This window comes from Ipomoea nil, unplaced genomic scaffold (assembly GCF_001879475.1).
Source record: "Ipomoea nil cultivar Tokyo-kokei standard unplaced genomic scaffold, Asagao_1.1 scaffold1129, whole genome shotgun sequence".
Classification (NCBI taxonomy): Eukaryota; Viridiplantae; Streptophyta; class Magnoliopsida; order Solanales; family Convolvulaceae; genus Ipomoea; species Ipomoea nil.
In genome coordinates, this window is record NW_017617557.1 from 224,909 (window position 1) to 296,997 (window position 72,089).

General features: G+C 36.6%; 2 protein-coding genes across 2 annotated transcripts; one reads left to right on the forward strand and one right to left on the reverse strand.

Moving 5' to 3' along the window:
• The first annotated feature begins 26,216 nt into the window (after positions 1–26,216).
• Positions 26,217–28,491, forward strand: LOC109183525 (BAG family molecular chaperone regulator 3-like). Its single transcript, XM_019333622.1, has 4 exons — positions 26,217–26,827; positions 26,986–27,101; positions 27,579–27,725; positions 28,041–28,491. The coding sequence occupies exons 1-4, from the start codon at positions 26,611–26,613 to the stop codon at positions 28,215–28,217; spliced, it is 657 nt and encodes a 218-aa protein (XP_019189167.1). The 5' UTR covers positions 26,217–26,610; the 3' UTR covers positions 28,218–28,491.
• Positions 28,492–37,992: 9,501 nt separating this feature from the next.
• LOC109183479 (zinc finger BED domain-containing protein RICESLEEPER 2-like) lies at positions 37,993–39,054 on the reverse strand. The gene has a single exon (XM_019333584.1). The coding sequence runs from the start codon at positions 39,052–39,054 to the stop codon at positions 37,993–37,995; it is 1,062 nt and encodes a 353-aa protein (XP_019189129.1).
• Positions 39,055–72,089: the final 33,035 nt, after the last annotated feature.

Genomic DNA, 72,089 nt, shown 5'->3' on the forward strand with positions numbered 1-72,089 from the left:
AATCACCAAAGGGCATATACTGCCTTACTGCATTACCAAAAGAGTTAAAAATGTATACATGAACAATTTTGATCACAATTAACTACATTATTATGACTACCAACAGTAGCAAACATAGTTAGACATATGGGGTTGAGTAATTGTGATTTCTTCTTGCTGAACACCCACTCAAACCTCAGGAACATTGTCAAACATATCAGCTACCTCTACTGCTTCAGTCCAAAAATCAATAGTGATATCCCCCTCTAAACCAACTTTACTTCCAGTTGCAGTTGCAGGCTCAATACCAACTCCAACTTCAGTTCCAATTGCAGTTGCAAGCTCAAAAATTGCAGATTGAGTTGTAGATTGCTGCTTCATTTTCCTTCTTTTGGGAGTTAGCTAGATGAAAAGAATATGGCAATGGATTAGTGTAATTTTTATAGTTTAATAAACAAAGAACAATTAATTTGCTACCTAAGTTATATACCTTTCTCTGTCTAGCAGTAGGATCAATATGGCATGTTCTTCATTATGCCCTGCCTTGTTGCATTTCTTGCAATGTTTGACACTCAAACTGCGGTTTATATGTGTTCCATATTTGGTCATCTCATGGTTAGACATCTTTCTCAATTTCTTTGATCTTCCAAACCTACTGGTGTATAATGGGGCAGTGGTGTTGGCTTGTTTGACTTAGGCCATTCAGCAAGACCAGCAATGTGCTTTATCCTCCCTCCATAAGTATTCATGTAACAATTTGTAACACCCCCGGTTTTAGGCATAGTTTAAAACATTTTAAGCTTAAGAAATACGATAAAATATAACATTAATATCAAAATAATGCGGAAGCTAAACATAATAGTTGTGGATGTTATGTCACATCTAAGCTAAGAACTTAGATGCACAAGCTACTATTCAACTAATCATAATCCATAAATAACATCTGTATAACATAGTGGCTCACAGGTCGTCAAAACTAAATGCTAACACGAACTAAGACTAGAAATCACAGCTCCATCTAGCGCTCTCTCGTATCAATTAGAATGTACCTGAAAAACATATAGTATAGGAACCGTTAGCGAAAATTTCTAAGTAACCCACTCAAATGCGTTGAGTACAATATATATATACATATATATATATATATATATATATATATATATATATATATATATATATATATATATATATATAAGAAAATCATTTGAGACTTGGGAATACATAGATATAGTCTTAACAACTCTAGCTTTAAAATCAGGACATTTACTCACTGGAGGATACACTCATCAACCCAATCAAACTCATGGCATACCAATAGAATTGACACGATAAGACAACGATAGGATACAAGAATAACAAACCATAACCAAGTTACACGTTCCAAGTTCCAACCTTATTCTACATTCCAACCTTACACCACTCCATCCTTATAACAGTTCCAACCTTTACCTCCGAGACCACCATGTACACCAGTCCAACGTTATCCCCTCGGAGCCATGCTCCCCGCCTGCTTTTCCACCAACTTTTCATAAACATAATCATAATCATAATTTACTGCCAATTATTTTGAGCATGCAGCTCATTACCTCCAATCTCATTTCATTCATCATACATAGGCATCAACATAACATTCAAGGCTCAACAATAGCCTATTCAAAGGATCATCAAGGAAAAGTACACATACGTACAAGCCCACGACGATAAGTGACATCAAGATAATCATAAGACTCATAAGCAACATCATAAACTTTACTTTAATCCAACGAATTACAAGGTTGGACCACATACATGATTCAAGACTCGCAAATCTTATTATGGTACTTAGGACATCGTTCTAGACTTACGGGACATCAAAGAAGACATTTACGTACACGTGGATCGACCAAACGGAGACCAAAAAATCACCGTACGCCACGTACCAGTGGGTGGACGACCACCCGCCGGGTGCACACCAACATTCCAGCGGGCGGAACCTCGGGTGGACGACCACCCGTCGGTTCCGTCCCCTGTTCCAGCGGGTACATAGGCGGGTGTTCGACCACCCGCCGGGTACCCGTTGGTACCTTTATTGTGGCGAATTCTCCCACTTCGGGAATTTAACAAGAATACACAACTTCAAGTCCAAACACATCAAAACTCACCACAACAATAATAGGGACTTGAATACATGGAATAGCTCAAGGAATAACATTATTGAACTCTAGATACAAGCTCTAACAAGGCATAATCACAAGATAATGCATTCAATCACTCATGGACATCAATAAAGCATAATATAGCAAAGTAAATAGGTTTTGTAAGACATGTGTTACCTTCTTAGCCTATTCAAACCTCTCACACCTCCTAAGATCCTTCTTGAAGGTACCCTTCCAAGTGATCTTCATTAACCAACCAAAAACCCACCAAACGAAAGGGAAAACTTAGATAGAATCTATAACACCATAACATAGAACCATAAACTTCTATTACTTACCTTTTCTAAGCTTGGTGATGGGGAAAGGTCCAAACTTGGTAGCCTTCAATGGTGGAAAAAGATGAAGAACTCTTTGGCTATGTTTTGGGGGTGGGAATTTTGAGTAAGAGAGAGAGATGAGTGATAGGGTTCCAATGCTTTCCAATTTCTTTTAACTAGGTTAGGATTCCTCAGGAAAATCTGAAAAGTAAGTGGGTCCTCCTTATTTTATCTAAAAAGGCTCAAAGGCTTTATTTTAGATAAAAGGTCTAAGGTCCAAAATCATTAAGTCAAGGTCCAACCCATTGACTATATCAATAAATTAAGAGATTTGGGTCAAACTTGGTTCCCTTAACCATATTTAATGGAGATAATTAGAATAGCGATGAGGAACTTATGAATTAATTAAATAATTAATTTGAGTTTAAAGGATAAATTTACGGGGTGTCACACAATTAATTGAGTAAGAGTTGTCTACATAATGATTCACAACACCACTTTTACCACTCTTAATCCATAGGGAACACAGTCCATGTTTACATGGTATTCCTGTTAAGTCCCATTTCCTACAACTACAAGTCCTCCTAAACAAATCAATTTCCCTGCCATACACTTTATCTCAAACAAATGTTCATCACTCTGACACCCTAAATATCTACCAGTAACATGCTCAACTAAGGTAATTTTTTTCATAATTGTAGGGCAGAAAGGTCCCTTCCATGTCAATGCCTTTTGTCTACTCTCAAATATTTTTACCATCATTAATTTCTTAATAGTTTCTAAACATGAAATCAGTGGTTGTTCTCTAGCATTTAATAGCATAGCATTAAAACTTTCTGAAATATTATTGACTAGAGCATCACATTTAGAGTAAGGTGTGAAATGGGACCTTGACCATTCTAATGGGTGTTTCTCTGCTAGCCAACAGTATGCTTCCACATCCAAGTTCTTGATTTCAGCCATGGCATCATAGAAACTATTCACTGTAGTGGCCTTAGCTGTTGCCCACAATGCATCCTTGATTGCCTTGCCACCAAATCCAGCAACCTTCATGTTTCCATGAAGATGCTTCACACAGAACCTATGTGAGGCATTAGGTAGAACACTTCAAAAGCCGGAAGAAGACCTTTTTGTTTATTTGCAATTCAAGTTAACTTTTAAGAAATCAGTATACAATTTATAAGCAAAATCAGTCTACAAAACTCAAAGTTACCTTTTGTCAGTTGTTGTTCCTCTTCATTTGTGATTTCAATGTCCCTCCTTAATAACCCCCAAAACCAAGTCCATGAATCCTTTGTTTCTCTTTCTACAATTGCATATGCCAGTGGGAAGATGCTGTCATTCCCATCAATCCCCACAACAGTTACAAGAGTTCCTCCAAACTTGCTTTTTAAATGACACCCATAAACTCCAATTAATTTTCTACAAAACTTATACTTATCTTTGCTAGCATCCCACGAGGTCGGCGTTCCTTGGAGGGCCTCGAGGCCGAATGTGGGTCTCGAACAATTCCTTTGAGCCCCCCTTCCCCCCACGAGGTAGGTCGATGCGGTGGCGGCTTGTTGGATGGCGACCACCCCCTCATGGAGGCAAGGGGTCGGAGGAGGGGTGGTATGAACCAACCCCCCGTCGCAGTTGTGGTTGAGACGATCCCTAGGGTCACCCACCGAACTCATGTAAAGGGTTTGTTGCTGACTAGCGGTCCCGTTGAGGCCGTCCCGGGTCGGGGAGACACGGGTGTTACGGGAGCCGTGAGAGTTGGACCTCGACCTTGCCATAACTAGCGGAATATGGAGCACGCTCGAGCTTGTATGTCAACTCTCAATGAGAGCACCAATGATGGATTTAATTAACCCGGGGTAGTCCGAATTACTAAACCCGATAATAAAGAATAAATAGTAAATGGAAAAAGACAAGGAATATATGTCGCGAAGACAATTCTTGTATTGATATCGTGTTTGTAAGAAGATTACAGGTAGTAGTTGTAATATTCAGACAAGATGTAGGTGTCTCCTAAAGACAACAAGGGATGCTTTTATAACAAAGCCTCCTCCAACCGCCCCATGAGAATAGGGTGGGCGGTTGGATCTCCTTTGACTGGGTCCGCGTGCACGCCCGAGGCCTAAAACACCTCCACCGAAGCCTCCCTTTGCTACAAGCCCCGTGTCGTGGCCGACCCCAACCGGGGTCGACCTTAATCGAGGTCGACCTTGGTCGAGGTTGACCCATGCCGGGGTCGACCTTAGCCGGGGTCAACCCATGTCTGGGTCGCCTTCGGCCCCTCAAGCCGCCCCATCTCTTCTCCGGGTCAGTTTGTCCCAAGCCCGTTTCTAATATCTCCATCAATAATAATAATAATAATAATAATAATAATAATAATAATAATAATAATAATAATAATAATAATAATAATAATCCTATATATAATAAAGCTATATGGTCTTGTGAAAATTAAATGGTGATAATCAACATTTAATTTTCACAAGACCATAATAATATTGTTAATTATAATAACAATAACAATAATAATAATAATTGCAATAATAATAATGATAATAATTTCCACTAAAAATTTTGATCCGTGGTGACTCTAAAATTGTAATTCAATTACTATTGTAGTTTACTAAGTTCTTAAAAATTTGTAATATTAAATACTATGTACTAAATTTTTAATATAATTTAAGATTTGTAGTAATCACCCACCTTAAATATTATTTTAATTATAAATATATTTATGTTCATAATTTTATCATAGGAATTTACTCATAATAATTATTAAATAACAAAAATTTTATATATGAATAAACCTCATATAGGGTATATTTTTATAACATATTTTTTGTGCATCGCACGGGACAAATACTAGTAATAATAATAATAATAATAATAATAATAATAATAATAATAATAATAATAATAATAATATTATTATTATTATTATTATTATTATTATTATTATTATTATTATTATTATTATTATTATTATTATTATTATTATTATTATTATTATTATTATTGTAAGAATGTACTGTTAATTGAATCTAGCTTATAGAACATCATCCTTAATCTAATCTTTTTAAGCCCTGCAATTCTTCCTTCATAATGTCATTATCCCTTTATTAGAACTAAACGACCCCTTTATGTGTGATGAATAGTTGGATAAATTTTGGCACCTAGCTAGCCTTGATTAGAGCATTGTAGGACCATCATCTCCACTGTGTTGTTTGTGATTGTCTCTAATCATGCCTCGAGGCAGCTGGATTCTTGACTTGCTGCCCAATTCTGCTGTGCCATGAGACATGTTCTTGTGGACCACTCTACTCTAAAACACTCTTGTGTATATTAGAATGATAGAGATTATAATATTTGCAATACTACTTTTTAATTTTTTTTTTTTAATGCATGGTACTCGATCTACCAGCAAAAGACTATATGTTAACAACGATATTTCGAATCAAAGTTTTTATGAATAGAATGCTCAGTGTGATCCTTACCATGTGTTCCATTCCTGGTTGGCTTCTTTTTTGCATTTTGTATGAAAAATGAACTGGATTTAGCCCCACTTCTTGATAATCCTTTAGGAACAACTTGGACTGTTTCTTGAGAGTGATAAGCTGAAAAGCTCTAAACATATATATGAGCTCTAAAATGGCATTCTTGAAATCATCATATCATTTTCCTTCCATTTCACATGCCAAGTTTTGCCTCCAATATAATTTTGTTGTCCCCACATCATTATTATAAGTGCCCATGGAAATCAATTTCTCAAAATAATGTAGATGGTGATTACATTTTGTCCCTCTTGGCTTATTTGTGATGCAAAATGCAATGGACTTGCAAATTGCAAACATGTAAGATGCATTTTGGCAATTCTATCTAGTCTCATCATTTTATGTGTTTGCAATGGAATATTTTAAATTTTTTAATTTCTTTCTTTTTAAAATTCATGAATTTGTACTTGGCCTCACAAATGTGGGACTTCACATCACATTTTAAGTTTTTGAGGGGGTGTTGAAATCCACACATTCAAAACAAGTTATGTCTTTGTTAGTACTAATGATCTTTGCATGTGAAATAGATTAAGGTGGAAATCAAACAAATTAATCATAACATGTTACTAATTGTAAGAGTTAGGGCTGTTAGGCATGGAATTGGCAAACTTTATATTGAGTCAAGACTCAAGACATACCAAATATATGGGGCTTCACAGTAGATTTTCATTGCATTTATTGAATTTGAATTTTAATTTATATATATTTTTTTTTGTGTGTGTGTGTATAAGAGTCAAATAAGCCATCATAATTATACATAAAACTGTAATTGAATCATTCAACTCCGATCCAAAAACAGAAAGTGACACAGACACGCACGCGCGCGCGCGCGCACACACACACACACACACACACACACACACACACACACACACACACACACACACACACACACACACATATATATATATATATATATATATATATATTGAATAGTAGATTGATACTCACCAAAAAAAAAATTGAATAGTAGATTGACATAGTGGTAAACTTTTATGAAAATTACTTTTTAGTCTTTTTAAATAATTTTAAATAAATTATGTCGAACCCTTCACCCTCCCACCAAAACCCTTCACCCCAACCCCCTCTTCGTCTTTTGCCAGAAATGAAGAACCTTCTTTGTCTCCAAGTTGGAAACAAAAAGTTTACTGTCACATTATCTTACAATTGGGAGTACAAGTCACTTTTAATTTAATTGTATAATTTTGGATTGTTAAAGGAACCAATTGCAGTCTTTTTTATTGGTATGATACAATTACAATTTTGTGTGTAATTCGATAACCTATTTGACATTTATTCTTTTGTTTTTGTTTTTCCTTCATCCTTATTATATTCATTATTATTATTTTCATGATGCATAATCTTAAACAATATCCATTAAGTTTGATATAGTTGCGACTGTTGCGTAAGTGTTAGTAAAATATCCCAAGGCTTGTGGAGATGGAAAAGGAGCGGTATATATAGAAAATACTTTCTTAAAAGTTCTTGATTTTCCTTACTAAAGCAACAAGGGTATTTAAATATATATAAACAAAAATTGAATGGTACCTGTTACTATTCTAAATAGATGGTCGTAAGATCGAAGGTAGGGCGTTGATGGCAAATAATTGTGTGGACCGTGGTCCATACAACTAACGACGTCGTTGAATTTTATGAGTTAGAATAATGTACATTATGAGTTAAATTAATGTACTTTGTGTTAGAATAATGTACATTATGTGTTAGAATAATAAAGCTTCTGGATAAGATAATATACTTTATGAGTTAGAATAATGAAGTTTCTGTATGTTATGCTGTAGTAGGTCACGTGAAAAAAAAAAAATTACGCGAAACGACGTTGTTTTTGGACTGTGATCCACACAGTTGTGTGGACCACAATCCACGCAATATGCCAATAACTATTGGGCGGTTGATTCTTTGGGTATAAAAGATTGAGAAAGCATAGTAGAATAGATACTATCTTGTAAAGAATCATGAGTGTTTCAAAAAATATATACAAGAAGATACCAAATAATATCAATTGCTGGCCAAGAGCGTAACTTTAGATTTTGTCTAAGAAATATTCTCAAGAATCACTATAAATGATCTCTCAAATTTGGTAAGACAAGATATGAAAAATTTTAGTTTTATCCATCTATTAGACAACTTCACCTATCACTTTAAAAAATTCATCAATATATAAGTTTTACCAAAAACACTGTTAATCATACATGAGATATGAGTCCAATCATAGTGGAAGTTCACAGTTCTTGATAAACAAAATTTGCAACTATTTTGTAAAATTAGGAATGTTAAGTTTATGATGAACTTGTGGTCTAGTGGCATAAAGTGGTTCTCCCATATAGGAGGTTATGAGTTCAAATTTTAGTGGGAACAATATTGACTCTTTGTGCTTCATCAATAGGTTGAAAAAATACATATATAACAGATATTGTATTGGGTGATCTCCCACTTTGTCTAAAATATTAGAGTTAATTCTATTTTTAGTCCGAGATTTATAGGTCACAATCCACTTTTAGTCCTTTTTTATCAGAACATCATCATTTGGTCCTAGTATTATTGTGGCATAACCATTTTTGGTCTTCCGTCAAGAAAAACATTAAAATGCCGTTAAATACAAGCAATGACATTTTGATCTTTATTTATACAAAGTAGATTGACCGCTATATTTTTTATGTTGATTTTTTTTTGAAAAAAATCAAAATTGAAGACTGAAATTCTCTTGTATTTGACGAAATTTAAACTATTTTGTTGATGGAGGACCAAAAATGGTCATGCCATAATAATACTAGGATCAAAAGTTGATGTTTTAAAAAAATAGGACTAAAAATGGACTGTCACCTATAAATCTATGACCAAAAATTAAATTAACTCAAAATATTATAAAGAATGGGTACAATTTCATCAACCACAAAATATTTCAATGTAGTGTGCCATGAGGCACAATAGAATAGAATTTCCTGAATTATTATATTGGATAATAATTTCAAATACTGTAATGATTTGGTTGTATAGTCAGAGGATAAGAAAGTATGCCTTGTGATCAAGAAACAGGCATTAATGTGGGTGGAGAAATTGGTATTTTTCTGAGCAAATCACTTGACATGTTTCCTTGAACAAAGTGGTACCAGTGTCCTTCTGACCCTGACTGATAACAAACTAGAAGGGGCTAATACCTTAGATGAGGGGGGTGACCCCATAATAAAGAGCTGCCCTTTTTTCTTGTTTTCCTTTTCATTTGTGTCTTTCCCCTGGGGTATAGAAGCAGCCAATTAGCTTCAAAGGACCCATCTTGTACTGCGATATATCATATATGCTGCTTAGTGCCAAGGATCCATATGTTACTGTCAAAACCCTCAGCCCAGGCTCAGAGGCAGGGGTGGGGAGTGGGATATGTGGTGACTTGTAAGGTGGCTCTACCGCATGGTCGTAAATGTGTTAAATTATATTACTTGTGAATTATTCAGACTCGTTCTATTATTAAAACTCAACAAGAGAACGAATACAAGAAGGGTTGGAGTAAATTTCAAAATTGAGGACCAGATACCGTAACAAGAGTATGAGCAATATAGTTCACTGATCGATTAGTGTAATACTGTAATGTAAAGAACAAGAAGATAAAGAACATAAAATCCTATGACAACCTTCTAAAATAGCACTAATATAAGACAGGTCAGCGATGTTCGAGAGGATCTCCCTAGCACCACCATCAAGCAATCAGACTCGATCCTAATGTTGGGGGTACGCTTATTCTTGAGCTAAGACAAAGCCTCTTTGCAAGCTAAATCTTCCGGCATATAGGGGTCTCGAAGGCCCTCCACGTGACCACTAGCAGCATAAAAAAAAACTACCTTCAGCATTGATGAATATTGCAATTTGATTCACTTATTATCTAGTTTAAGTTGAGCTCAAGTAAATTGAGTAACAAGTCAAGTTAAATTCGAGTATGCTAGTTGTTGAACATATATAATATATAAACATAAATGTAATCTAGCTTAATTAGATTTTTAGTAGAGATGAAGCATATGTTTTAATTTGGTATTAGAGCCAACTCCATGCCAAACCTTCTTCACGTCACTTAATAAAAAGAAATTATGGTCCACATGTTGAGCCCATCAAAAATAACTAGCCGGCACACGTGAGGGGGTGAATTGGTGGCTCTACCACAAGGTCGCGAATATTTCAATTTGGTTATGTTATTATCAAGTTTAAGTTGAGCTCAAGAAAATTGAATAAGTTTGAGTCAAATTCAAGTATGCTAGCTAATATTTAACTTGAGTGATTTATGTCAATCGCCGTTGTGCCTCTTTGTACTCGGTACAAAGCTTTAAATTGCATTTGTAGAATTTGTGGCAAATTATGCTATGGACCCATGTTCACCATGTGCATAGTGGACACGCTGTATATTCATAATTTCTATACTGTAGATTCATAATTTCGCTGTAGATCCATAATTTCTATACTGTAGATTTATAAAATCTATACTGTAGATTCATAATTTCTATACTGCACATTCATAATTTCTGTACAATATGAATTTACATTATATATTTTATGAATCTAGAGTATAGAAATTATGAATCTACAGTACAGAAATTATGAATTTACAGTATAGAAATTATGCGTATATACCATGGACCATATATGATTGACAAATGACATTCAAATTTTGCGTTTAAGAACAATGGCTAAATGTTAGTCTCTAATGACTTTTTTGTGTACTTGTGTGATCTATTAACGGCAGATATACTGTAGATTCATAATTTCTGCAAATGCATAATTTCTATACTGTAAATTCATAATTTCTTTATTGTAGATTCATAATTTATGTACAATAGATTCATAAAATTTATAATTTACAGTATAGAAATTATGCGTTTATACCATGGACCATATATATATATATATATATATATATATATATATATATATATATATATATATGGAAGAAGTTTGCTCAAATGCGGTTGCGCACTCCCGTTGGCTGTTTGAAGAATACACCAATCCTGTAACAAAAGGCACCAATAATGTAGGAAAATACACAATAATAAAATATACCAAAAAATACACAACACACCCAAAAAAAAGTACACCATATAACTCTTCACCCCTAATGGTGCATTTCCGAACACTGTGTGATGCTTTTATTCATATCGAATGGTGTGTTTTTGGTTATGCGTACATAATTTGTGCATTTTTTGTTGTGCATTTCTAACGTTGATGTTGTATATTTGCATAACTATTGGTGCGGTCGCACTTATCGTACGAAATGGCGCGGCTGCACCTGAACTCAACTCTCTCTCTCTCTAAATAAATAAATAAATAAATAAATAAATAAATATATATATATATATATATATATATATATATATATATATATATATATATATATATATATATATATATATATATATATATATATAAGCATGTGCGTAAAGGGCATTTTTAGTATTGTAATACAAAAACTATTTCCGAGAGCATGTGACTAACTAATATTAGGGATCCGCTTAGGAATGGTGATTCCGACCCCTTTGCAAAAGGAATAGCTGATAGCTCATTCTTAATTAGGAACACTATTCCCATGACAAAAATGATTAAAACAAATAATGAAATATATCTATTCTCAGAAATGTTATTCCATTCCTAACCTATTCTATTCAAATATTACTTTTTTATTTTTTATTTTTTAATTTTCTTTGTTTTGCTTAATTGGCTCGATCAACTTAGCTAGCAACAAGAACTCTCTCCATCTCATTTTATTTGTATCTTTTACTAATTTTATTACTCCGTATTAATTTGGCTATAACTTGACTTTTATGTAAATGCTTTAAGTTTAAATTTTAGAATAAAAATTAGATATTATAAAATGTGCAAATTCCACATATTCTCATCAACTATTGTGGTATTGTTATATTGAATCATATTCTTTTAACTTTGTCTCATTACACATCATTGACTTTTTTTTTTTGTTCCAATTAGTCATCCGTTATATATTATATTATATTATATTATATTATATTTTATCTATATATATATATATATATATATATATATATATATATATATATATATATATATATATATAAATTATTGTTTAATAAATATGGCTAACATCCAATTTTATCATTCAATTAAAAAATTTACAAGAGAGTGAGAGAAATTATTTGTTGGGGCAAGAGGCTTGATTGATAAAATTACATGTTAATCATCTTTATTAAACAGTAAAATGACACAAATTTTAAACTGATGACTAATTGTACAGACTAATAATTGTCAAGGAGGATGTAAGCATGCAAAGTAAAATAAATAAGAGTAAATGTAACGATATCACAATAGTCGGGAATTAAAAGTAGAATTTATTTTTATAAAACTAAACGTTATATATTTCTTCTCTTGTTCTATTTTATCTATCGTACTCACTATTTATCGGTCAACCCAATTCTTATTTATTTGTTTACCTTATTTTAAAATATTTATTAAATAATTTTTAAATTTGACTTTTTGTATTTAATAGTACTTTTGATGTAAGTTTCTAATTGTATCGATTTTATATACTAACTTAAATATTACAAAAATAAATTGTAAGCAAATTGAGTGAAGTCTCTTTAACCAAAGTCAACACATAAAATGTGACGGATGGAGTAATTATTCCAAGACTCATAACTCAACTCAAAATTTTATAAAAGATTAAAACTAAATTTTATTAATCTTCGAGGAATAAAATTAAACAAAGTTTTTGTTACAAAAAAAAAAAAAAGAGCATATAGTTATATAAATGCTTATATTTATGTAAATCAACCAAATCAACTACCCTAGCAAATTAGGACAAGTAGTTCGATCTCCATTTCATTGTCAAATGAAAGCATGGAAAGAAACAAGTCATGCAATGGAAAGGTGGAAGGGAAGTTGTATGCAAGCTACAAAACAGTTGCATGTGAGTTGAGGAAATGAAACAAAAAAGATGCCATCTTTGTAGTGATTAGGCTTTGGATGTATGTGTTCATCATACTCTTTACACTTCATTTTTTTTTTTTTCTTATTATTGTATTCTCTTTCTAATCATTTTTTTTTTTAAAGAACCCCAGTTAGTTGTGCCAAAAATGTAATAATTCATTCTCTCATTGAAGTAAAATTCTCTTTATTTCCATCATCACCGCAACTAATAATCGCAATAGTTGGCTTATATGCTTAGGTAGAGCTAACTCTTTTTAGAGGTAAAACCGTTGCTTCAAGGGATTGCCTTCTTAGCTATTATAACAATTATAATATTATTATTACTATGCATTAAGCAATTTATAATAATAATAATAATAATAATAATAATAATAGTAATAATAATAATAATAATAATAATAATAATAATAATAATAATAATAATAATAATAATAATAATAATAATAATAATAATAATAATAATAATAATAATTGAAATTGCACCGTGAATCTTGAAATAAAAAAGTAATGTATTTTTACTTGTTATTTAAGTTATGCACCAGTTACGTTCATTAATTAAACTTGTTTAAGCAAGCGTAAATAATAAAAGCAGAAAGCATAAAGGAACGTAAAAACACAAAGAAATTGTTACGCAGTTCGGAGCTCCTTCTCCTACGTCTGCGGGGCACAACCCACGTCTGCCCAATCCACTATAGATGTTCACCAAAAGGAGTATTACAAGAGGTAAATACAGATGACCTCCAGCCTTTACCACTACCACTCTTTCTAACACCTATCCAGGATTGACACACGAATACCCGAACAACCTTCACCAGATGCTTCAGCAGTACCACGTACTGATCATGTAGTGAAGATTAAATATTCTTAAGCATTAAATAATAAAACACATTAAATTGGAAAGCTTTGTAAATCAGATGTGCGCTCTTGAATATTAATCTCAAAGTTGGCAATCTTCTTCTTTCGAACAGTTTCCTTAAATACTAGATGATAAGTCTCATGAGTGATCCTTAATCATATCCTTCATTTGTTCGAATGATTCACAGCCACATCTTTTGTTTTCTTTGAAAACTTCATGCGTTGCTGACTTCTTCATTTATCAATGCATCCCATCCACATACTTAGATATCACATGGTCCAAAATAGAATAAATTCTAACATCTCTAATTAATTGCTTAATTAAAAACTAATAAAACTATTACTAAATAAAATAGCCAATAAGTTTAATGTGTAAATAATTTTACACTTACAATCTCCCCCTTTGACATTTTATTTGGTAAAATTAAACTTAAGTATCAAATACTTTGGGCAAAACTTGAGAATCAATTTAATTTTATTAATAGCCCTTAGTATAGGTTCTTGACCAGACAAAGATAATAATAAAAATTAGACTTAATTTCTTTTTGGACCATTTGTGAATAGTGTACCTGATTAAAAAGAACTCTAAGCCATGGATTGCACATAGTAGGATCGAATTCACCTTGTTCATGTGAGTAGTAGTAGCATTCCATACACAATGTCATTAACTGCACACAAAAAAAGGATTACTACTCCCCCTAACATAATGCTCCAATTTTTTCATAAAAGATAGCACTCCATAATGATCCCTTCATAATGATCAAAAAATATACCACTCCATAATGATCCCAATTATTTCCATAATAATCCCAAAGTTAACAGAAACTTAAAAATCCATTACCAAATATCCAAATACCCCCCCCTACTCCAAAAAACTCTCCCTTTTTGCCAAATAAATGACAAAGGGAGGTGAACATCATAATAGTGGATTAGATTTACCGTGCAGACGGGGTGCCCGAAACTGAGTCGTCGTCAGTATTATCAGTTTCATTGGTAGTAGCGCCAGTATCAGCCTTCAAATTTACTTGCTGGTTTACACCCAGGCCATGTATAATAATTTTTTTTTTTTCATATCCAATCTTGCATCATATTGATCAGAATCAAATATCAAACACCAAGAAGATAAAGCCTTATAAGCAAACCCATCCAAAATAATCTCATAAAGTAGATAATCCAAGAATAATCCAAATAAGGTGATGATTTTAAAATGAGACCCCAGAGTTTATGATGAGCCAAATAAAACTATAACCAAACGAGATAATCCAAAATCTGAGAAATTCCAATAAGAGAATCCAATGCATCGCATAGCCAAATAAAGGATTTATATTTGGCGAGAGATTAATAACCATAAACTTCATAATCGGAGACTGATATAATAACAAGAGATTTACCAAAAGAAGATTACCATAAGAGTAGTAGTACCAAAAAGAATACCATATGCAGCAGTCATAGTCAAGCCAATACCTAAACCATATTAACTACTACTCCTCCTTTCTTACTTACCCCTTTATTCCAACAAAATCAACCAGAACATACCAAACAAAAATTTGAACAATTATATCAAAGCAATTTTAACAAATAACATATACGCACAAGTCAAGTTGGAGCAGATTAAGTAGATAAAACATACCAAGTAACAAACATATTCAAGCACAAATTCGTAGCAAATAACACAAAAAGCACACAATTGGGTCACTCAAAAAGACAGATTGGTAAATAAGACAGTAAGCACATTCAGGTAAAGCACATTTACGCATAGATTCATATAAAGCAAAGTCAAGCACAGATTCATACCAGATAGCACGGTAAAACACACAAACAAAACAAACACGGTTATGAAAAGCATATTCAGCCAGAGATTCAAATAGATCAAAATCAGGCACAGATTCATATAAATCAACTTCAGGCAAGAATTCATAACAGTTTAGCACAATTAAGTACACAAGAAAACACAGATACGATCATGACCGGACCAACAAAACACATTCACATATTGTGCAAATATTAAACAAAATGCATCAAATTTTCATTCAAATAACCATAGAGAATTCAAAAGATGCAACACGAGAAACACCAATAAAGTAACCTCAGTAAAAATAGGTTTAAAAGCACTCACAACAACACAAGTAGAACATTTAGTAACACATAGAAAATAGTCAAGAACAAAATGCAAAGAATCAATCTGCAATTTTGAGTAGTAGGTAATGAAAAGAACTAATTGCGAGAAATTAAAAAAAATGGAATAGAGGACAAATCAATCATAAAGAAACACACCCACAAAAAAAAACGACACAAATGCAATGTAAGAGCATGTAGGAACAGACCCATTACTTCAAAAGATAAATTCCCTTATCCTGAAACAGATTCTATCACAGATGCAGAATATTACACTGGCAAAGATGAAGAATTTCAAGATTTTGATGAATGCAAGGATATTGAAGTAGAGGGCATCAAATTAGATAAAAGAACACATAAAAACTTAGCTTTAGATATAGGAAAATTTGCAGGTAATTCACAAGACACATTAGACAAAGACACCCTAAACACATTCAAGGAATTAACAAAAGGAATTAGAGAGTGATGAACCTGTAAACTTTATCACCAACGATGATGGCAAAATTAATTTTGAAGATGGGTGATCTATTGTGGATGCGTGTTGGAATGTCAATGTCATCTCGATCGTTGTCTGATTCTGACTCTGGTTTAGGTTCTGGTTGATTAGGTATGGGCGATGAGGTAGATGACTCAGGGTCTGGTTCCGGAGTACCAGCGTTAGGGGATTTAGGGCGGTTAGCTTCAGGATCTGTCACTGAGTCAGGTTGAGTAACTTCGATAATCTCATGTGGTTGATCATCGATTACGACATTTGTGGACACCATGATGATTTTGATCACCTTATTGTATACTCTGTAGGCTCTGCTATTTGTTGAATAGCCGAGAAAGATTCCTTCGTCGCTTTTTGGTTCAAATTTTGAGACTGGATTCCTATCTTTCAATATAAAACATCGTGAGCCGAAAAAGTGAAAATATGTAATGTTCGGCTTCTTACCTTTCCATAATTCGTATGGTGTTTGTGTTGTGCCTGGACGAAGGTAGACTCGGTTGATGATGTGACATGCTGTGTTTACAGCCTCTGCCCAAAACTTCTGTGGTAATCCTTTGGCGTTTAATAAAACCCTTCCCATTTGCTGAGGAGTCTTTGGAGCTGAATACTCATGAGTGATTCCTGATTGGTTATAGAAGTCATCGAACAGCTTGTTTTCGAAATCTCTGCCGTGATCACTTCGGATTCGAACAATGGATTCATTTCTTTCTTTTTTGGAGTTTTAATCCCAGTGTTTTGAATGCTTCAGGTGTTTCGGATTTTTCCCTGAGAAAGATTACCCACGAAAAACGTGAAAAGTCATCGACACATACCAGTATGTATTTCTTACCTCCGAAGCTTTCTGTTTGAGTTAGACCAACGAGAGATCTATGTGGATCAATTCTAGGCACCGACTTGTGTTTATGGTATGTTGAGCTGGATGAGATTATTTGGTTTGCTTCCTAGCTTGACAGGCACCGCAGATAATTGACTCGACTTTCATCTTGGGTAAACCACAAACACCTTCTACTTTTAGAAGTTTATCAAGGAGTCTATAACTTAGATAACCCTTTTTTTTTATGCCACAACTCGGTTTCATTCATGCTGGTCCTGCAACAGAAGATATGTTAGTTAGAATATAGCAATTGTCAGTTGACCTTTTACCTTCCATAACGCATTGATTTGTTTTGTCCAGGACACTGCAGTTATTTTTGGTGAAGCACACATTCTAGTTTTGGTCACATAGTTGACTTATACTAATGAGATTAGCGTGAAGTCCACTGACTAGCAATACTTTTTCTAGCTTTGGCAGGCCAGCTACATTTAGCGTGCCTATGCCAGTGACATGACCTTTAATACCGTCACCAAAGGTAACTTCACCTTTGCTTGCATTTACGTTACTTAGAAATTTTGCATTTCCTGTCATGTGACGGGAACCCCCGCTGTCAAGGTACCATTTCTCTTCTCTTCCTGCACTTTTAGAGTGAAACGAAACAAACGAGATATAGTCAGTCTTTTTAACCTAAATTTGTTTCGTAAAGGGCTGGATTTTCTTGTGCCTGAACTTCTCAATTCTTTGGTCCTTGTAAAAGTAGTAGCATTCAGGTCTGGTATGCCCTCGTAACCTGCAATAATGACATACGGGGTTATAAAGTTTATAATGTAGTTTATTTGGTCTTACTATACCATGGGTGCGTTTCATTGTGCTGGATTCAGGAACACCCTCTGGATCAGGACCAGACGCCTTGACAAAGACTGTTTTCTCTTTTGAGTTGCTTCCGGTGAAGCCCAAACCATATTTTGCAGAAGATTTTCTTCCAGAATCAAGGATTTTATCAAATGTTGAGGTAGTATCCATCATTTGGATTTGTCGTTTGTAGGTGCTGAGCTCCTGTTTCAAAGTCTGTACTTCTTGTTGGAGTTTTTCTTCTCGGTCAGCTGCTTCCTTAAGTCGTACATTGCTAGTTTGTACTTCGTTTTGTAGTTTTTCTTCTCGGTCAGCTGCTTCTTTAAGTAGTACATTCCTATCTGCTATTTGAGTTTGATATACTTTACTAGCATTGGTTACAATCTCTATCTCACTAGCTAGTTTGCAGTTTACTTTTCGTAGGGCTTCCCATTTGGGATACAACTTGTTAAATTCAGCTTCAAAAGATAAAGTATTTAGTTCCAAGTCTTCTGCGGAGACATATTCACCACCCTCTGAGTCAGCTCCTTCAACGGATTCTGAACAGCTAGTAACACGTGCCGTAAACGCAACAAAGTTACCCGAGATTTCTTCGACATCCGATCCAGTTGTTTCAACGTCAGGCTCGTCATCACTCCAGGTAATGGCTGACATAGAATTTTTGCGCCGAAGGTAGGTAGCACACTCAGCTTGTACATGTCCAAAGCCTTCACACTCATAACACTTGATTCCTTTATTGTTGGGTTTTTCTTTGAACTGTCCTGGACGTGAGACAGACTGTTTGAAGTTTGATGCACCTGTCCTAGGACCAGTACTGGACGATGTTGCTCCCCTTTGTAAATTTCTGTTGCGTGAATTTTTGGATACCTGTTTCAAAATTTTAGAAAATTGTTTAGTCAAAAAGACAACTGTATCATCACCTGTTTCGTCTGAATCAGATACAACATTATTTTCTTCAGCGACAAAAGCTACATTTTTTTGTTTTTTCGTTTTCGTGTGATCAGTTAAAATTTCCATTTCATAGGTTCTAAGATTTCCCATTAATTGAGTAACAGTTTTGTTCTCCCAGCCGTCGTGTTCCTGAATAGCCATGACTTTCATTCTGAACCTCGGAGGTAAGGATCTCAGTATTTTCTTAACAAGCTTTGTTTGCGAGAATGGTTCACCAAGGACCATTGCACGATTCGCCAGTTCCTGTACGCGTGTGTGAAAGTCGATGATTGTCTCATCCTCATTCATGCGAAGCTCTTCGAATTCTGACTGGACCAATTGCAGCTTTGATTGATGTAAGTAGACTCAAGAGCTTCCCAAGCACCTTTAGCTGAAGGAATACCTGTAACAATTGAAAACTGACTTTCATGCATAAGAGAATAAATTGTGTCTAAAGCCTTATCATTGTTTCCAGCGTTGGTTATCTCTGTTTGAGTCCACTCAGTCTCAGGCTTAGCTACTTCTGTTCCGTCAGTGCTGGAACTGAGTTTGGTGGGATGTGTCCAACCTGCCACCACAGACCGCCACACGGCTTCACCTTGAGCTTTTAGGTGCGTACGAGTGCGAGCCTTCCAATATGCATAATTGTCGCCGGTCAACTGGGGAATGACTTTAGTTCGATCCATTCTGTAACACTTAACACCCCGTGAGATCAAACAAATAAACAATAAACAGATAAATTTATAAAAGCCGTTGAAGATATGAATTCAAGAGGCACGGAATCGACAGATCGATAGACTAATAGATTAAGTCTACAGGCTCTGATACCAATTGAAATTGCACCATGAATCTTGAAATAAAAAAGTAATGTATTTTTACTTGTTATTTAAGTTATGCACCAGTTACGTTCATTAATTAAACTTGTTTAAGCAAGCGTAAATAATAAAAGCAGAAAGCATAAAGGAACGTAAAAACACAAAGAAATTGTTACGCAGTTCGGAGCTCCTTCTCCTACGTCTGCGGGGCAACCCACGTCTGCCCAATCCACTATAGATGTTCATCAAAAGGAGTATTACAAGAGGTAAATACAGATGGCCTCCAACCTTTACCACTACCACTCTTTCTAACACCTATCCAGGATTGACACACGAATACCCGAACAATCTTCACCAGATGCTTCAACAGTACCACGTACTGATCATGTAGTACAGATTAAATATTCTTAAGCATTAAATAATAAAACACATTAAATTGGAAAGCTTTGTAAATCAGATGTGCGCTCTTGAATATTAATCTCAAAGTTGGCAATCTTCTTCTTTCGAACAACTTCTTTAAATACTAGATGATAAGCCTCATTAGTGATTCTTAATCATAGCCTTCATTTGTTCGAATGATTCACAGCCACATCTTTTGTTTTCTTTGAAAACTTCATGCGTTGCTGACTTCTTCATTTATCAATGCATCCCATCCACATACGTAGATATCACATGGTCCAAAATAGAATAAATTCTAACATCTCTAATTAATTGCTTAATTAAAAACTAATAAAACTATTACTAAATAAAATAGCCAATAAGTTTAATGTGTAAATAATTTTACACTTACAATAATATACTTGGGTATTTTGGTCTTTATATTACTTATTCACTTTCAATTTTCAACTAAACACTAGAATATAAATTCTTAATAATTGTGTGCCGGCCTACACGGGTAGCTCAATTGATTTCTGAGTATTATCATCATCATCATCATTATACATTGGCATTTTGGTCTTTATATTACTTATTCCTTTTCAATTTTCAACCAAACACTAGAATATATAAATTCTTAATAATTGAATTGTCTGCATGGGTAACTCAATTGATTTCTGAGTAATAGATTGTAGGTAATGACACAAGATTGAACTGTGGTAGCCGCAATGAAGGAATTACACCTAATGTGGTGGGTTCCTTGTAGGCACCTGACATTAATTCTGCCACATGATGAACCACTGAATCATCGCCCTCAATTTCTACTTTTGTGGGCAAGAAATTCTCAATATATAATTCTATTCCCAACGAAGACAAAGGTGATTTAAATTCATACTTTAATAATTCCCTCATTTTTTCTTTTCTCATAGAATTGTAATTATTTTCCCCTTAATTCCGTTATTACAACCAAACACCTCGTTTTATAACCTACTACATGTAACTTTTCTCTTGGGAAATATTTCTTTAGAAAATTTAAAAATATCAAAGGTATTGTAAAATTTTTACACACATATATGTACCTATGTATATTGTTTTTTTTTGTTTTGTTTTTTTTTTGTTTTTTTGGGTACTACATATTGTTTGTTTGTTTAGCACCAACTATACGACTATACGTTCCATCTCTTGTAGTTTTTTTTTTTTTTTTTTTTTTTTTTTTTTTTTTTTTTTTAAAGAAGAAAGTCTATCGTCACTATCTAAATGTACGTGTTTGGTGAAGCATGTCTTGTGGCCCTAACCTGTAAATTAAAGGACCATAAGGGGCAAATTTTATTGTGGATTATGGTCCAAAATGGAGCTGTTTCTTTTAATATAAAAAAATGACACCCGTTTTGTCTAATTAATTATATTTGTATGACGTATTCAATTTCATTTTATATACATTGTAGTTTCATTTCAGCACAACTAAAGTATTATTTTTTTCCAACTACAATTTCATTTGACATTATACACTCAAGACATGCATGTTATTGAATTTCATTTTATACACACTGCAGCCTTATTACAACACCATCCACTAAAGTGTAATTCTAATTCAACTACGATTTAATTGGACAATATACACTCAAATATGTGAAACTTTTATTTAGTTTCATTTTATATACACTGTAGTTTCATTACAACACAACTAAAGTATCATGTTGATATAACTAGAGTTTCATTTAGCAATATACATGAAATATGTGAGACCCGTTATTCAGTTGCACTTTATACATACTGTAGTTTCATTTCAGCACAACTAAAGTAACATTTCAATTCAACTACAGTTTTATTTTACAGTATATATATACACTCAATATGTGAGACATGTTATTTAGTTTCATTTTATACATATTGTAGTTTCATTTCAGCACAACTAAAGCATCATTTCAATTTAACTACAATTTCATTTGATAATATACATTCAGTACGTGAGACATATTATTCAGTTTCATTTTATATACACTGTAACTTCATTTTATTCTGAGTACGTACATCACAAATACGGGATTTGTTAAAAATAACGGTCGTCGTTTCTTTACTTAAAGAAATGACGTCGTTTTTTGCCCATGATAGTCCACCATATAACAATTGACCATAAGGAGGTAAACCAGTCTAGATTGCCAAAACCGACCGACTCTAACCAAGAACACCAATAAACAACTCCACATTAAATTAAATCAGACTTATAACAGTTAGCATACTGACTATAACTTCATGATTTCATATATGTTGTTGACTTATTTGCAATTTTATTTAATATTTTGTGTGTAGATTTAATTTTTTTTTTATTTAATCATAGTACTATTTTAAAATTCAATTCTCAATTAATAACTTTATCATATTTTGGCTTTTACTTTGATGATACTTTCCGATTTATTCTTTTATTACCAATTTTATCTTATCTTTGTAAAATCTAAAAATTAAAATGTATCTCTTGTTAACAATATAGAATCATCGAAGTTTTTTTTTTTGAAAGTTACTGGCTCTATTACATTGTAATATCTGTTCATATACTTTACTTTCTCAACCTACTAAAACACAAAGAACCAATAACGCCTTTACTGAGGCTCGAACTCATAATCTTCCAAATGAAAGTCTAACCCGGATACCATTAGACCACATAGTCCTGGTGAATCATTGAAGTTAATGTATGTCAATAACTAGTTTTGCTCTAGCTGCCAGATTCATGTACAAAGATCAATACTCGAATCATCACTAAACTTGACTCAGAAGCGATGAGCAATGCTTAGAGACTTGAATGCGGTCCAGGAACGGTCACTGCTCATCGCAAATTGTAAGAAATGGGCTAGGTGTAGCCGCCAGATAATATGGTTCAGTTGCTTCAGGCTAATGGGCTAGGTGTAGCCACATGGAGGGTGAAGTAGCCTCCCTCGGGGCTTCTTAGAGTAACATTATCAGTTGAAGTTATTTTGTGATTTTTTATACGCTATGTAGGAGTGAAGAGAGAGATGAAAAAAAAAAAAAAAAAAAAAAAAAAAAAAAACCTAAAGCCAGCTGACACAAAATTAAAAAAAAACACTATGAAATGGAGAGCACTCACGCCCCAGATGGAACGTGCTAGGCACGCGTGGGCTGGGTGTGCAGCATGCGCATTACGCGCTGTGCTGTGCTTAAATGATCGCTGGGCCCCACTTACTCGATATTTGTAGAAAGATTATTTTTTCTCTCTTTCCACTTTCTTACTCCTCCACATCACTACAAAATTCTTAAAAAACGTGAATAATCCATAGATGCGGATGCTCTTAGCTTTATGATGTACTCTTTCCGTCTCATTTTACGTGTCTTACTTTCCTTTTTAGTTTGTCTCAAAGTAATGTCCTCTTTTCAAAATTGAACATAAGTATCATTCTACATTTCTCAATTTACCCTTTTTAACTTTTTTAAATTTGTAGCAACTAATGAGGTAAGTACAATCGTACTTCCTAAACTTCACTCCTATCACTAATTTAGTATGACATATCATTTATTATGTTGCATTAAAAATCGTGCAAAAATCAAATGTGACAACAATTAGGGACTTTGGGAGTAAAAAAAAAATCCTCATGAACTACTTAAATGCATTGAAAAGAGTTTCCATTGCTCAAAGAAATAATTTGTAGCAGAAGAAATTTACTAGGAGATAATAATTTACATTTTATTTTATATTTCACCTGAGAAGAGACGGAATTGATAATAGAAGATATACTATCATCAAATTAGTAGTTGAAGACTAAATTAGTGTGTGTGCGCATACATAGCAAGTTTACAATGCTTACGCCAATGAACCAAAATTATTACGCAATCTCAAATATGACCGTGCATTAACGTGCGGATGGTGTGCCGCACCAATAGTGTAGAAAAACGCACCAATAGTGTTAAATGCACAACAATGAAATGTACCATAGCATCACAAAACGCACAAAATACCCAGAAAATGCATCATACCTCCCCACACCTAATTGTGTATTTTCGAACACTGTTTAACGCACCAAATACCCAGAAAATGCATCATACCTCCCCACACCTAATTGTGTGTTTTCGAACACTGTTTGGTACATTTATGCATACTTAATGGTGCGTTTTAGGGTGATGCGTATCTAATGGTGCATTGGTACATTTTTTGTTATGCATTTTCTAACACTATTGGTGTGTTTGCATACCTAATGGTGCGGCCGCACTAACCGCACGCCGCACTGGAACTTGGCTATATATATATATATATATATATATATATATATAGGGAAGGGTTCAGGTGCGGGTATAGCTTCCCGTGCACCTTAAGTGTTAAAATGGCGCACCTTAAGTACACAAATTACGCACCTTAAGCACACAAACAAAACATCTTAAGAACACAAACCATGCGCACCTAAAGCTTTAGGCACCTTAAGTACACAAATCACGCACCTTAAGTACACAAACCACACACCTTAAGAACACAAACCACGCACCTAAGGTTTTAAAATGACGCACATTAAGTTTCAACAACTCACACACCTTAAGCATACAAATCATGTACCTTAAGAAGGAAAACAACGCACCTTAAGAAGGAAAACCACGCACCTTAAGTTTCAAGTTGACGTACCTTTAAGTTTCAACAACTTCTCACATTAAGTACAAAAACCACGCACCTTAAACACAAAATTAACCCACGCACCTTAAGCACAAAAACGACGCACCTTAAATTTGACCTAGATGCAAAATCAATGACTCAGATTTAACTGTACAACCGCACTAAACACACCCAACCACACGGGAACAAAATTCTATCTATATATATATATATATATATATATATATATATATATATATATATATATATATATATATATATATATATATATATATATATATATATTTATTTATTTATTTATATTTATTTATTTACATTAAAGAAGGGAAATAATAAAAAGGCAATAAAGACTCTGAATTAAGAATCTTCTTAATTCATGAGCACTCCAACAATTCTTATCTTACTGTCAGGGGAAAATGAGAAGAAAGTTGTACTAGCATTCAATAAAGATGAATTTTAGTCAGGCAATATTAATGGAGTTACGTTGTTAGACTGAATTACTTGGATCCCACAATTATTAATTTTGCATGAAAACATTCATCAGATCAGAAGCAAATAGCTAAGCTAGCACATGATGAATGGACGAGGGGAACCTATGCAAGCAAGGAATCTGTCAACCTCAAAAGCCTATACTCTTGTTGATTCATTAATTTAAATTATCAAAATAAAAAAACAACTCTCCTAAAGATTCTTGAAAAAACTTGACACTTTCTCCACTCTTAGAACATTTTTTAATTAATAGTAGTACTATGGTGCCAATCTCATTAACAAAAGCTTTAAACACCTTTTCTCCCTCCCCTCACCCTTCCAAAGGGAAAAGTTCTTTAGTTCCTTAATTATTTGCAACTAATTAATTCGATTCCGAGTTATATATCATATAAATACAAATGTCAAATACTTATATTTTAGCATCATAAATTTTAATTTTAGTATCACAACGCGCTAATGTAATATACTGACATGTCATATTTAATTCTTGCCATTTAATTCTATGACTTTACTAACATTATTATATATAATCATTTATTACACTTTTCTTTAAATTAGAGTTACTTTTTAGGACAATTCAGTATTTTTTACAATTTCAGTCTCGTCTTCCGATTAAAAAACGTATACAATAAACAATAATTTTGTAACTTTTTTTGAGTTCTTTCTATATTATGTCATTTGTATTTATTTTTATGTCATTTATAAGTATTTCTTAAATAGTAATAGAATATTAAAATTATGAAATTATCAAATTATTCCAATAATTAAAGCAATTGGACAAAAATTGTAACGGAAAACAAAATGTGACAATTTCAAAAAATAAAATCCGCATTCAAAAAAAATATAAAATCCACTAGGGACTAATAAATGTTTATTTTTTCTATATAAAGAAAGAAAAAAATGAAATAGAAAAAGAAGAAGAAATCACCAACACCCACAAACCACAATATATTACTCTCCTTAATGAGTCCTCACCCACTCCCATCTGGCCAATAGTTTCTCCCTTCCTCTTCACATTATATATTTCTTGTGAAGCTTCTCAAGAAAATTCTCTGAAATTGGCTTCGCTTATACTCAATCTTTAAGCTACTTAAACAAAACCAATCCTTAAATCCTTAATTATATGGCAGTTTGGTGCTCCGATTAGTTAGACTTAAGACATATTGGAAAAAAAAAAAAAAAAAAACATTTCTGTTGTGTTTTTTGTTCTGGTACGAAATTGTGGGTCTTTCTCCCTTTAAGAGGTGCTTCTATTCTTATCTCAGAAGACAAGTAGGAGAGGGGAATTATTTGTTTTGTTCTGATCTTCTCTTCAAAGCCAGAAAATCCCATGATGAATAATAAAGGGTTGGTGAGAATGAAGCGGAACACGGTGGCCGGAAACGGGACGATGTTGTCTCCGGCGAAGAATGGCGACGGCGCTGCGGCGGGGTGGGAGGTTAGGCCATGTGGAATGTTAGTACAGAAAAGAAGTTCAGATTTTAATCAAAGTGTAAAGTATGGTTCATCTCACCATGAAGTCTACATTAATTCCCAAGCAAATCTTGGTATGTATTGTATATATGTTTATGCATTGAATTTGTTCTGATACCAAATTGAAACACATGTTCTATATTAATTAAAATTATAAACTGATAGTTGGATTGCACATTTATGTTTATATATTATATCTGATTTTAGTTTTTTAACGAACAAGAAAATGCAGGGGATCAAATGAACAGAGAAAAGAGGTGCCCTGAAATGTGCAGAACTGTGAAAATGGAGAACTCATCGAAGGAAATCACAGCAATCAGATTGGAAATTGACAAGCTTGCAAAGCAGGTGTGTGGTAAATTTGTTGCTACCCTTTAATTCCTTTTTTTTTTTTTTTTTTTTTTATAAAAAAATTAACAAGAAGAAGAATAGAAAAGAAAGTGGTTCTTAGAGCCAGATTTAATTACTGTTTGGTAAAATAGTTAGTCTATCAGCTAATTTTGACGTGTTTGACTACTATTAGTAAGTTTTTTTGAAACAACCAATATTGTAAGTTAAACAACCAATATGACTGTTTGATTAATTAGCACGCATTTTGTAAAAGGTTATTGCTCCAAAACACTAAAATTCTTTAAGTTCCCAAAACAGTTTTTTCGATCAGTTCTTGTTAGAAAGTCATTTTGTATGTAATCAGCTATCAACTAACCATTAATTTATCAAATATATTTTTACAATTAACTGATGCTATCAACTAGTCAAAGTGTCAAACCCACTAACCCAATCAACTAACACTTATTTACCAAACACCCCTATTGATTTTGGTAGGTTGGAAATGTTGAAATGGACATCTATGGTGGCAAGAAAGTGGCAGAAATGGCAATATTGAACATGATTGAACTATTTATGACACAACTCATAAAATTAGATGGAATTTCTGGTGATGGTAATGTGAAATTACAGAGAAGGATGGAGGTATCATACTTTATCTATTTTCTCCCTTTTTTTTTATTCTTTTTTTAGATGTGCATGTGTTGAGCATATAACATATAACTGTATAGTCTTACTATCAGTTTAAAGTTGTAGTTAAAACAGAACATATTTTCAATTTGATTTCAAAGTTTAATCTGCATGTGTTGAGCATGTGGCATACTACTGTGTACTCATTATCAGTTTAACTTTTTAGCTAAAACGAAAAACATCATTTCACTTTATTTCAAAACGAGTGCATGAATCGAAACGCGAGATCATATATAACTTAATGGTTTTTGTTTGGTGTATTGATTGAAGGTGAAGAGGGTGCAGAAGTACATTGAAAATCTTGATATGCTAAAGATAAGAAACTCAACACTGGGAAGCAATAATGCCAGGGTGGCAGCTCATCAATTCCAGCAAGTGCACAACAAGTTAGCTGGCAGAAATAATGAAGGGCCTATTAGAGTGACAGCAAAATGGGCAAACTTTTGAAATAATCATGGCAAACACAAATTTAGTTCCAAAAATGGACAGTTAATGAAGCACTAATACACTATAATGATGCCTATAATATGGTTTTGGATATGGGTGTACACTGGGATTTATGTATACACTGTCCCATCCCTTTGTTCTTTTATTTGTATAATATATATGGAGTTGTAAACTTTTTAGGCATTTTGATTATGGGCATTAGAAGATATTGTATGGTGACCATTTGAGTTCCAAGTTGTGTAAATGTATATATAGAATTATTTTTGTGGGTGTATCTAGAGCTTCTACCGTCGAATACAATGATTAATCCCATTGCTGAATTGTAGACACCTCTTTTGGGTATATATGGAATTGACGTATAATGGCCAGACCCTCAAATAAACGAGCACAACCTACAAGAAAACTAACTATATGCAAAATCTCCTATGAGAATCCGTGAGATGGGTAAGTTTTTCGTGAGTAGTATTACTATTTTTCTCATAAGTAACTCTTTAAGCTATAATATTACATTTTGATTTAAAAGTATTACATTTTTTCATATAAATTTTGTATTTTTTTTCCTCATAAGTGTTACACTACTTTCTCTCGTAAGCAATAATCAATCAATTTATTCATTATTACTAGTACACTTTCTCTTTTTAAATAACAAACAATTTATTTCTAATTAGTAATACATTTTTCAATATAATTATTACATTCATCCTAATTTCACCTATTTCACATGAGAGTCACCCGAAGTCCCGAACTATAAGGTTTTCTTTACCCTGTTTGATTCGCTTTCAAAATTTTAGCTTATTGATTACAATAGATTGTCAAGAGTTGTAACTTGTACATCACTGTAGAATATTGTTAAGAAGTATAAACTAGAATTAAGGAAACAATATATGGCATATTATCTCACATGTATTCAATTATAGAGGCTTAATTAACATATGGCATGTGAATATTCAATAATATTCAATTATTTATTGAATTTGAACATTCAATTATAATCTTTGAATGTAGACATTTGAATGTAATTTAGGATATGTTTAGAAACCCGGAAAATAATATTCATTTTCCGGGTTTCTAGTGTTTGGGAGGGGAAAAATGATGGTCATCACTTTCCAAAAGTCATTTTTCAGGTTTCCAAACACACCCTAAATGATAATTTATACATCTTTGAAGATAAAAAATACATATATATTTGTAACACTGACATTTGTGAATACATAACCATGTGGAGATGTTGATTTAAGTACATGTAGACGTAGTTGTGCTTCAAGAGATGAAGACTTGTGTGCTCATTTGTAAGGAGATGAGCTTTCATGTGTTCTTGTCTAGAAATACATCTAGTGTAAGATACATGCTATTTCAACTGTATTATTTTACTTGTACTACTCTTTTTCGTATTATTATTAAGAATTAGAGTCAAATAGACCATCAAACTACACACGAAACTATAATTGAGTTACTCAACTCAACAAAAAAAAAAAAAATACAATTGTGCCTCTAATTAAACAACACAAAATCATGTAATTGAATCTGAAATGACTTTTTTACTAGTATTTTCTAATGTGGTGATTACTAGATTAAAAAATTAATTTTAAATTTATTATTTTAATAATTTTAAATAAAATAAAATAAAAATTGATCCCCAAATCCCACTACCTTCATCTCCCGCGCGCCTAGAGACAAAGAACCTCTCTTCATCTCCTGTCAGAGACGTAGAGACCTCTTTGTCTCTAGCCTGGAGACGAAGAGAGGTTCTTCGTCTCCAGTAGAGACGAAGGCGGGGTGGGGTGACTTTTGTTTTTTGTTTTAAAATTTTAGTTATAAAATATTGTTAAAATAAAGTTTAAAATAATTTTTTAATTTGATAACCGTCACATAATCAACTATAAGGTAGACGTATCATTTTAGGTTCAATTGCATGATTTTGCATTGTTTAGGGACTCAATTGCAATTTTTTGAGTTAGATGGTCCAATTGCAATTTTATATGTAGTTTAATGACTTATTTTATCTTTATTCATTCTTTTTTTAGTTATTTTCTTTCATATTTTTTATAATTTGTATATTTGATATTTTTTTTAGTTTAATAAAATCTTTTGATATAGTTTCTAAACATAAATATAAAATTTTATATATACTAACACTAATCACAACCAAATAATGAATATTTAACTCGCCACCAAAAATTACTTGAAAATTTCTCTCTAGGGTTTGCTAGAGTTTTCTCCTCCCCTAGGGTTTGCTAGGTTTCCGACGGTTTCCTACGTTTTTTCCGGTGATCATCACTGTTTGGCGACGCTAGTCGCAGCGGGCAAGTGCGTATGGCAGCGACAGAGGGGGACGGTGTAGCGGCGCTGACACGACGGTGGGCGGACATTGTTCTAGACGAGGAGGAGGATGCCGTGTTTGCGCCGGCAGGGATGGCCGAAGGCGGTGGCCAGGCGGTGACGGAGCAAACGTGGGGCGTTGTGGGCCGTTTTCTGACGAACAAAATCATTAAGGCAGAGTATATGCGGCAAGTCATGGCATCCGTTTGGCAACCGGTACGAGGGGTTCAGGTTTCGGAAATTCAACCGAATCTGTTCCTCTTTGTTTTTTATCATGAGACGGATGTGGAGTATGTGCTGGAAGAGGGGCCGTGGTCGTTTAACAATCATTCGTTAGTTTGCAAGAGGGTTCCGGATGGTGTGATGCCGATTGATGTTGTGCTGGATACGATTGATCTCTGGGTACAAGTGCATGATTTACCGATGGGATACACGGGGATCCCGATTCTTGAGCAGGTTGGGAATTTTATTGGAACTTTTGTCAAACTGGACGAGAGGTTTATTGGGGAGCCTTGGATCACGTATTATCGTATTCGGGTGTCTATACCGGTTGATAAACCGATTAAGAGAAGGATGAAATTGCTGAAGAGGGATAGGACAACATGTTGGGTTAACTTCAGGTATGAGAGGCTGCACACTTTCTGTTTCTGTTGTGGTATGCTGGGTCACTCCTATAAGTTTTGTATAAAGGCTCGGGAAGCAAGAATACCGGTGGAACAGTATCCGTACTCTGCGGAACTACGAGTGGGAGGAAATCGAGGGCCATGGGAGATAGGGGACCCTTGGTTGGTTCCTCTCGGTGGAAAGCCGAAGGACTTTCCGATGCATGGGAATCCGAGCCGCCGACCGGTGGTACGGAGTAGCCCGGTTGAGGAGGCCGAGAGGTCCGAGACCGAAGAGGTGGTGGTGGCAGTGGCCAAGCGCCGCCATGAGAATGGAGGGGATGGTACAGATGTGACGATGGTGGATGGCTCAAAAAACTTGTTTACGGCGGGTTCTGGATCACAGACCCGCCCAACCCAATGAGTACGCTGAGTTGGAACTGCCGTGGCTTGGGTAATCAACGGACAGTTCGAGAGGTGGTGGACATGGTGTCCAAAAAGCAACCCGACTTTGTATTTCTAATAGAAACTAAGGTAGCGCGAGATCATGCTGAGCGTCTTCGTGTTACGATTGGTTTCGAAGGCTTATTTTATGTTGACAATGATGGTTTGAGTGGTGGATTAGCGTTATTGTGGAAGAAGAATAATACGGCGAGACTCCTTAGTTACTCAAGAAACTACGTTGATATTGAGGTAACTATGACAGGTCATCCGGCCTGGAGAATGACGTGTTACTATGGTTATTCGGACCGTAATAGGCGTGCTGAATCATGGGATTTGTTGAGAATGTTGGCGGCAAAATCGAATCTCCCGTGGGTGGTGGTGGGGGATTTTAATGATTTGCTATACCAGTATGAGAAGAGAGGGGGAAATCCACATCCGAATAGCCTTCTTCGAGGTTTTGGGGAGACGATTGAGGATTGTGGATTGGCCCAGTTGCCAATGATTGGATACCCATATACCTGGGAGAAGGGGAAAGGGACTGCAAACTGGATTGAGGAGAGACTTGATAAGGTCCTAGTAACGAACGAGTGGCGCAATATAATTCCCCATGTAAAGGTTATGAATTTGAGAACCAGGAAGTCAGATCATTCAGCCATTTTTTTCACAGTTTAGGAGGAGGTAGGGAGGGATGGGGTTAGAAGAAGGGGTTTTAGGTTTGAGATGGCATGGTTATGTGATGAGGGATGTAGGGGTGTGGTGGAGCAGGCGTGGTAGGAAGGGAGAGGGCAGGGTTTACAGGGTTGTGTTCAATACTGTGGAAACCGGTTAACACGATGGGGTGGGGATCGGTTCCATAAGTATGGGAAACAGATTGTGCAGCTGAAACGGGATCAACAACGTTTGAGAGGATGCACTGACTCGGCCTCTCTTGTCGAGTTTCAGCGAATAGAGAAACTTCTGAGTCGCACTGAGGCCCAGGAGGATGCATACTGGAGGCAGAGGGCCAAGCAGCACTGGCTCAAGGAAGCTGACGCCAATACCAAATTCTTTCACAGGTATGCCTCTCACCGAAAGAAAAAGAATACTTTACTTAGATTAATGAATGACAATGGGGATTGGTTGGAGGGGGATCCCATGAGAGATATCATTCTGGACTATTTTAAGAATATTTTCAGCTCTGGGGGTCCGGGAACTGGAGATGATTTTTTTGGGGGGATAGAACCCAGGGTATCACAGGCGCAGAATGACTCACTATTACAGCCATTTAATCTGGAGGAAGTAAAGGATGCATTGTTTGCAATGTATCCGGATAAAAGCACCAGGACCGGATGGAATGAATCCGGGTTTTTATCAGCATTTCTGGGATGTGGTAGGAGGGGATGTTGCGAGTTTTGTGCTAAACTGTCTTGAATCAGGTGACCTCCCGTCTGGCTTGAATGAGACAGATATTGTGTTGATCCCTAAAAAGAGTAATCCAGAGTTAGTAACTGATTTGCGCCCTATAGCACTTAGCAATGTCATTTACAGAATAATAGCTAAAATGATGGCTAATAGAATGAAGCCTTTGATGGAAGGAATAATATCTGAGACACAGAGTGCTTTTATCCCAGATAGATTGATAACAGATAATATTCTATTAGCTGCAGAAGTGGGGCACTTTCTGAATCGAAAACAGTGTGGATTGAGGGGCTGGGGTGCACTTAAGCTGGATATGGCTAAGGCGTATGATCGAATGGAGTGGCCTTTTCTCCGTAATATGATGATGGCATTGGGTTTCCATGATAGATGGGTTGATTTGATTATGAAATGTGTGACCACAGTCTCCTATAGTATTCTGATAAATGGCTCAAGGAGTGACCCAATAATACCCACGCGTGGTTTGAGACAGGGAGACCCGCTATCCCCATATTTGTTTATTATCTGTGCAGAGGGACTCTCGTTGTTACTACAACAGGCTAACAGAGCGGGATTAATTCATGGATGTAGGGTAGCAAGAGGTGCCCCTCAGATTTCTCATTTGTTTTTTGCGGACGATAGCCTTTTATTCTTTAAGGCTAATGTGGAAGAGGCTAATGAGATAAAGAAATTCCTGACTGTATATGAGGATCTATCGGGACAGGTGGTTAACTACCACAAGTCGAGTATTTGTTATAGCAGGAATACGAGTAATGTGGATAGGGAAAGTGTGGCCCAAGTTTTGGGGGTGGAGCAGGCACCAAACTTTGGCAAGTATTTGGGTCTACCTTCATTTGTGGGTAGGAATAAAAAGGCAGCTTTTGCATATATTGAGGATAAAATACGCCAAAGAATTGGGTCGTGGAATAAAAGGCTATTGTCTCAGGCAGGGAAAGAAATACTGTTGAAAAGTGTGGCACAATCTATGCCTACCTTCTCAATGAGTGTTTTTTTGCTACCTATATCAGTATGCACGGCTATAGAAAGAACGATGAATAGATATTGGTGGGGTTCTGGGACGGACAACCGAGTTCACTGGAAGGCTTGGGACAAGCTATGTGTTCCTAAGAAGTATGGTGGATTGGGTTTTAAGGACCTACGTGCATTTAATCTAGCTATGCTGGGGAAACAGGCATGGCGAATGCTCACTAAGCCTGATTCCTTAGTAGCTCGTGTTTACAAAAGCCGATATTTTCCCAGGGATACTTTCTTTGATGCGCAGGTAGGAAATAATCCCAGTTTTTGTTGGCGGAGTATAATGGCATCAAAGAGCATAATTTGTAGTGGGGTCAGACGAAGAATTGGGAATGGGGAAACTACATCTATATGGACCCATCCATGGTTACTGGATGACCAGGACCCTATGATACAAACAGAGATGCCTATACAGTTACGAGAGGCCAGAGTAGTGGGGCTAATAGATCAACAAACTGGTACATGGGATAATGAAATTTTATCAGATTTATTTCAACCTACGGATGTCGAGAGAATTATGAGAGTACCTGTATCCCGGGATTATAATGATGCATGGTATTGGTACGGGGACCCGAGAGGATTATATTCTGTGAAAAGCGGGTACAGACGATTGGTGGGAGATTATGAGAATAATCAAGGCCCCTTTACTAATTGGTTAGCTTTATGGAGACTAAAAATTCCACCAAAGTGGAAAATGTTCCTCTGGAGAGCTATTTGTGATATTTTGCCTACAACTACGAACTTGCTTTTAAAGAGGGTGGAGGTGAACCCATATTGTGCTATGTGTGGGATATCACATGAGAATACAATGCATGCATTAGTCTTGTGTGATTTTGCAAGAAACATTTGGGATCAATCCAACCTTACAATCCCCAATATTGTCACGGATATTTTTCATGTTTGGTTTGGGGAACTTCTAAATATTTTAGATTCTGATGGAATGTTATATGCAGCATCAATTCTATACAATATTTGGAAAGCTCGAAATGGTGCAGTTTGGGAGGCATTTTTACCACGCCCGGGGTCCCTACTCAGAGCCGCAGCGGCAGCCAAGACCGCATGGACTCAGTCCCGCCCAGCCGTGGTTGCCACTGCCACTGCTACGCTGCCGACAGAAAACCGCCACGCTGCCCAGGCGAGTCCCACCGCCGGCCGCGGTGCTGCCGACGCCGCCGGATCCTCTGTGCCGCCAGTGAGAAGATGCAGGGTCGATGCGGGATATCTACACGAGACAGGGAATGCAACTGTAGGGGCCGTTTTATTAGATGGAGATGGAGCCTATATCTCGGCACTAACCGCGCCGCTACCGGCCTGTACGTCACCACTTATGGCTGAGGCTTTGGCGTGTAAGGAAGTTTTATCATGGCTAAAGGATCGAGGTGAACAGAATATTGAGATCTACACGGATTGTTTGACACTACAACGCTACCTTACATCATCAACCACTGCGTTTCGCTCTTACGTTGGCTATGCCATTGATAGCTGCAGGCAAATTTCCGTTTATTTTCACTCATGTTCTTTTAATTATATTTCTAGATCGGACAATTATTTAGCTCATGCTTTAGCCACTATGGCTTATCAGCAACCTGATACTATGTACTGGGATACTCACCCACCAGACATTATTTCAGCATTTTTCTAATGAAGCACCGCAGAAAATTTTCAAAAAAAAAAAAAACACTAATCTAAATATTATAAGAAATAATTAAATTGTAAATAATGTGCGTCAAATTTCATTACTTGAACCAGAGGTATAAAATGGGATAGATAGAGTATGTATTAAATGGGATTAGTGCATTTTTTAGAGGATAGATTGATATTGGTTGGAGCTAGAGAGATCAGATCAGAGGTCATTTATCAAAAAAAAAAAAAAAAAAAAAAAAAAAAAAAGAGATCAGAGGTCATCACTCATCAGGAGATATCTGGACAAGTTATAGTTGGACGATTCCTTTTGTTGCAGAGCTATTACTCTCTTTTTCTTGTAAAGTTAAGTTCTGAGTCTTAAACTTTTGTAAGAATGCATGGGATTAGGCCTGTGCGTCGGACGGTTCGGTTCGGTTCGAATACTCGGAGGGCTAAACCGCACGGATTTTGGATTATTATTTTTAAACCCAATCTCATTGTATCAATTTGTAAAATCTTTTCGGTTTTATAGGATTTCGGTTGAGGACGGGTCGGTCGGATATCCGAATGCATCTCGGATATTTAAAATATAAAAACAAAATTAAATAATTGACTAAAACGTGTAAAAATTAAGTAAAACTGAAAAAATTTACAAAAACATGTAGTGCACTGTGCACAAACTACATGTAAAGCTACTAAACTAGACAACTAGTACTTAGACAGTTAGACTCCAAAAAGTCAAATGGGCAAGGGCAATTATGAATTTGCTTATACAAAATGTAAAACTGTAAAAGTAGCCAATTTCTAAAAAACACTGCAGCAACCACCATTGCACCAAATTACCAAAATTACAGTAATTCAAAAAATATCCAAGTTCCTAGCTCAGATTGCTCAGTAGTTCCTACTTTAGCTCTAGCCTACTGTTCTTCTTCTTCCTGTCAATACTCAAAACTTAAAGATGAATTAGCAAAAACAAAATAAGTTATAAAACTATAAAAGGTAGAAAATAAGATATTCAACATTGGCTCAGTAAGCTTTTTGTCCATATCAAAGTTAGGATTAAAGGCAAATTGCTACAACATCCCCATGAGGATAGAGCAACATACCAGCTTAATCCCTTATTTCAGATCATTAGTGGAAGCTTTCATCATCGCCATAACAAATAGTTAAATTATTTAAAGTCTTAAATACATAATACAATGATACATTACCAGCAGTACAACACTCTTGAGTCCAACAACAAACTTACCAACTAACAGTTATACCACTGTGGCACTGTCCAGTGCACCAAGGTCCAAGGGCAGCAACCAACAAGTTAGTAAGTTACCAAGCCTCATTAGGACAACTGGACAACTAGGCAGCAACTAATTACTAATTAGTTACCAAGCCTCATGAGTCACGAGTAGTACAGTATACAGTTTACATTAATGCAAGAATATAAAGTAGTATAAAGTATAAAGCATAACATTACAGGAATCGTAGGAAGTGTAGAACCACCAATCCTCCCAGCTCCACTCCCACCATCAGCACCCAATTCTGCAAATACAAGGACAAGTTTAAAATAAAAGTAAATAGAAAATGCAGGAAAGTTAAGTGTTAGTATGTTACCTTGTTCAAATCTCTCCAATTCCTCCAGATTTTCCTCAATTGATATGGGGGTATTAGGCAGTCTAAGCCAATCCTGAGTACAAACCAGAGCTTCCAAAATTTTAGGAGTTAAAGAACTCCTAAAAGGATCTAAAACCCTCCCTGATGTACTGAAGGCAGATTCTGAGGCAACAATGGATATTGGTATAGCTAAGACATCCCTAGCTACTTTTGAAAGGATAGGAAATCTTTCAGCATTCAGCTTCCACCATCTAAGTATGTCAAAAGAAGATTCTTCTTCAACTAATGCCTCAGCAAGGTAAATTTCCAACTCAGTTTTTTTCTTTCCCCCACTCTCCATTCTTTGTTTCTTAATCTGGGACTTTAACAAACCCTTGGGCTTCCCAACATTAGACTGTGAAGAATCAGTAGAAGAGATGACAGAAACAGTAGGGACAACAGTAGAAGGAATCACAGGAGCAATAGGGACAACAGAGGTAGCATAATCATCAAACAACTCTGTAAAAGTTGCAACCACTTTCTCATAGTAGGTTTTACCTTTTAACTCACCATACATGTGTAAGATCTGTGCTGGCATGTACTCTAATTTGTCCCTGGGGTCAAGAATGTTTGCAAAGAATATCATCAAGTTCATCTTATCTATATCCCCCCAATACTTTTCAAATTTAACCTTCATAGTTTCCCCCATCAATTTCACAGAACCACCAGCTTCCACCATTCCATTCAATAGGCAATATAAATCAGAAATTTCAGAAAAAAAAAGTGTTAGATGTGACATATAAAGAACCTGAAATTCTTATTGTCATATCATAAAAACACTTCAACAGATTCACCAAACTCTTCACAGACTCCCAATCAAGAAAGTTAGGAATAGAATCACCCAAATCTGATTTGAAGGAAGAATCACTTTCTTCAAGTGAATAAAACACTTTCTCATAAAATACTGCAGATTGTAACATAAGATATGTAGAGTTCCATCTGGTTGGAACATCTAGACACAGAGAAGATTTCTTTTCAATCCCAAGCCATTCAGACAAGTCCTTAAATTTCTTAAGTCTAGCAGGTGAACTTCTCACATACCTTACAGCATCCCTAACCTTCTTCACAGAATCATCACACTGTTTTAGCCCATCTTGCACAACTAAATTCAAAATATGGGCAATGCATCTCATGTGAATGTACTTGCCCTTCACAGTAGATGTTCCCCAAGACATCAATTTCTTTTTTAAAAAACCTAGGGCAGAGTCATTTGATGATGCATTGTCCACTGTAATAGTGTAGACATTTCTAATACCCCAATCCAGCAAACAGTTTTCAAGGGATTTTGCAACAGACTCACCTTTGTGTGATGTGACATGGACAAATGAAATAATTTTTTTATTTAGCCTCCACTCTTCATCTATAAAGTGAGCAGTAACTACCATGTAGTTAATTCTCTGAATAGAAGTCCAAGTGTCAGTAGTAATACTGACTCTTTGAGTGTTTCCCCTAAACATCCACTTCAACTTGAGCCTTTCCTCTTCATAAATCAAATTGATGTCCCTACTAATTGTCCATCTTGATGGAATCTTAAACCTAGGACAACATACCAGAATGAACTTCCTAAATCCAGGACCTTCAACAAATCTAAAAGGGAGTTCATCTATTATAATCATTTCAACTAAGGCCTTCCTAATAGCTTCTTGATTAAAGACCCAAGTTCCTAACTCACCAACAGTAGCAGGAGATGCATCAGAATTGGTAACAGCTTGAAAGGTCAGAAGTGATTGCCTTGTGTCTTTTGAGTGAGGGTTTTTAAGACAGTTAAACATGTGGGTTCTCAATGATGAAGTACCATGTTTTTTGGTCTCACATTTATATATTTTGGCACAATATATACACTTGCCCTCAACAGTAACATTATTCTCATCAACAATCTTTTTCAAAATGATCCCACACAGGAGATCTGGATTCAACTACCTTCCTTTTCTTCGGAAGAACCGCAGCAGTAGGTTGCACATTCTGTTGATCATTATTTATCTCAACAGTCTGAGCTTCCACCACTGTAGATCCATGAAGTGAAGAGTTGGAAGGTTGACTACCAGACTCTATGATATTTTCCATCTAAAGAAATGGAATACTATCAGTACAGTGGGAACCATTTCAAAGAATGTCAAAATTAGAGAAATCCAGAATCAGAAGACAGGCAGTTCCTAACTTCATCATTTTTCTAAATTTCATAATTGGGACTTTAAGGAATTAACTATTAAGGGTCATACATCCATAAACTTATAACTTATAAGTTATAAACATAGTAACATACAGGCATACATGGATACAATCACAGTATCACATTAATCACACAAAGTGACAAAGAAATCCAGAAATCAGGATGGTGAAAGCCTGAAGTTTACATTTATCATTTTACTGGATTTCACAATTCGTAGTTACAATTGGGGCTTCCACCATTTTCACCAACACAGGCAACATCCAACAGCCAACAGGGGTTAGGGACTTAGGGGCTTCCACAAACAATACAGACAAAATATAATCAACAATTGTAAGGGACTTAGGGGCTTCCACAAACAATACAGACAAAATATAATCAACAATTGTAAGGGACTTAGGGGCTTCCACAAACAATCACAACTAAGTGATTCTAAAATGTCACAGTCCATATAATCATAGAAACCCTATTCAAAGGATCAAAAATTCACAAATAAGGGACAAGTGACATGCAATCCGGAACTTCTCAACAGATTCACATTGTCACAGTCATCAGAATCATAGAAGCCCTAATCAAAGGATCAAAAATTCACAAATAAGGGACAAGTGACATGCAATCCGGAACTTCTCAACAGATTCACTTTGTCACAGTCATCAGAATCATAGAATCACAAATAACAACAACGTATCACAATATATAAGAGTATAATCTAAGTATGTCTAAGATTAGGGTTTAGAGATTACTTCGTTTCTCCAAATCAAACCCCCGAGAACAAAGGGCTTCAAATCCGTGAGACCGTGACAGCAATCTACAATCCACCGCACCGGCCACAGGTCGTCCAGACTCTAGAATAGGGCTTCTACCGAACAATATTAGCTAGCTTCCACCGGAGACTCAAACTCAGAGAGAACGAGAGAACTCAGAGACTCAGAGTCTCACAGAGTCAGAGATCTGGAGAAGAAAGAAGTAAGAACTAACTAGGGTTTCAAATTTCAGAGAAGAAAGACGAGACTCACGAGAGAAGTTCAGAGAACGAATCTAGAGAGTTCTCATAAGTCAGAAGAAAGACGAGGAAGCTGCGGAAATGAGTAGGGTTTCCTCCAAAGGCAACATATATACACCGCTTACACGACGTCGTATACCTTAGGGTATACGCAGTCTTACCCTAATTCGGGTTGTCGGACGGGTTCGGGGGAATTTTATAACCCCCAACCCGCCTCGTTCTAACCGGCTACGTGGCGTGTGAACGGTTCGGGTATGCTAATTCGGGCTCGGATTCCACCCAAGTGCATATATTCGGGTTCGGGTCGGTCGGGTTTTTCGGGTGGGTCGATTTATGCACAGCCCTACATGGGATATTATTTTAGTGACTATTATAGCAAAGACTAGAAAGAGACGTGACCGGTAGCTATTATAAATGCCAATTCTTTATTATTAATTAATGGAGTAATTGTTAATTTAATTTGTATTCGAATAATTAAGTAATTGTCATTTTGTCACTAACTTTTAGGCTGTGTTTAGAAACCCGAAAAATGACTTTTGGAAGTCGTTTTTCGGGTTTTTGGTGTTTGGCTACACCTGGAAAATCCAGTCAACGGAAAACATTTTCCGTTGACTGGGAAAAATAAGCTCAATTTGGCGGAAAATGACTTCCGCCAAATTTGGGCGGAAGTCGTTTTCCGCCACTTCTCTTTCATTTTTTTTTAAAGATTCTGGCAGAACTGGGTTCCGCCAGAAACCATAGCTATGGTTTCTGACGGAACCCAGTTCCGCCGGAAACCATAGCCATGGTTTCCGGCAGAACCAGTTCCGCCGAAACCATAGCCTTGGTTTCCGGCGGAACCCAGCTCCGCCGGAAGCCATAATTTTTTTTTTTTTTTTTTTTTTTTTAAAGATTTAAAATGTATTTTTTATTCAGAATAAAATAATTAAAATATTTAATTATACCATTCTACTCATTTTTCAGAAAATGAACCAAACACACCAAAACAGTTTTCCAAATGCAACCAAACACTGGAAAAGGAAAATGTTTTCCGGAAAATGACTCATTTTCCAAAAACCAGTTTCCAGAAGTCATTTTCCTGCTTTCCAAACGGACCGATAATTGTTATTTCCTTTTCAAGATATTTTTGTACAAAATTAGGAACAAAAATAACAATTACTAAAGAATTGAATTAAGAACAAAAATAGCAACATAGATAAAAGTTTAAAAATGAAATATGAGCACCTACAAAAACTAGGGACGAAAATAATGATTTTCACTTAATTAATTAATAATAGTTTTTGAAAAAAAAAATTAAGAAACATTTTTTGGATATAAAATGTTTCAAGTTTTAAAAAGATACGGAGTATATTTTAGGAGAGTTTTTCCAAATTAATGTTATTAATATTAAATAAAATAACAAATACATTAATTAAGGAGTTAATAATGTACTTTAGTGGTAGAAGTTCAATTTACTATATACATATAACTTCAAGGAAGAACCTAACCAAACCTTTGAAATAAATTAAAAGTTCATGGTTTACACTTAAATATACATTTGGGTGAAGTGTACTTTGTAGTTCTAGTAAGATTTTCTCATTAAATTTAAAATTTTGTCATTACCAATCTAACTATATTCAATTAACTTGGTGGGTTGTTTCAACGCCAACTACCTAACTAAAGTATATTAACCAAACATTGAGTGAATTAGAGCATCCTCATCAGCTTTGATTTTTTGGTGAATTTTGTCATAACCATGTAGGAGAGAGAGGATAGAGGGGAGAGGAAGAAAAGAAAAAAAAAAAAAAAGTCTGTTCATGCGCCCCAGCTGGGCGCCTGCGTGTCCAACACGCGAAGAAAATGAGAATGCTTTGTTTCCATTTCTCAATCAGTGGACCCCACAAAAATTTTACACTTCAGGAAAAAATACACCAAAAAAAACTACATTTTCCATTTGTAAAAAATCTACACACTTCATTTTTATTATTTCAAAAAGGGAAAATTGTAAAAAATGCCCCTCTACAATATGACAATTATCAATTTCACCCTTGAATTATGAGTGGTGTAAATGTTGCCCCTCAATTATCAAAATGGTGCACATATAGCCCCTCCCGTAACGGACATGTGGTTCCCCGTTAGTGTACGATACCATTAAGTCAGAGTAAATATGTAATTTAGTTGTTTTTTTCCCTCCATCGATTCAAAGTACCAGCGATGGATAGCGGTGGGGAACCATATGTCCGTTACGGGAGGGGCTATATGTGCATCGTTTTGATAATTGAGGGGTAACATTTACATCACTCATAATTTAGGGGTGACATTGATAATTGACATATTATAGAGAGGCATTTTTTACAATTTTCCCTTTCAAAAACCACGAAAAATGTATTGGTGTAGATACTCTTATGAAGTTGTGGAGTCTAACTGTTAGAATCAATCTCAAAATTACTTTTACCATAATTATCAAGACATGGAGTTTGAATTTTTCCTAAACCCTTTATAAAAATCCCATTAGCATTCCCAAACAAGTGGAATACAAATGATCAAACAATATTTGTCATCATCATACTTTGCCTTCCAAAGTCAAACAAGTACTTTTTGTCATTTTGGAGTGATTATTTACTTTAATCATTACCAATACAAAATGTACTATTCTTTCGGCCGATGGCATATTTTTAATAGCCAGTGTGCTACCTAACAAGAAACAAATAGATCTTTGATGCTTCAAAAGAAATAATCTTATCTTCATCCGTGGCATCTAATCAAAAGTTATGCCAAAGCTTAATTTGACGGCTTCATCCATCGGTCCTCCAATTCCGAAAGAATTATACACACACCTATATATATAAATAACAGTTCAGGTGCAAAGAAAGCCTTAGATCAAGGCCGGGTCCAGAATGGAGATATTTAAAAAAAAAAACGTTGTAGCATTATGAAAATCTTGTGTAAATAAGTTAAAAATTTTTTTTATCATTCAATGCGTTTTTTTTTTCCTTCTTACAGAGCACAATATTATGTCTTCCAGAGCACAATGTTGTGCATGTGTTGTCACACTTGATGCTAATATCCTTGGCTTAATTCAACACCATAATCCTTGAATTGTTGCTTCATCTAAAGGATTTGAGCACAACAATTTCCTGCAGCTATGCACTCTACCTCAACAGTACTTGTGGCTATTGAATTTTGTTTCTTACTCAACCACTGGAACTAGAGGAGCACGAGTCATTAGCAGCCTTCTCGGCTGACTCTTCGGTCACTAGCGCTTTTCAGATCTTGTCACCTTTCGAGTTGCTCTTCGAATGGTTGTGCGATCTACCACTTGACTCTCCAGGTGCGTTCCTCAAGTCGTTGTTGTTGGTATAGTGGTACTTCTCGGTTGCTCTTGGTGTTTCCGCGCAGCCGGGTAGGGACACTCTGCTTTGTAATGTCCTGACTTTCTACAGTTGTAGTACAAGACCTGCTACTCCTCGGAGTATGGGAACGTATTCTGGAGTGTCCGGTCCTTAAGCGGTCCTTGAGTTGCTGCATGAGCATTAACCATCATAATCTGGACTAGACCTTTAGTGATGACCTTCCACATCTCATCATTGAGAGCAGACAAATGTGTCTGCATCCTAACCTTCCAATCGTCAAACTTATTCAGATTAAACATAAGGTTCTTGGACATGTGATGATCCATTTTGTTAAGAAAAATACGTGCAAGTGAAAAAGATTTTGATTTTTAATAGAGACCACCAAGCAGTACACATAGAGTGTTTACCGTTCAAGCTAAGGTAACTGCTCTGATACCACTTGTTGGTCCCGGTGGGGTTAGGGTACAAGTCTAGAGGGGGGTGAATAAACTTGTATATATTTTTAAAACTTTTTACGATTTGTTAAAGTACCAGGTAACTTTAACATATCGATGAGTATGCACAACAAAATTAATTGTAACCCTTTTTAATCTTGAGAGAGAGAGAGAGAGAGAGAGAGAGAGAGAGAGAGAGAGAGAGAGAGAGAGAGAGAGAGAGAGAGAGAGTGTGTGTGTGTGTGTGTGTGTGTGTGTGTAACACCCCACTTTTCTATCTCTTAATTACAATACTAAATCAATGTTAACATAAACTAATCAGCGGAATTAATAACTAAAAAGATAACTAGTGGGAATATCACCGCCACAACCACCACTCCGTGGTGATTGCACAAGCTAAGGGGTAGAACTAGAAATAAAATAAATATCTGATATCCATATTAAATACTGAAAAAACATAGGGGGAAAAGTCACCCCAAAAGTCTACATCCGCGAAAGTCTACAACCCACATATAAGTCTAGAATCTGAAAATAAAGCCATCAACATAACTAGAGTTTAGACATCTCAACTACGAGACTAATCTAACTCGATCTCTTCTCACTGCTAGGCCCACCTGAAAGGGGTTTTGCAAGCAACACATAGACAAATAGGAAAACACCCGTTAGCACGAAGCTAAGTATAATCACACTCAACCCTGTAAAGCATTATAGCATATACTTTGAAAACATTTGATTTCACTTGTAAACAACAAACTCATCTCAAATCATCTTTAGATCTATCACATACTTTCTAGATGCTTGCAACCTATAATATCAACTGGCATGATTATATATAAGACTGAACACTTAGATACTTCAACATATAACCTCTCAATTAATTTAACAAGCAACTCATGCTCACAGGTAGAATCATGCTAATAAACCATATAACAGGTATTCTCATGCTTTCACATTCTCATCACATAAACTTGATATACAAGGTTTCAAATATAACAAAACAATTATACTCGATGAACAATCTTAAATCAACATTCTCATTATGTAATCTCATGCGATACTCTACTCAAATACAATCTCGTGCAACACTATACATCATACTCATATGCAATCTCGTGCAATACTATAATCATACTCATATGCAATCTCGTGCAATACTATAATCATACTCATATGCAATCTCGTGCAATATATAATTCTACTCAAATGCAATCTCGTGCAATACTATAATCATACTCATATGCAATCTCGTGCAATACTATAAACATACTCATATGCAATCTCGTGCAATACTATACATATACTCATATGCAATCTCGTGCAATACTATAAACACACACACACACACACACACACACACACACACACACACACACACACACACACAGATATATATATATATATATATATATATATATATATATATATATATATATATATATATATATATATATATATATACACTCATATACACTCGTTGTAAAAATAGAGTACTTTCTGTGGAGGTCTCTTTCTTACTTTCTTTCTTACTTTTGAGTCTCTCTTGACTCGCTTTCTTTCTCTTGAGTCTCTATTGACTCACTTTCTTTCTTTTGAGTCTCTCTTGACTCACTTTCTTTTCTTCTCTCTCGTAGACGACTCAAGGTTTCACCGAAGTATGAATCCTACCGTTTACGGAACCAATCTCGTGGTTCTCTCTCTGTGGAATCAGGTATCGAACTATTAGTGTGCACACCCCCTGACCAGGATTCCAAGCCTGGCGGGAAGTTTCCAACCTCGTAACGTGGGAATACGCCGCGTTACATATACTGGGACCGCAATGTCCATAAATATCTCCCGAGAGGACGTAGTCCAACCGGTATCCTCCAAAACCTCACCAATATAAATAATACATAGATATATCTCTCATGCATCAATCTCATGCATGCAACAACTCTACTACTTCTCAATGCATCAAAGAATGATATACCACATGCTTATGGTTTTTGAAAATATTACTTGGGTTCACGTTGGCCCCTTATGCATTTTTGAAATATGACATATGCTAGATGTCAAATACTCTATAACATGCTTCTAAACCATGTATAAAATAGCATGAAGTACTCAAGAATATAACATCATACTCACTTTGCAACATAGCACATTCTATACATTCTATCAACAAAATATGCTTCATTTCTCATTGGTCAAATATCATAATCTAGTCATGCTTTCATAATAACTCATATTCTCAAAGGATCATGCTTCTCTACTCAACACAAAAATATCAATAGATCACATTATCAAGCATTTCTTATACACAGTGAACTTAGCCAAAATTATATTGTGTAGCAAAACTTTCACAATTCCTTCATAACTTACTCATTTTTTATCCAAATTCCACAAAATCAAAGCCAAAGCGTGCGTCGAGACAATTCCGAAGAGCCAAGCCACAAGGGCCCGTAACACTCGGCTCGAAACAAAACGTAGCTGAGCTACAAGGGCCCGACCACTGCACAAAATCTCCTCAGATCTAAACTCAGGGACCTGGGGCGGGACTACTCAAGAGCCGCCCCATGTGCCCCGTTACACCATCGGGTCTAGGTGGCGGCCCTCCTCTAGGGCAGTGCCCTAGACCCGTGTAACCCCGGCTCTAGCCGGCGGCCCTCCTGGTGGGCCGCGGCTAGGGCCGCTGGTCTGATCTGGTGCACTCTGTGTGTGCACCAGATGGCATTTTCATCTGCAATCTCACTCCAAACAAGTCCAAAACATTCTCAACAACTCAAAAACGACTAGTAGATCACTTCTAAGCATAAACACAACTAAATCTCATAAATTCTACTCATTTATACTCAACAACAAGACTTCACAGAGCCAAATTCAAGAAGGAATCCATGGAGTTATACCTTTGTAGACCTCTTCTTCTTGCTCGGTTCCCACCTTTTACTCAGCTAGTTACCTCCTCCTTCACCTCCTAAACACCTCAAACAAACCATACAACACCTTACTACTAAGTTCTCAGAGGTAGAAAAGAAGAAAAACTTGAAGAATGAATGGCTAGGATTGAAAGGAAGGAAAATGGAGAAAACTTATTGTCTGGTTTGGTGTCTTGCAAGGGAAGCTCAAGGGTGGAAACAAAGAGGCAATTGTCTGATAAGGGTTCAATTTATAGGAGCACAAAATCCTAGGTTGATCCCATATGATTGGTTGATGGCAAAAGTGTAATTCCTTTGGCTAAAAGATGAATCAGGAAGAGTTTTGGATGTCTAGTGGTCCACTATGCTCCATGGACCAAGGGCTAGAATTGCTATTTAAAATACTTTGGGGTGGAAAATGAATTTTCTCAAAAAGCTATTTAGATGAACACTTATTTGAAGCCTTTTTGAATTCTCCCGGTCTCACTCAGATAAATTTCTCGATTTAAAACTTGGTACGCGAAGTACCCGAAAATTTAGGAATTTCGAATAAAATAAGTTTGGTGTTGAATTAATTTAAAATGTAACTCAAAATAATTTATTCAAACACCAATTTTATTGCAAAAATTTTTAATGGAGTGAAAATGGCTATTTTGGAATTTCTTAATACCGGATTTATAAAATAAAATTTTGGGTTGTTACTGAGAGAGAGAGAGAGAGAGAGAGAGAGAGAGAGAGAGAGAGAGATTTTATAGTGGTTCGGCCAACACAGCCTACTCCACTCTTCTTCTTGGAACTCATAAGGAAGATTGCACTATCCCATAGTACAATACGGATGTTCAAGCCTCGAACACAAAGCCGGTCTTGATCTCCACCGGGTTTTTTTTACTATAACCAGTTTACTCCGCCTCTTTCTACTTCTACCGAGTAGAGAATACAAGTTCGAAGAAAATAGTTCTTCTTTCTCCAACTAGAGATCTTGGCTTGAGGATCTTGATCTTCTTTAATTAGCAACACATGTCTCTTAAAATCTGGATATTTGAACTTAAGCTTTTGTCTCTCTTTCGCACTGGTCACTAGATGTGAAAACACTTGAAAGCTTTGAATACTTAGAGAATTCTTATAAATTGACCAGCACCTTCTTCAGTCTTGGAAGGTGGTATTTATAGGTGTGTTGAAAAAGGTCCATTTTAGGCAAACCAATTTCCAACGACTATTAACCAGTGCATAGAGACCGACGGGTAATCTGGAGGGTAGATGAGTGTGTCAGATTTTCCAGCCGTTAGTGACTTAATTTGCGACAAACATATCTTTTTGCTGTGCACAAAATGTCAAGGCTCTTAAGGAAATATCTACCTTGGGATGTGTTCCTAGGACTTCTTTTGCCTCGGACACATTCGCTCAATTTTTAAGATTTCGAACTATTAGTTCAGAGAATGTCTCGAGTAGTTCTTTTCAAATGGTTAACTAGGTTAACGTTTCGAACCTTAATACATATACTATCTCTCGAATACGAATGGTTGTCCTTACCATTCATCCCTTTTACTCTTCAAAAGGTAGGTCCTTCCATCTTTCGGCCTTTTGCAACCTTTCGACAGTGTTGAAAAAGATGTTAAGCGTCCGTTTTTTTATTTTTATTTTTATTTTTAATTTTTTAAAATTTTCTTTATAAAAAAATGGGAGTTCGTCCGCCTAGACCGCCTAGGCAGCCGGCCGCGGAGGAAGCCGATTTCGGTGTTTCTCGACGCAGCCGGGCGCCGCCTAGCGCCTAGGCGCGATTTTGCAACACTACCTCTCGGTAACGAATGGTTGGCTTTACCATTTGTACTCCTTTACTTTCAAAAGGTATACTCTTCCACTATTCGGCCTTTGCAACCTTTCGGTCTTGTAGTCTTCTACTCTTCGAATCATCAGTCTTCAAGTCTTTAGTCTTTAACTTTTCGAGGTATTCTTCTTCAGCTCTTCAAAAGGTAACCATTCGAGTTACTATTCGAATCTATTGTTGAGACTAACCGAAATGTAACCTTTTGAGTTTTCATTCGAATTGTTTTGACTATTCAAAATATGACTCCTCGTGTTACTACTCGGACTATTCGAATTAGAGGAGAATGCATCTAAGTCTAAAAAAATAAAATATATTTGGGGACTAAAATTCCTAATCAATTGGTATCATCAAAATATAATTACAAATTACAAAATGTTCCCAACAATTTCCCCTTTTTGGTGATGCCAAAACCTATACTCAAATTATAAGGCTGTATTTATCCATGAACATATTTTCATTACAACTCAACCCATAATTGAGTTCGACAAGATATTGTTCTAGGAATTTTAAGTACTAAAAATATTAAAAACACTACAACTGACACAAAATATTTCATTAATCATCTAAAAAAGAATTGCAAATACATCAGTTTGGCACAAAAAGGCATAAGTAAATAAACATTACAAAATTTTATTCATTGCAAAGCTTGTACCCTTGCTCTTGTTGATCCTTCTTGGACTTGGCTTCCGCAATATCTAGAATGGTGTTGATCTGCCTGTGAGTGGATGGAATGTTTCCTTCTATCACAAGATGATCATACATATGTGATATCATGAAATTGTGGTAGTTTTTGAAGGCTTCCATAATGTTATCTCCTTGAATGACTCTACAGCTCCACCACCTTATTAGCTCTCCAAAATTCATTCCATCTACAAAAGATATAGAATTATTCCTAATAAGCTCGAATACTGCACTTGTGAGAGCTGAGTTTGGTGCGCTCCTTGTAACCTTTCAGAAAGAGTCAAGGCGCTCTTGCATCTTTTTCTCGGCTTCAGCGACGTATAGCTTTCTCATCTTCTTCTCTCATTCATACTCTTCATCAATTTTGCATTGACGGTAGAGAGCTTGATTGTGAGAATCTATGTAGTTAATATTCCGCTGTTTGTCCCAATTCTTAGTCTAAGGTGGCAGGTTCTTATTTCGAAACCTCTTGCCACTGCCTTCTTTGTAGAGAACGAAGGGTACAGTTTCACCACTGGTTGTGATGGTCATTGTAATCCTTCCTCCTCTTCGTCCTCTACCACTTGAACTATGGACTCCAAGTATGTTGAGTCTATGGCCTTGTTGGCTCATTTCTTCCCCCTTTTTGGCATCATCTAAATCAGCGCCGGGAGTTGAGACATCAAACTAGGAATGGAGATCACCGAGACTCTTGTGCACAATATTCATGTCTTCCTTCAATTCCACGATGTCACCTTTGATGGCTTTTGGTTAGCTCCAAGTTTTTGTACGCCTAAAACGACATCTTCAAGTATCTTATGCATCTGTGAACTCATCATCTCTGAGTATGTCAAAGACTCCACAACTGAATCCATAAATTCATCATCTGAGGTTGATTGACTCTATGAAAGGATAAATCCCCTTGTTGCATATTCTTCATTGACCAATGCAGACTTGGTCTCAGCATTCACCTTTTGAGTCTCAGCATTCACCTTTTGAGTCTTTCGAACTGCCTTCTTCACCTTCTTGAATAGGTTCTTCTACTCCTCGGCCATGGACATAAAGAAGTTCATCATTGAAGATATTCCTTCCATTGTCCTGGGTGAAGGCGGAGGCGTCTCGTCTTGAACTACATTCATAGAGAAAAGATTCTCTAAGCTCACACCAAATAGCGCTTCCCTGTTTCCACCACTAGTTGAGCTAGAATCTGATGTCACAATCACTCCTTCAACAAAAGTACCATGAGGAGTTACGAATGGGTGATCCTTACGAGTGGTTGCGGGCTTAGCCTCACCACTCGGTTCTACAACCTCTCGAGTGGGTGCCACATGAGGTGAGCAACCTTCTACTCCTCGAGCAAGTTCACCACTCGGTTCCACTACATCTCGAGTGGTTGGGAAACTACTTGGATCTTCCACAACGATTGCACCCTCACTGCTCCGTACTCCAACCTCTCGAGCAGGTGTTGAAGTAGAAATTGATGTCTCGACTGCGTCAACCACTCGAGTTAATATTTTATTGATCATTCGATGTACAGCCTCTTCAACCTCTCGGGTTGACTCATCTGCAGATGGTTGTGTTGCTTCACTCGGCTTGAAGGTTCGGTTGAGCAACTAACATCTCGGCCTCAACGACCAAAGTGATGACTTCTTCAACCATTTGATCAATGAATTTTCGAGCTATGTCCTCTCCAACCTCTCGAATTGAACCACTCGGTTGGTCTGGAGTTCTGGTACTTAGTCCAGCTTGAGGATTTGGATCCACAAACTAGGCTACGAATCTTTAGAAGGCTTTGGCTATTCTCATTTCTTTGGTGAAGGTTTTTTCTTGGTGCTTTGCTGGATGGACCTTTGCCTCTTCCTCCGTCGACTTAGCCTTCCCTTTGGCAGTTTCTCTCTCAGCTACCTTCACCATGTAGACTTGGTGAATTTCATCTATCTAGGTAGTAAGAGGAATGGAGGAGGCTCCAAGCCACTATAAAGATAATGCCTTCTCGGGCCGCATGCATTGTAGACCTTCTTCCAAAGTATCAAGGTTTGACATATGCCACTTCTGCCATGTAGTGACTCTAATAAGCTCGACTAACAAATCGTCATCTGTTGAAGTGGTACTATCCTCACTACCATATATGGCCTTAGAAAAGTCTTCATCGACCCTTTGTTTGTTGAGCCAGTTCGGTGTCAACATCAATTTGTCTTTGGTGAACGGCTGGGTCCTTGGTAGTATCCTCGATGATTGTAGCAATAGCTGTGCCGGCTTCACCAGCGATCCTGGCAACGACAGCAGTCAAATCCTCACTCACCACATCTGCTATTTGTGTACGTTCTTATGGGATGGGTTGAGTTTGGACTGAACCTAGAACGTTGGTCTCGCGGGTCGTTTCGACTTCTCGAATAGGCATCTCCACCTCTTCTGATCGAGTCTCCACCTCTTCTGATTAAGGGATCTCATCAGCCTCTCGAATGGTAGGTTCGGTCCTGCTAACCTCTCGAACCTCAGCCATTCGGGCTCATTCCCCCTCTGTTGGTGACGTCTCGGCCACTGTCTCAACCAACCGTTCGGTCACCTCCTGCCTTGACTTCTTGGACGGCTTACTTCTTGGTTTCTTAGGTAGGGGTGCCTTTGTAAATTTCTCCTTTGGTTGTTCTGAAGTTCCGATAGCTAATTTACTTTTGGCTTGGGCTTTCTTGATTGCTTCAGCTAGGGGAACGTTAGATGAGCTCTCTGCTTTAGTTGCAGTCTTCTTCTTCTTGATGGGTGTAGCAGCTTGACCCTTTGGTGCAAGGGGTTTGGTCCTCTTGTAGTATGTGTTTCTGTGCGCCGGGGCGCCGTCTCTGAGCTGGACAATCATTTAACGATTCAAACTCCCATTCGAAGGTACTACTTTTACCTCTCGAATCTACAACACTTGGATGAGCTTGTCCTTAATTCATCTCTATCATTCCCAACTCAAGCCTTAAGGTTGAGAACCTGCTATTACTCAGAGGTTTAGTTAAAATATCAGCAAACTGATTCTCCGTAATGACATATTCCAGTACAATATCATTCTTCTCAACATGCTCTCGAATGAAGTGATATTTGATGTCAATGTGCTTAGTCCTTGAGTTTTGCACTTGATGCTAATTTCCTTAGGTAATTTGGAAGGTAGGTGAGTTGTCAGATTTTTCAGCAGTTAGTGACTTATTTTACGTTGAATATATCTTTTTGTTCTGCACAAAATGTCTTGTCTTTTAAGGAAAAATATTTCTTGGGATGTGTTCCTAGGCCACTCTTTGCCTTAGACACATACAACCTAAGATATTAAGGTTTCAAACTGTTGACTCAGAGAATGTCTTGAGCAGTCATTTTCAACATTACAACCGCTTTGATATGAATGGTTGACCTTACCATTCAGTCCACTTTACACTTTGAAAGGTAAGTCCTTCCATCATTCGGCCTTTGCAACCTTTCGGTTATGAATGGTTGACTTTACCATTCGTTCTGTTACTCTTCGAATCTTTAGTCTTCAGGTCTTCAAATCTTCATCTCGAGCTATTTGAAAGGTAAACATTCGAGTTACTATTCGAACTGCTTGTTGAGACTGACTGAAACGTAAACTTTCGAGTTGTCATTCGGATTAATTTGTTTAACCAAATTGTGACTTCTCGAGATACTATTCGGACTATTTGAACTTTGAGCAGAAATAATCCTAAGTCTAGAAAGTTAAAGAAATAGGGGACTAAAATTCCTATCTTTTGGTATCATCAAAATCTAAATACAAAATGTTCATAACAATGCATAAGCTTTAAAGTTTTGCAAGATATTTTTAGTTAGGATATTTCCAAGATGTTCGAATTTTCAATATCTACAAAGGCCCCATCGAGACTTGCTTGTACACGCCACTTGAGAACATATATACTACTCAAAAGTATGTAGTGCAAGGATGTCTCGACATTACAACTCATATGACAACCACACTTAAAGATATAAGGTCGTTTTAACTTGTGCCAATGAGTATTAAAGGATATGACACAGTTTCAACTCATGCCAAGGAGCCTTGAAGGATATGAGGTTGTTTTGACTCGTGCCAATGAGCTTTGAAGGATATGAGACAGTTTGGACTCGTGCCAATGATTATCATTTATCTTCTTCCATTTCAAATTTGATAAGGGTTTTCCCCCATCATCGGTTGAAGCGTATGTGCCCATGATGAGATGAGAGGCAAAGTTGTCCCACTGGACGTGCCAAAATATGTAAACACAAAAAAAAAATGAATTTATTAAATTCAAATCCAATATTTTGGTTACAATGAGTATCAATATAATGTAGTGCGGGTCTCTGGATAGTCTTGTGACTTTTCAATTGGATGCCTTTAACACTCCACTGAAGGGCCTCTGGAACTCAAGTGACTTGATATATGTATAGCTTCTTTTTCGTTGAAGGGCCTCCGAACTCAAATGATTTGATCTTCAATGAAAGGTTGGATCAACATGTTTGGGATCTTCAATGAAAGGTTGGATCAACATGCTCGGTCTTCGTGAAAGGACCAAATATATGGAATAATCTTCATGGAGGTGTTTTTATTTTCAGGATCATTTTATTGTGATCTCTGAATAAAATTCAAAGCTTTTTAGGATATCTTGATCTTCAGCACAAAATGTCAACTCCAATGTAGCGTTAAGAGAGAACTCTGCAGAGCTTTAATGTGTCTTCAATGTGCCTTTTGAAATGGAATGAAAGCTCTATTTATAATGGTAAGAATGTCAGAATCCAACTCCATCTCAAACTCTTTAATATTTATCTAAATAAATAAAAAATTATTTAAGATAAATACTAAGAATTGTCCAAACCGAATCATACCATAATTGTGTATAGGTTCAAAATTCTATCATTATATTTGAATTTAATAATAATTATTTAAATGAAATATAATAAAACTTAGTCAAATCTAAATTGGGCCTTTGGACCTTGATCAATTGATTAACTCAATACACCATCACGACCCAATTAAATTCAATACACCATCACGACCAAATTAAATCAATCGTTATACCCTGCACCACGGCGCACAGTGCACTGTGCGCCCCGCGCCTCGTTTTGGGAGGTTCGGTAGGAAGTTGACATGATTATGTATATTTGTTTATATAATTATGTATATTTTTTATTATGTACATTTTTTATACAATTCTGTATATTTTTTTTATACAATTATGTACATCCGAATCAGGAAATTTTTGTGTATTACGTTAAGAGTTGATGTGTATTATGTTAAAAGAGTATGTGTATTTTGTTACATAATTATGTATATTCATGTATACAATTATGTGTATTCTAGTATAACATTATGTACATTTTTGAACATGAGATTTTTTTTAAGGAAAATTAACTGTCAAACACTGGGTAGCGAAATTTCAAAAAAAAAAAATTGAAACGACGTCGTTTTGCATCTGGGCGCATAATGCAACACGCGCCGTGATGCATGATATAAATTGCCCAATTAAATAAACTGATCTAGCAATCAATCTCAAAGCACGGCCCAAAAAAAAAGATTTTAGCAAGCCCATTTGTCATTTTTAAATTTTCCATGTGTACAGTATATTTTACAAATGGCTAAATAATTTTTAAACAATTTTTTTAATATAAATTATTATCATAAAAACAGATAATAAAAGAGTCATGTATATTTTAGGATTCAATAATTTATAATCGATTTTTTTCATATAAATTTAAAATAAGAATAAAAAGTATATTTTATATTTTACTTTTGAACAATTTATAATCAAAACCTTTTTAAAACCTTTTTTAGAACCTTATGGTCCAATGGTACTAAATTGCTCCTTTATGTAGGAGGTGATGGGTTCGAGCCTCGGTGAAAATGATTATGATGTAGTAGATAACTAGATATGTAGCTATTCCCTTCCTTTATCCGGAGTAATAAATATAACCAAAGCCTTTTTTTAACAAATATTTAAGTTGTCTCTTGATTCTCGATCTCTAATATTTACAATATTCTTTTTTCTTTGCATTAACATTATATTTTGACTTTCTACAAATGTCACAATATGTATATGTATTTTGATATTATATTGTATAATACAATATATTTATACAAAAATTGACAAAAATAAAAAATAAAAAAAAATTGACAACACTTATGGCCCGTTTGGTTCACGGAATAGGCCAGGAATGGCATAGCATTCCCAGTAATAGGCATATTCCTTTGTTTGGTAACCATTTCTATTACCAGGAATATTTCTATTACCAGGAATAATATTCCTGGTAATAGTCTATTACCTCAAATAAGGTAATAGCTATTACTAGGGCCCCCCTGGTATTAGCCTATTACTGAACGCTCAGGAATAGATTTTAGAATCTATTTTCTTTTTTACCCCTTTCTTTAACCTAATTTTTTTATCCTATATATAAATTTATTCCATTTCACCACCGTCATCGCCACCACCATCACCGCCGCCGCCGCCACCACCACCACCATTGTCGCCGCCGCCACCACCACCACCATTGCCACAACCATCACCTCCCCCACCACCACCGTCGCCCCCACCACTGCCACCGCCACCACCACCACCACCACCACCGCCACCACCATCGCCGCCGCCGCCACCACCATCGCCGCCGCCGCCACCACCACCACCACCGCCACAACCGTCGCTGCCCCCACCACCATTGCCACAACCGTCACCGTCACTACCACCACCGTCGCCCCCACCACTGTCACCGCCACCACCACCACCCCCACCGCCACCATAACCACCACCGCTGCCATCGCCACCACCACCACCACCACCACCACCGTTGCTACCATCACATATTTTATAAGGGTATTTATGTCTTTTAAAACATATTTCATTTTTATTCCTTAAGTCAACCAAACACTGTAATATAATTCCTAAAGTCTATTCCTTCTGCGAACCAAACAATAGAATACAATTCCTATTCTGTTCCTTGCATATTCCATTCCTTATGGAATAACATTTCTATTACCTCAAAATTCATTCCGTGAAACAAACGTGATTTAATTCATTATATATATAGAAAAATTTTAATGTGACAACTAACAGTACCCTATCTTGTATAGAATATACAATGAAAAATGTGTGCAAAACAAAGCTTAGCTTTGTTATTTGTAATGAGTGTAACGGAAACATACACTTTCTAAAGTTATTTAAATTAGGGAAAATTGCATTTTTAGTCAATTAGTCCTTGAGTTATAACCATGTTCTGACTCAGTCTTTAAGTTATGACAGTATTCGACTTTAGTCCCTCAGTTATAAGCAAAGTGGCGAGTTTGGTCCCTATCGTTAATATTCTGTCTGCAGCCAACGAAAAACTTAAAAACAATTTAATAATAGAGAGTTAAAATATGAATTTCAAATTACAATCCCCTTTTTATGTTGAAATCCATTGCGCAACCGTCATTATTTTCTTCTTATATCTAACGGAAGTGGGAGATTTTAGGGCTTGGGGAAGAAAAAGACATTCAATTGCAGGTATAAGAAGAAAAGAATGACTGTTTCGCAACGAGTTTCAACATAAAAAGATGATTATAATTTGAAATTCATATTTTACCCCTCTATTATTAAATTGTTTTTAAGTTTTCCGTTAACTGTAGACATAATATTAATTCTAGGGACCAAACTCGTCACTTTGCTCATAACTGAGGGACTAAACTCGAAAACGACCATAACTTAAGAACTGAATTGGAAATTGGTTATAACTCAAAGATTAAAAATGCAATTTTCCCTTTAAATTATACTTGATACAGATTACAGAATACAAATAAATAAATAAATAAATAACGGTGTTTTTTTGACACAATAAAAATTTATAATATGTACAGTGTACACACACGTGTGTTTGATCAATAATCTTGTTTGTGAAAGTCATGCATGGACAATTGTAAATTTGTAACCCATGATATGTGGGACCCAAATATTTCCTCGGAAGTCGATCTTCGCAACTGAAACTCACTTCCTCATCTTTGAGACTTTGACCAAAGAGAGAGTCGAAACCAACACGTGGAACCCCCAAAAGGCATACACCAACACATAACCTACATGACCGCCCTACACACTCCAAACTTCTATGTAAGAAATGATGAATTTATGAGAAGGAAAAAAAGAAAATTCTAACCTATTATTTTTTACTTAATAGCTCCAACGGTTCTCAAGTATTAACGATTTATCAGATGTAGTCATTCGAGTTTTAAATAATTTTCAATGGTATTTCATGTTTTAAAAAATAACCACAAGTGGTCTTTTTAAGACATCTCGCGATCATTTTAAACTCAGATTTTTTTTTTTTAAGAATTAAGACCACGAGTGGTCATTTTTTAAAATACGGAGGATCATTAAAAGTCATTTAAAACTTGAATGACCACAGCTGGTAAATCGCTAATACTCGGAGGACCATTGGAGATATTAATTCTATTATTTTTTTATAAAGTATTTCTTTTCGAGTTTTAGTATAAGTATTTTTTTTTTTTCAAAAACCCAACTACAATGGGCTATATCATTAAAGTAAATGAGAGATGAATGCAAGAGGATTAGACTCTCCGTTGGTCTCGGAGGGTAGGGGTTATAACTTATAAGTGTAGAGTGGGATGAATAAATTTGTATAGATTTTTTGAAAATAATCAACAATTCAGATGAAGAAGTTCCGAAGGGTTACTTCTTTGCTACTTCAACAATTCGAGAGTTTTATGCAGCGGGGATTAATTATACCCCTGTTAGTATGTTTGCACATATTTGTTCTTGAAAAATTAAGTTTGCGTGAGTGTTATGCAGTATGTAAAGCAGTCATGTAAAGAGATAGAGAGAGATTTTTATAATGGTTCGGCCAACAGAGTCTGCTCCACTCTTCTCCTTAAATTGCTTAGGGAGGATATATTGCACTATTCCTTTAGTACAATAAGGACATTCAAGCCTTGAACACAAAGTTGTCCTTGAACTCAACATATATGTTTTTCAACTAAATCGGGTTTACTCCTCCTCTTTCTACTTCTACCGAGTAGAGATACAAAAGGGTTGAAGAAAATGATTCTTTAATCTCCAACTAAGAGCTTGACATGGTTGAATCTGAATATGAGTTTTCTTCGCAACACAAGTCTCTTGAATCTGGATGTGAATTTTAAGCTTTCTCTCTCACTAGTCTTGCTTGATGTTTGTTTTTACACTCTTTGAACACTCAAAAAATTTTCAATAGACCAACACCTTCTTCAGTCTTAGAAGATGGTATTTATAGGCGTTTTGGAAACGTATCTGTTGAAGGGAAATCCATTTCAAACGTCTATTAACCAGCGTGTAAAGACCGGCGGGTAATCCGGATGTTAAGTAGACTTGTCAAACTTTCCAACTGTTAAAGACTTATTTTGCGCTGAACACATATATTTTTATTCTGCACAAAATGTCTAGGATTTTTAAGGAAAATCCTTCTTGGGATGTGGACCTAGGACTCTCTTTGCCGTGATCACATTCTACCATAAAGCACTAGTGTTTTAAGGTTCCAAACTATTGGCACAGAGAATGTCTCGAGCAGTTCTTTTCAAACGGTTAACTGTTACTATTCAAGTTAACGTTTCGCACCATAGCACTTTACAACCTCTCGGATACGAACGGTTGACCTTACCATTCGTTCCAGCTTTTTACTTCGAAAGGTAAGCCCTTCCACCATTCGGCCTTTGCAACCTTTTCGTCTTCAAATCTTAAACTCTTCTAGGACTTCATCTTCAAGTTATTCAAAGGTAACCATTCGAGTTACTACTCGAACTTTTGTTGAGATTATCTGAGACGTAACCTTTCGAGTTATCATTCAGATTGTTTTGTCTATCCGAAACGTGACTTTTTGAGTTACTAATCAGACCATTCGAATTTGAGCAAAAATGACCTAAGTCTAAAAGATAAAATAGGAGACTAAAATTCCTAACTTTTGGTATCATCAAAATCTAAATCACAAGTGTTCCTCGTAATATCTCTATTTTTTATAATGTCAAACCTATACCTAAATTATAAGGTTGTTTTTATAACTGGAAATTTAAAACACTACACAACCCACATTGAAAAAACTTTTATTGATAATTTCAAAAGTATTACAATTACATTTAATGGGAAAAAAATATAAGTAAATAAATATTACAAACATTTTCAACTGTGCAGCTTTAGTCCTTGCTCTTGTTACTACTTCTTCACCTTCTCAGCTGCTCTATCCAAGATTTTATTGATTTGGTTCCTTGAGGTTAAAATGTTTCCAGCTACTACCAAATGATCATAAGTAAACGTGATCCTAAAATTTTGGTAGTTGTGAAAATCTTCAAGGACATTGTCGCCTTCAACCGCGCCGTATCTCCACCACCTAATGCACTCGGCAGTGGTCATCCCATCTGCAAGGGAGATTCCACTATCATTAATGACATTGAAAACTATGCTTTTAAGCTTGTCATCCGAGTCCTTCCATGTACCTTTCCGGTAGGATGCAACGCGTTTTTGGATTTCTTGGGTATCCTTGTAAGCTTCTATCTTTCCCCTCTTCGTCTCGCGGTTGTTATCTTCATCCAGCTTATTCTGGGCTTCAATGGCTCGATTGTAGTCAGTTATGTAATCTGCCTTTTTTCCTGGCGCTCCATTTCCTTGTCTAGATAAGAAGGTATTCGCCTCAAAATCTCTTCCCACTTCCTTCCTGTAACGAACGGATGGTACTACATCACTACCTGGGGTGATGGTAGTCTTTACTCGTTGCCGTTGCTAGAGCCTTGACCATGCAACCCTTGACCTAGCAACACTTATCTTGATTCCCATTTTCCCCCTTTTTAGCATCATCATTTTCAGATGAAGTGGTTTGAGACTCGACCTTAGCATGTAGATCACCAAAACTTTGAGTGACTACGGGCATATCACCTTTGATTCCTTTTAGTATCGTCATTGATGAAGTGTTGGTTGCTTATGATCCAGTCTTGGTCCACTAGAATATGGGACACATAGGTCATCATCTTGTTCATTGTCATCTCCATGAAAGTTAAAGATTCAATAACTGAATCTTTAAATTCTTAATCAACATCAGATGACTCTAGCTCAATTGGATGACTATTCGAGTACACAACCTTTCGAGTAGCAGCTGCTTCATTAATAAAAATTGCTCTGGTCTTAGCGGTCTCTTTAGCTAATTTGCGTACTACCTTGCGTACCCTTCGCATAAGTTTCTTTTGCTCCTTAGCGAATTCAGCGAACTAGGCAGCAAAGGTTGGTCTCGAAACATGAGAAGCTTACAGAGATTGAATCTGCTCAAGGTTCACATAAAACAAGTTATCCGTACTCATACCAGTTGGTTCTTCCTGGTTTCAACCAGAGCTGGATGAGTCATCAGACTCGGATTCTAGAACAATGCCTTCATCTCCAAATTGCGTTAAAGTTTGTTCAGGTACAAGAGAGGTAGTTCGGTCACCCACACCATTCGGTTCCTCAAATTCCCGAATGGTTGATGATGGAGGGGAGATTACTGGAACTTCCACCTCTCGAGGCAATTCGCCAATCGATTCTTCAACCTCTTGAATGGTTGGAGAATTGCTCGAAACATTAGCCGGTGGGGCAGCTTCACTGCTCGATCCTTCAACCTCTCAAGCATGTGCAAATTGACTATTTGGTACAGCTGTTGTATCAACAACTCAGGCTAAAAAATCTGCGACCATTCGATGAACACATTTTTCACCATTCGTTGTGTCCTCAGCATGATCATTCGATGGAACATTCAACACTTCAGTCTCAGCAACAACTTCATCAATAACGGCTCGACTAGCTGCTCCATCAACCTCTCGGTGGACTTGGAACAGCATGGTTCGGTCCAGCCTGAGGGTTGGGGTCAACAAACTCTACTTCAAACTGAGAGAAATCTTGGGCTTTCCTTATCTCCTTTGTGAATGCTTTCTCAGTTTGAGGAGGGGCTTGCACCTCATCTTCCATTACTTTAGCTTTGCCTTTCTCTGCTTCTCTTTCCGCCAACTTTTGCACATAGACTCTGCCCATCTCGTCGATGTTGGTGGTAAGAGGGATGGAGTGTTAGGAATACTTGTAATTAGATTTTGATGAGACCAACCTAGCTACTTGGGAATTTAGACCCCTCATTTTACTCTTGTTTCTTTAAGTACTCTAGAAGAACGAATCATCTTTGGGAACGTTGATGTTCATAGCACAAAGAATGATTTGTGCTTAACCCGAATCAGTGCACCCTTTGAAAGCCATCGCCAAGATCAAGAGAAGGCAAGACCGAGAGATCCACATAGAACGAACCTGGAAGGGTCTATCTCTTAGGCAACTTTTTGACAAATGATAAAGAAAGATCATTTGATATGTGAAGAGAACGAATGATAAAGACAATCATTCGTTACCAGAGCTCATTAACACGAATCATGATCTGACTCTATTGGACAAGTCAACATACTCCTAGAAGTATAATTGTCCAAAGTCTCAACTTGCTGGGTAAATCATCCTAGACAAATGGTGTCCTAGGAATGTGATTTCAAATTTCAAGGAGCATTAAATGATTGGTACTTTTTGGCAGTACTAAAAGACAAAAAGGTAGGTCACTTTTTAAAGCCAACGGCTGCACAGTACAAGACGCATTAATGGCTCCTTACCTAACGGACAATACACACTGGTCAATATGTTTTTGAAATCTCATTTGCCCTCCAACGGGATGAATTTCTCACATATAAATACCCATCTTCATCACTTGAAGAAGGTGCTGGTCATCACTCATTGCTAACAAAGCTTACAAAAATCTCAAGCTTACAAGTTTTATTGCGACCAGTGTGTTTGTGAATATCTTTTCTAAAAGCTCTCAAGTTTTCAAGTATCTTCACATCCTCAAGAAATCTTACTCAAGTTCAATACGACGATAAAGCTTCATCAAGACAAGATTTCAGTTAGAGAAAAACAACAATCTTTTTCTCAAAACCACACTCAACTCGGAGAAGTTGATAGAGTCGGAGTAAACTCGGAGGAGTTGAAAAACCTGAGCAAGATGCTGTCTGGCTTAGTGATCAAGGAAGCAAACTTGGCTGAGTAGTTTATACTAAGGAGTGATTAGTGCAAACCCCTTCATAAGTTGTGAAGGAAGAGTGGATTAGGCTTCGTTAATAGCCGAACCACCATAAAAATATTTCTCTCCATCTCTCATTTATTTTCAGCACTTTAACCTGCTTGCATTGCATTTCCATCAAACTAAAATTACATTGTTTAAAATCACAAGTGTGCAAAGAAACTTAAAAAGGCTTAACAAACCTTTCCACTATGCATATTATCTCTATTTCGTTATCGTTGTTTTTTAGGCATCGATTCGTTAAAAAGGATAGTTTTTCAAAATCATTAGTGAGTCTATTCACACCCCGTCTAGACTCACTCCTCTCGTTATCGAGACCAACATGGATGAAGTACCTAACCACTGTAGGGAGAAGTTTTTCTCAGGCCAAATGCGTAGTAAACCTTATTCAATGACATCAAGGTTTGGCATGCGCCACTTTTGCCATGAGGTGATCCTAATAAGCTCTGCAAGCAGGTCCTAATTTGTAAACATAGCACTATCCTCACCAGCATATAAGGCCTCCGAAATTTAATCATCGGCCATTTGTTGAGCCAATTCAGCATCAACATCAATTGTTGGAGCGGCTGGTTCATTGAATGTGCCTTCACTTTCAATATATGTAGCAGTAGCGCCGGCTTCACTAGCAATCCCGGCAACGACATCAGTTAGGTTCTCGCTCACTACATCTTCTACTTGCGTAAGTTCTTGTGGGATGGGTTGGGGTCGAACAGTAACTGGAATGCTGGTCTAGCGAGTAGACTCGTCATCTTGAACAGTTCTCTCCTCCTCAAATGTTTGCGGGGTCTCTTATGCTCTTCGAATGGTCGATTCGATTCTGCTAACCTCTCGAACCTCAGCCATTCGATCTTGTTCCCCCTCGGCTAGTGCCGTCTCAGCTACGGTCTCTATGAGCCTTTCAACGACCACCTGCTTTGACGTCTCGACTTCTTTGGCAGGGGTGCCTTTGAGACTCTAGAGGATTTCTTCTATGTCGGTTCCTCCACAACCAATTTCCTCTTTGACTTGGCCTTCTGTACAACGTCGGCCAGGGGAACATTGAACTAGCTTTCCTCCTCAGTAGACTTCTTCTTCTTTGGAGGAGTAACACCCTGAACCTTCGGTGCTGGAGGCTTTGTTCTCATGTAGTAAGCATTTTAGTGAGTTGGGACACCGGCTCGTAGCTTAACTCCATTGAACAACATCAGTTCGATTACAAGAAAACCGAACCCAACAACTTGGGTGATGGTCCTCTTTCTTTGATCAACCGTTTTTTGGATGAGCTTCTACATAAAGTTGAAGACCACCATCAACTAGTCGACTAAGTAGTTGTTCAACCAGGCACTTAGCATTGTGAACTTCTCCTCCGAAACATCATCAATGCCTACTACTTTGTTCTCAACTATTCGGTTGAGAATGTCCACTACCTTTTCAAACTCTAGCTTTAGAGTTTTCTTTTTGAAAGAAAATTTGAGTTCCTCCAATGCCTGTTCTCCACGAACTTCTTTCCACAACACCTCCTAATTGTAGGCATGTCCGAAGCAGTCAAGGTGTTCACATTGCCTAACTGGAAAGTCAAATAGCGCCCTTATATCTCCAATGACTATTACAACTTCAGTCTCATTGACAATATAATGGAATGAATTTTGCAAGTCTTCTTTTTTAGTCTGGCGTTGGTGAAGAATTCGCTTGCATCCAAATGGTGGACCGTCTTATAGTCGTGACAAACATACTTTGTTAGTCCGGCGTCGTCGAGGCACTTGAGAATATTCTCTGTTGTTTCTTTGTCTTTTGAATGTTGGAGAAGTCCGTCTATGTCTAACATTAATCCATTCTTGACCTTACTGCTCAACTCTTGGAGAGTTGGCTGGTCGTTAGTGGGGTTGGATGGGTTGAAGCTGGTAGAAGAAGAAGACACCATTGATAGATCTTTTGGAAAACTTGAGAAAGTTTCAAAGGCCCCCTCCGACACCGCCCGTCGTAACCGCCGAAAAAATCACCGGAAAATTCGTTAGAAAAAGCGGGGCCCAATCACAAACCCCAACAATGCCGAGGAGACCCACCAATGCCCGAGTCCCGGAATGGAATGATGTCGATTACACATTAATGGGAGGTAAATCACTCGAACCCAACCAATTCTCTCAAGAATTGATTGACATGCTTAAATTTCAAGGTTTGTTAGGGACATTCTTGGAAATAAAGAACGACACCTACCCCGAGTAGGTAAAGGAATTCTACCACCACTCGGTGGCTACCAAGCATGGACACAAATTGGAGATCACATCCAAAGTCCGGGGCAAGGAGATAGTGCTGACTGAGACCCGTCTGTCCAAACTCCTCAAACTGACCGCCACGGGCGTATCGGAGTATGACAGGAAGACTTGGATTGGTACCCGAAACATGGGGTACAAAGATTATCTGAGTTACTTGTTGGGAAGGGAAGACGGTTTCACTTCGGCCACGAGGCCAATCAAGAGTTTGTTGACTGCCGAACAGAAACTCCTGATTATGATTGTGACAGACAGTCTGTTGCCCAACAACAATAAAAGCAAGGATGTGGGAAGCCTTGAGTGCACATTTGCTTATTTCCTTAAGAACAAGGTCAAGTTCAACTTACCTGCCCTTATGTTAAAACACATGGAGTTTTGCAAGTCCAGCAATTGGCTCAACCTACCCTACAGAATGATCCTAAGTTGGATCATGGAAAGGAAATGGGTGGACATAAGTCGAACCGAAGCCAAGCCAATAGGCGGGATGGTCTTCAACGCCCCAAACCTCCGCTGCAACGACATTTACCATGTTGGAGAGGGACAATACATCACCCTCGAGGAGGTATACTCGAAGGCCCCGACCGAGCAGAGATTGCTAGTAAAGCGACTGGGCATCTCCAACAAAAAGATGAAGCAAGTCGCCTAGGAAGATGAGGGGCAAGAGGAGCAGGAAGAGGAAGAAAATGAGCTGAACCACCCAGAATCCGCAAGGGGTGAGGCGATCGTAGGGGACCAAGATGAGAGATCCACCAATGAACGCATCCTCGCGCAACTCGTGAGACAAAACCGGATCATGGAAGAAGGATTCTCGTCGTTGATTCTCACTACGAGCTCGCTGGACCGAAAGGTGTCGGCAATTGAGGCCATGTTAGGCATGCGCGGAGCTTCAAGCTCGGGAGCGGAAACCAAGGTAAACCTAAATCCCAAACTCTTATGTACCTATCAACTAGATCAAACCTTGACTTATGCTTGCTAAGAAACAACCATGCATGATGATTCCCTAAGTCGCTTGTGAAACTCACGCTGTGACCGGGAACTAGGGAAGTAATCCTTACCCAAACTTCGGGGACGAAGCTTCTCGTAAGGGGGGAGAGTGTAACACCCGGTGTTACAACCTTCAAACCCAAATTAATTATGGAATTAATCCCATAGATAAATAATTAAAAGGGATTTAAAATTGGTTAGGACCCCCTTAATTAATTAATGTGGTCCACGATGGACCGTGGACCCTTGTCCATATTAAAGAATATGAGCCCGATAAGGATAAGGAAAATAGACCCTCTGCTACCCAGACTCTGATTAGGATTCATGACCTTATAAATAGGGGATTAGAAAGCAATTAGAGCCCTCTCACCTCTCATAACACCAAATACACGAACCGCCCAGGAGACCTAGCGAAAGGAATTCCCCACCACCAAGCCTAGGGAAATCAACCGGGAGGAAATCTTGGGAAAGAACCTTAATAGCCAAGGAAGGATTAATTAAGGCTAAGAGGTAACCCATGTCTTACAAAACCTATTTTCCTTGTTATATCTTATTTATTGGCTCCTTTGATAATTGTACGTGTGAATCTGTGATTGAGTCTTGATAGAGCTTTACCTAGGGTTTATGTTGTGCTAAGTTGATAATCTTGATGATCTTGATGTTGGTAATTGATTATATGTATGATCCTGCGTTTACGCATGCCTAGAGCTTGTCAGTAGGGCTTATTTGATGAGATCTTGATGTTCTTGTGATTCTTGTTGTTCTTGCATAATTAGGAATTGATTCTTGAATCTTGATATGTTAGGAGCATGTATTTAGGATTTGTTTGTGTTGATTTCTTGCCTTAATTCTTGTGGTTCAAGTCCATATTGTTGTTGTTGTGTATTGGGTTGTATTTGGACTTAGTTTTGGGTTTAATTGGGGAATTCTCGAGTTGGGAAAAGTGCCAAGGTACCATTGTACCAGTGGAGGGGTCGGTAGGGGGAACGAACCCCCACCAGACCACCTGCCAGTACAAGGACGCCATACCAGCAGGTGGCCGGCGGGTGGTTGACCACCCGCCGTGTACCCGCTGTACATGGCTGCCTACCGGCGGGTGGCCAGCGGGTGATTGATCACCCGCCATACACCCGCTGGTACGGGGCAGCGCGTCGTGTCATTTTACCCTGTTTGATGTTTATGAGTCTCGTTTGATATTTCGGGCGCCGTTTTAGGAGTGGTGGGTCGTGGTTATTGCATGTGGGTTAGGTTAGTATCTCGTTGGCCTAGGATGAGATTTTCATGATCTCGTGGGTGTCTTGTGGTTGTCTCGTTAGCTTGGAAAGTAGAGCTTAGGCTATATCTTGTGGGTTGCGTGTTTATGTTGATGTCGTTTGCTGATTGTAGCCTATGTGATTGTTGTGCTTTCCCTTTGATTGTTCCTTGCTATGTGTTATGTGTATTGATTGTTATTGTTGTTGAGCGCTGGCCCTGTTGTTGTTGCGTGTGTTGATTGATTGATTGTACATGATGAGAAAGAGATGTGATTGGTGGAAAAGAAAATGTTGGCTGATGGCACAACGAGTGCCCGGTTTTGGTGCTAAAGGCCCAGACCATTCAGTTATAGTGCTAAAGGCACGAACCACCCTTTGACTTGTTTGCTCAAGGCATGGGTCAGGTTATAAGCGCTGCGGTGCCATGTCTTCGTGGTATATGCAAGACCCCTTGATAATGGTGTTAGAGGCACGTATCGTGTGTTAATGGTACTGCGGTGTTATCAGATCGGTGGTTATGTTGGAGGTATGTTGGTGGGGGCATGTAGTTGCCCGGAGGGATAAGGGTGTGGCGTTATAAGGGTGGCCTGGAGGTGCAGGTTGGAACTGATATAAGGATGGAGAAGAGTAAAGGTTGGAACTTGGTACAAGGCTGGATTGTGGTGCTATTGTTGTGTGTTGCCCTTGCTTGTTGTTGTGACCTTTGTTGTTGTTTGTTTGTTATTGTTGAGCCTTGTGATTATCTTAGCTTGCAAGTTAGGACGCATGCTAGTATCTTTATGATGATTTGTGATGTTAAACCTGTTGTTGTGCCTTGAGTCCTGATTTTGGTTTAAAGCTAGAGTTGCTTAGGACTATATATGTATTTCAGTCTCAAAATGATTTTCTTATATCTACTTATATTGTACTTAACGCGTGGGAGTGGGTTACCAGTATTATTCGCTGACGGTTGTTACACCGTATGTTTTTCAGGTACAGATCAGTAGCTTCAGAGTACGCTAGATGGACACGAGGACCTAGCTTAGATAGTTTAGTATTAGTGAGATGGCCTGTGAGCCTTGGATTGTATTATAGATATTAATTATAGTTTATACTTGTTTAATTAGTTTAGCATGTGCATCTAGGTTCTCAAACCTAGATGTGGCATAGCACCCCGATACTTATGTTGTTAGTTCCGCTTTGTTTGGATGAATAATGATAGATTTGCCTTTATTTCATAGGCTTTAAATGTTTTAAAAATTAGCGGTGTTACAGACGGGGTCTTCGGGTTGTCCGGGTCTTGCGGCATTTGTTGCGGTTAAAGGCGGTTGAGATGACCCCCACCATTTTCTCTGGGGTAATTAGGGTCGAATTGGAGTATAAAAACACTCATTCATGTCTTGTTGAGACATAACTTATCTTCTATCCATATCTTTGTCTTGTTATTACACGATTCATTCATTTGTAATAGCATAACACTTGATTAATACAATATTGTCCCCATGACTTATCAATATTTGTTCCTTATTTCCGTCACATTTATCCTTCATATTTGTTCAATCCTACGCTTGCCATATCCTATAAATTAATCGGGTTAATTAATTCAGACTTGAACTAATTAAATTCATCAGTGGTCTTCCCGACTATGCTTTAATATGTGGTGAGTGGTTGGAAGCTTGTCGGTAGATTTTGTTGTTGGCCAGGGAACATTGGTTGGGAGTCCTTGGGCATTCTAGTTCACTTGTTCACTTGTTCACCATGATCTACAACCATTAAAAATAGTATTTGGGGGGTTGGATCCCCTTTTGACATCACCTTCATCCAACAACACACATTTACAGTCGGTCTTTTCCATCTGACTTCTCCGTCAGTTAGAGAAAGGCACTAAGGGCATCCCCAAAAGGGGGATTTTACAAAACTTTTGGAACAGTAAAATTTGGCCTAAGACATTTTAACATATGGGGGTGTTGCATTTTGGAGAAATCTTTCTGCTGCAACACCCCAAAATTTGTCAAACTTAAAAAAAAAAAAAAAAATGTCAGGTGATTGAGAGTGGCGGCCACTCTCAATTGAAAACTAACTATTTTTTTTTATTTACGCTGGTCGTTGCATATTTGCAACGGCCAGCTTCTTTTTTTTTTTTTTTTAATTTAACTTTTTAAAATTCTTATTTTTAAAAAGTTAAATTATTGTTATTAAATTTATTTATATTTATTAATATTTTTATTAATTAAATTAAATTTATATTTGTAGATATGTTATACACATATTTATGTATGTTCATTCATAGCATTATCTCCATAATTACATATGTTCATTCATTTATGTTTATTATAAAATTATAAATCAAATAAATAAAGAAATAATTAAAATATGGATATAAAATGGTGGGTCCATAAAAAGTTATGCAAAAACTTAAAATTAATGGGAAAACGAGATTTTGTGATTGAGTGAGATAGTGGATGATGAATTGGATGTTGGGGTCCACAAAAATGTGAGGTAAAATTCTCAATTATTGAGGATGCCCTAAGTAGTCAATTGAGCTAGCGACTTGGGCTACTTGGCATTGTTTTTATTCCTCTTACTTATTACGGAGTATTTATTTAATTATTTGTGGCCGGAAACGTCTACTCATTTATTATCCAATTTAATCTCAATCATTATTGTGTGGACCATGGTCCACACAAGTTGTATGGACTATATTTTGTATAGTGTAAAATAATATACACTAAATACAAAAATAATATACTTTTAGTATATTAAAAATGTACATTATATTCAGGGGATGTACATTATTTGTGTAGTGAGTGTACATTATATTATATAATGTACATTCAGTACACAAATAATATACGTTTAACATATTAAAAATATCCTTTTAGTTATGGTCCACACAACACTATATGGACCATAATTCGCCACTTAATCCAATAATTTGTTCGTTACCAAAATTACCTTCGATACATAGTTTTATGATGGGCATAATCCAATGAAACTATAAAAAATAATGCTACGTATTATATATAAGGTATATATTTAATTAATTAATTGAATATATATATATATATATATATATATATATATATATATATATATATAAGTAAGGATTCAGATGCAGTAAAAGCTTTCCGTGTGGTTATGCGGTTGACAGCTCAAATAAAAAAAAAATGGTGCACCTTAAGTATTAGAACAACGCACCGTAAGTGTTATAACAACGCACCTTAAATGTTAAACTGACGCACATTAAATTTTGTTCAAAAGTTTTGTTCTTGAGGGTCTGAACCACCCGTCAGTTCCAAAGTTTTGTTCTTCTTGAGGGTCTGAACCACCCCTCAGTTCAAAAGTTTTGTTCTTGTTGAGGGTCTGAACTACCCGTGACTCACAGAGAATGGTGCGCGAAGAAGAAACATGACGCACCTTAAGTATTATAACAACGCACCATAAGTGTTAAAATGACACACAATAAGTTTTGTTCTTGAGAGTTTGGACTACTCCTCAGTTCAAAAGTTTTGTTCTTCTTGAGGGTCTCAACCACCCCTCAGTTCAAAAGTTTTGTTCTTCTTGAGGGTCTGAACTACCCGTGACTCACAGAGAATGGTGCGCGAAGAAGAAACACAACGCACCTTAAGCACAAACTCACGCACTATAAGCACAAAACCTACGCATATTAAGCACAAAACTCACGCACCTTAAGTTTCAACAACTACTCGCATTAAGCACAAACACACGCACCTTAAGCACAAAACTCACACACCTTAAGCACAAAACTCACGCACCTTAAGTACAAAACTCACGCACCTTAAATTTGACCTAGTTGCAAAAATTACTAAATTGCCACTGCGTTTTTTTTTTTTTTAATTTTGGTAATCCTGGACGTTGATTTAAACAAAATCAATAGCTCTCCTCTCCCCGCACAACCGCACCTGGGGCTACCACCGGCACCAGAACCTAATTCTATATATATATATATATATATATATATATATATATATATATATATATATATATATATGGGTTTCCGTGCGGTTGAGTGTGCCAGGTGCGGTTGTGCGGTTAAATATGAGCCATTGATCTTTCTTAAATCAACGTTCAGGATTAATAAAATTTTAAAAATAAATGTGGTGGCAATTTGGTAATTTTTGCATCTAGGTGAAATTTAAGGTGTGTGGTTTTTGTGCTTAAAGTGCGTGGTTTGTGTGTTTAAGGTGAGCAGTTGTTGAAACTTAAGGTGTGTCAACATGAAGCTTCAAGTGCGTGATTTTCCTTCTTAAGGTGTGTTATTTTCTTTCTTAAGGTGCATGATTTGTATGCTTAAGGTGTGTGAGTTGTTGAAACTTAAGGTGCGTCATTTTAAAAACTTAGGTGCGTGGTTTGTGTTCTTAAGGTGCGTCGACCTAAAGCGTTAGGTGTGTGAGTTTTGGGTTCTTAAGGTGTTTTGTTTGTGTGCTTAAAGTGAATGGTTTTTGTACTTAAGGTGCGCCATTTTAATGCTTAAGCTGCGTCAACCGCGCAATCGTACGGGAAGCTGTACCCGCACCTGAACTCTTCCACATATATATATATATATATATATATATATATATATATATATATATATATATATATATATATATATATATATATATATATATATATATATATATATATATATATATATATATATATATATATATATATATATATATAGGATCATATGAGAACACTTGCTTAGGTGAGAACGTGAGAACAAATCGTGTGCATCCATCTAATATTTTTTAATGGTCAAGATTAGATTAAGTGTGTGCGAACACGAATTAAATGTGTGCAAACGCGATTAAATGTGTTTGCACACATTTAATTCGCGTCCGCACAAACTTAATCTAATCTAGACAATTAGATGGATGCACACGATTTGTTTTCACGTTCTCACCTATGCAAGTGTTCTCATTGGAATCCTACACACAC

Bases quoted from the DNA above. Each gene is read 5' to 3' on its own strand.
- LOC109183525 (XM_019333622.1), top strand. From the start codon at position 26,611: ATGATGAATAATAAAGGGTTGGTGAGAATGAAGCGGAACACGGTGGCC. The intron at 27,102-27,578 runs GTGTGTGGTAAA...TGATTTTGGTAG, and splicing joins TTGACAAGCTTGCAAAGCAG to GTTGGAAATGTTGAAATGGA. The intron at 27,726-28,040 runs GTATCATACTTT...TATTGATTGAAG, and splicing joins AATTACAGAGAAGGATGGAG to GTGAAGAGGGTGCAGAAGTA.
- LOC109183479 (XM_019333584.1), bottom strand. From the start codon at position 39,054: ATGTTTAACTGTCTTAAAAACCCTCACTCAAAAGACACAAGGCAATCA.